This window comes from Taudactylus pleione, unplaced genomic scaffold, assembly GCF_031769625.1.
Source record: "Taudactylus pleione unplaced genomic scaffold, aTauple2 ptg000216l, whole genome shotgun sequence".
Classification (NCBI taxonomy): Eukaryota; Metazoa; Chordata; class Amphibia; order Anura; family Myobatrachidae; genus Taudactylus; species Taudactylus pleione.
The window spans coordinates 8966436-9038524 of record NW_028284618.1 but is presented as its reverse complement, the minus strand read 5'-3'; the positions used below and the strand labels follow the sequence as shown (position 1 = coordinate 9038524).

Below are 72089 nucleotides of genomic sequence, written 5' to 3'. Positions count from 1 at the left end.
CTGGAGCCCCACATACTGAAGATACCATCAGCACCCCAGAACTGCCGACACTGCTTGCACTCCCACACTAAGGACACCGCCAACACCACCAGCACCCCCGCACTAAGGGCCTGATTCAGAGCCGGACACTATGATAGAGCACTCGCTCTGAATCAGCGCCGTCCCTGCTCCTTTTTTGGAGCGGCCTCCTGGCCGCTCGCATATCTGTGGGTGACCAACCACAGCTATAGCGATCGGCCAAAATGATGGTCAAGACCAGGCCCTAAGAACGCTGATGGCAATCCAATTCTGCCGACACCGCCACACTGCCGGCACCCCCGCACTGAGGAAACCGCTGGCACTCCTGCACTGCCGACACCGCTGTCACTGTAAGTGCACTATTGGTGTATCCAACCCACACTGTATCTGACCTGCACTGTATCCAACCCACACTGTATACCACACTGTATCCAACACTCAGAGCCGTAACTAGACTTTTTGGTGCCCTGTGCCAGAAAGAGCATTGGCGCCCCCCTCATTTTTCAAAGGGACATAGGGGGTCATTCAGACCCGGTCGCAAGTGCTGAGAGCTCGCAACCGGGTCGATGTTTCCCCACTGGGCATGCGCACGATGGAGCCGGCTCCGAAGTGCGAATGCGCGAGACCCGGCTAGCAACGGGCGCTCCGTCACTACGGGTCTCGCACCAAAGGGGGCGAGCTGTCGATGGTGAGTGACAGCTCGCCCTGTTTGGGAGGCCGGCAAGGGGCGTGGCCGGCCAAACGGAGGCGTTCCCGGCTTGCCATTTGGGGGCGGCCCCACTGACATCAGCAATGATGTCAGTTGGGAGCTTCCTGCTCGATCAGAGCAGGAAGCTCCCTGGGGCTTGCGGTTGACGAGACCCAACCTTAGGGTCTCGTCACAAACCCCAATGGTCGCAATGGTCTTGACCATCGCGACCATCACCCTGGTCGATTGCAAGAGCTGTGGGTGGTAACCCATAGCCTAGCGATCGACTAGGAGGCGGCACTTAAAAAAGTAAGCGGCCGCCCTCATTCAGTGCGATCGCTTGCAGCAAGCAATCGACTCTGAATGAGGTCCATAATGCACCCAAAAAAGGGGAATGGCCTCATGGGGAAGGGCCAGGGAAGAGATAGGGGCGGCCAGGAGATGCTGGGGATAAAATAAGAGGAAGCTACAAGTGAGAATAATAATAAACAGAAATTTGACAGGCCCAAACAGCGCCCCCTGACCTGTGCGATGGCACCGGCCGCACTACTCTAGCTACGGCCATGCCAATACTATATCCGACCTGCACTGTATCCAACCCACTATGTATCCCACACTGTATCCAACCCACACTGTATCCAGCCTCCACTATAAACTGCACTGTATCTGACCCACACTGTAACCGACTCACACTGTACCCCGCTGAGCGCTCACAAGCGGGTCGATGGTGGCCCAGTGCGCATGCGCATACGCGAGACCCGGATAGCGACGGGCAAGCCGTCGCTCCTGGTCTCATACCAAAGGGGGCGTGCTGTCGATGTTGAGTGACAGCACGCCCCCTTTGGTGGGAGGGCGTGGCTGGCCAGACGGAGGCGTTCCCATAGGAACGCCTACCGTCTGGGACCGGCCCCACTGACATCACAAGTGATGTCAGTGGGAGTGCTTTCGGCTCTGGTAGAGCCGAAAGCGCTTTAGGGCTTGCGGCAACGAGACCCTACCACAAGGGTCTCATCGCAAGCCCGATGGTCGCGATGGTCTTGACCATCGCGACCAACTTCCTGGCCGCTCGCTATAGCTGTGGGTGGCCACCCACAGCTATGCGAGCGGCCAGGAGGCCGCTCTAAAAAAACAGAGGGCTGGCCCTGATTCAGAGCGAGCGCTCTGTTAGACCGTCCTGCTCTGAATCAGGCCCAGTATCCGACCAGCACTCTATCCAATTCACACTGTATCCCACACTGTATCCAACCCAAACTGTATCCGACCTTCGCTGTAAACTGCACTGTATCCGACACACACTGTATCCCGCACTGTAACCGGCTCACACTGTATCCGACCTGCACTGTATCCAACCTGTACTGTATCTAACCCGCACTGAACCCTGCACTGTATCCGACCTGCAGGTATGGAATGTTGTTTTTATTATCAGGGTTTTTTTATGGAACTGCTCAACAAAAGGCTGATTGATCGGGGCTTTACATGGGCACAGAGTGCCACTCATCAGTGGCCCAGCATCCACAGGAGGGAAATACAGATTGGGCACTGAGAATAGGCATATGCTGGGGGCATGTGCACTTGTGTAGGGGGCATTCATGTCTGCTGTTGCTATTTACACATAGTTTAGGAGCTTTTTATTTGCTGCTTATTAACTAAGACTACTTGTTTTTGAGCAAGGATCTTCCACGCACGATTTTTAGTAAATTTCGATGTTGTATTGTTTTCTATTTAACGTATTTGTGAGTTAGTTGATTGGTTATTGCTAATACATTACTAATTTGCAAAACATTTGTAAACAGAAATAACTGTCGTGTGTTTGTGCCGCTGCTCTGTTGGTTGCTTACTTTAGCCAGCCAGCCTATGGCCTATGTTGGTGGACAATATTGTGAGCTGTGAGGTGGTCAAAATTGACTAGAAATGAATGGAAATAGATGTTATTGGGGTTAATAATACTCTAGGAACAAAAAGAGGCCCAACTTATGTGATTTTAGCTGTATTTATGATTTTATAGAAAAAATATAGATCCAAAACCAAAGCACGCAAGGGCGGTTTTGACAAAACTAAATCCAGATCCAAAACATGAAGGAGATACAGATCCAAAACCAAAACACAGGGGTCGGCACTAGAAATAAGCGGGTCCGGTTCTCCGGGAACCGGACCCACCCGAACTTTGTGTATCTGAGCCAAGATCCGAGTCCGGCTCGGGTTTCCCCCCTGACTCGGATCCGAAAATGAGGCAAAATGCGTCATCCTCCCACTGTCAGATTCTCGCAGGTTTTGGATTGTATAAAGATCCGGGTGATCGGCACCATTTTCACTCCAGCTGTGGAGAGTGTACAGAACAGATGTGCTGCTCTGTCTGTGCATGTGTCATTGTGTTGTCCTGTCACGGGCTGGGGTTGCAGGCTGCTGCTGTGTTGTCCATAAAGGGGCTGGGGCTGCAGTACATAAACGGGGGCTTCAGTAATCAGTACATAAACAGGTGCTGCTGAGTCACTGTTGTCCTGTCAATCAAGGACCTGGGGCAGCAGTGCATAAAGGGCTGCTACTCTGTTGTCCATAGAGGTGTGCTGCTGTGTTGTCCTGTCCACTAAGGGGCTAGGGCTGCAGTTCACAAAGTAGAGCTGTGTTGTCCAGGGGGGTGCTCTGTCAATCCAGGGATGCTCTTCACCAGTGTAAAATAAATAAAAGTTAAAATTAATAATAATTATCATTCCTCAAACATAAAAAAATAGATATTTTTTTTTTTTTTCGTGTGTGTGTGTGTTAGCTGCGCTGTTATTGTTCAGTGACACTGCAGGCCAGACCGCAGTTTATCATCCACGTATTGTGACTCTGCAGGTGGTCCATTTGCACTCCCCAGGGGTGCTTTGTTGTCCATAAAGGGGTGCTGTGTTGTTCATCAAGGGGCTGCTGCCTCGTCCAGGGGTACTTTTCCCCAGTGTAAAAAAATTAAAAGTGAAATAAAATTATCATTCCTCAAAAAATAAAAAAAGGTATTTTTTTATTTTATTTTGTGTGTGTTAGCAACTTAGCTTCGCTGCTATTGTTTGGTGACAATGCTGGCCAGACCGCAGTTTATCATCCACCTATTTGTGACTCTACAAGTATTCCATCCACACTCCGCAGGGGTGCTTTTTTTTCTATAAAGGGGTGCTGTGTTGTTCATCAAGGGGCTGCTGCTCCGTTCAGGGGTGCTCTTCCCCAGTGTAAGAAAATATTATTGTTTGGTGACACTGCCGGTCAGTTCGCAGTGTAAATTTGTTGATATGGAGGATGATCAATTGAGAGGAGAACAGGAACCACATACTAGTGCTGCAGCTGCTGCCAGCAGTCATGATGATGATATAATGTCATCTACAAAGTCCGATGCCCAAGAGCTTAAATCAGGGCATGTAAAATCATACAAGCAATTTTCTACAGTGTTAAAGAAAAAAAATTAAAAGCTAAGGGCCTGATTCAGAGCCGCTCGCTATTTGCGGTTGTTCGTTTTTTAAAAATGGGTGGCTATTCAAATGAACCGTTTGCACTTTGCGGCCTGTTCACGCCTCTAAGTCTGAACAAGCGAGCAAAACTTGCGGTTGTAATTTTGAAAAATACGCCCCCTGGCCGCTCGCACTATACGTCATGTCCGCTATTTATTTGATTAATCGAGTACATCGAACAGCGTATGAACTGCTCGCTATTCTTGTGGCTGGTTTTTTCAACCGCTATTTTGAAAGCAGTTCTGAGTTAAAAAAAAACAAGTGACGTGGTCAATGACGCTGCTGGATTAATTATGCACTCCCTTAAAACGCCCGTTTTGACCTTTAAGCACGCCTGCGTTCTGAATTCCACTCCCTGTTTTCAAGCACCTTCCCCTGTTACCACCCACATACGCCTCCTCCTGTCACTCAAATTAGCAGGCATTCGCTATTTTGCGAACAAACGATTTTCGGCCGTACTGACTGGTTCGCGCATGCGTATTAAAATCCGTACGCATGCGCAGATGAGGGAACATCACTCATAATGAACGAGCGGCCGCTTACGAGCGGCTGTGAATGAGGGCCTAAGTTAGCTGCAGAGAAACAAAAAAATTGTCAATATGCCATTTACTACACTAAGTGGCAAGGAAAGGATAAGACGTTGGCCTTTATTTATGACTGATGGTTCTGCATCTTATGATGATATAAGCCCTTCTTCCTGTAGAAGTGTCAGAAAAATAAAAATCGCTAAGGCACATGAACCAACTGTGTGCTCAGAAAAGTCACAGATCCCCAAGGAGAGTCCAAGTGTGTCCACAGTTGCCATGTGTGAGCCTGACCAATAATGTACTTGAAGAGGATCCTCCTTCCACCTTTGTGTTCCCTTTGCAAATGTGGGGATGAGCAGCACAGGTCAACATGCTGACATAGAATTCGAGGATGTTGCTGTGGAAGTGTACCAGGAGGATGAGGAGGATATTTCTGTAGTTGGCGCTAATAAGGATGATGAGGATGTTGATGACAAGGATGTTGATGATGAGGATGTTGTTTGCGTAAATCAGGCAACAGCTGTTGCCCATGCTATGAAAAAGCCCATTGTCATGCTGGGGCAAAAATAAAAAAATCCACTTCTCATGTGTGGAAATATTTCCATCTAAGTCCGGACAACAATTGTCAAGCCATCTGTAGCATTTGCAAAGCAATAGTGAGTAGAGGTAAGTACCTTAACCACCAAGGAACCTCCTCCCTGTTACGTCACTTGCAGCGCATTTATCAAATTACAAAGTGTTTGCAAAATTCAGAAATTTTGGCTAAAAATTTAACAATCAATCCAGTGTCACCTAGATGCTCCCTTCTCTCTGCTAAATCCAAGCGCCTGCAATCTCCACCACCAATACCTGCATCATCAACGTACTCAATCATGATCGGAAGTAGTACTGCTGCATCCAGTTTCATAAGCATGACTGACTCCTCTCCTATCCATGATTCAGAAGGATCCTTGAGTGCTACGCCTGGTGCTTCTGCTGCTGTGAGTGGATCTTCATTAATGGATTTGCTTTACTTAAGTTGCCCACCCTCCAGTGCGTATTCTGAAAGAGTTTTCAGCACAGCCGGGAACCTTGTCAGTGATCGACGTAGGAGGTTACTTCCCCAAAATGTGGAAACGATGATGTTCATCAAAATGAATTACAAATTCCACGAGGAAGTCCTTTACCAGCAATTAAGTAAAAAAATTACAGAGGCGCCTGTAATGGTGGATTCCAGTGGGGACGAATTAATAATCTGTGAAGAAGAGGATTTACACACTGATGGGGATGATGATGATGATGATGATGATGATGATGATGACAATAATGACATCTGATCTTACCTATGTTGTTAAGCCAGTTTGTGTATGTAGAGATCATTGCCACCAATGTCCACTGCGCATAGGCAGCTTGTTTTGTGGGGGCCCAAACAAACCAATTATTTCAGCAACAAGTGGCAGTCCCTGTTGCTGAAGTGATTGGTTTGTTAAACTGTGAATGTCCTGTTTCATATATACAACATAAGAGTGGGTGGGAGGGCCCAAGAACAATTCCATCTTGCACCTCTTTTCTTTGCATTATGTGCTATTTGGAGCATTGCTGCCTGACATGTTTAATTTTATAGTGTATGAATGTCCAGGAATTGTAATGACCACAGACAGCATCTCCTGTATGCCCCTTTCATTTTTTTTTTTAATTTCTGAACACCAAATTGATGGGGTGGGCAAATATGAGCAGCAGCACATAGCATCTTCCTGTCAGGATGTGTACAGTAAAGTGCAAATACGTTTAATACAAAAATGAGTTGTGTATATTTGTCACATACATACATATTTACATGGTACATACAGTGTGTAAAGCAGGCTGAGGTAACCTGAAGCACGCCACCTGTTGTTGACAAATAACTTCCTGTAGACCCAGCAAACATCACAGATGCTGGGAGTTCTAGTTCAGCCAGAGAACTACAGGCTGCTTTCCTCTGATGTAAACAGCAAGTCTTGGTCCCATTATCCCTAACAACCTCCCTGAGTACAAAGTAAATGTCTGTTTACAGTATGTTCTAGCAGCACCTCCACAAGCAAGGCCACCTCATTTCTAGTAAATGGATAAAAATTAAAAGACCTCCTCCAGATCAAAGATGTGTTTCAGGAACTGAAGAACTTGATCCTACATTGATCTTCCCTCATAAATTTTCTTAAGAATCAAAACATTTAAAAAAAAAAATTAAAAACATCAATCCTTCTGTCCTTTCTCTGTCATCAGCCCGTAAATGTATTCCAATTCCCTCGGGTCTCTGACCTACAGTCATTTTTGATTAATGAAAACATTCTTGGTTTTTAAACTTCTTAGGGGGTGGATAGTTTACTAAACTGCCATCCTGTCTACCACTGCAGTGCCACTCTGCCATGTTCGAAGCTGAACTGCCACATGTTAGTGCCGCCCAAAGCTGTCGCTTAGCTTAGTCAGCCAGCTAGTTGGATGCAACCTTTTGCCTAAACTAGATGAAATTAATTAATATTTTGATCTGTGAGGTGGTCAAAATTGACTGGAAATGACTGAAAATAAATGTTATTGAGGTTAATAATACTGTAGGAACAAAAACAGGCCCAAATTATGTGATTTTAGCTGTTTTTATGATTTTTTTGAAAAAGATACAGATCCAAAACCAAAACACGCAATGGGCAGTTTTGCCAAAACCAAATCCAGATCCAAAACACGAAGGAGATACAGATCCAAAACCAAAACACGGGGATCGGCACACATCTCTAATTAATACTGTAAATACTGTTTTAGTAAAGTTATGGAGACTCAATTGCTGCAGAAGATAAATACTTGATATTGATAGTAGCAATGGACAGGTAATACTGCCTACAGAATAGGGATGGCCATTGGTGTGTTGACCATCGATGGGCCCATCGGTGGTTACCATCGATGGCACACAAACTATTTATGGTGAACCATCGATGGTTTTCACCCCCTCTATGGTCACTTCTGCTTTGGGTACAGTATGTCGGTCCACGGGCCAATGGAAAATGGGGGTGGGGCGGTGCTAAGCTCCGTCCTGCAACTGAAAAAAAAACCTCATCAGCTCCTGCTCATCCACCATTGATTCTTTGCCATCGATGGAAAAAGGAGTTTACATCGATCAGCAACAATTGATGTTTTGGAAACATCGATGGTCGATGGCCATCCCTACCACATTATCAATGCCTGTGGTCTGTTTCAGCAAGGTTCACAACTGCGATTATGCACGCAATCGGCCGATTGCTGCCTTTTGTGCATGCGTATGCATCGCAGTGCGAGTGCGCGAACACTCCACTGTGATCAGGACTGCGATCGCAGTCACTATGCAGACCCACCGCAGAGTGATTGACAGGAAGTACTGTTGGGGGTGGTGATGGGGGGGTGGTCGGTGAAACATAGGTGTGCCAGTGCATTGGAACGCCATTGCAGAGGCGTGCATAAACTATCCACTGCATTGCCGTACGCAGCTTGTGTACTCACAGCGTGCAACGAGGTTAGCAGTTCCTGGGTAAGGTCAGAGCTTGTGCAAGTTTGCGTGAGGCTGCGATGGTACTCGATGTTACCAATGGTATTGCAGTCTTACTACGGATTACGGATGTGTGTAAGGTAAAGTGGGCGTCCTTATGTAGTACGGCGACGGCATAGTGATCGCAGTGAATTAGCATTCTATCACAGTGAGACTGCATGCTTAATCGCTATTGCAATTGCAGTTGCGATCCGTAGTGAATCAGGCCCTGAGATGGATGTCCACAGAATAAATGCAGGAATAGAAGTAAAGTCCTGAGGGACTGATAGTAGGAGTAAACCAGGCAAATTCACTGCAGAACCGACATGGAATGCTGGACACAAGCTGGGGTCAGGACTGGATGGAGGCAGAGAAATCTGGGTCACAAGCAAATGATCACAACAAGAACTAACCTGGGTGCAAGGAGCAGGAATCACTGGGACACAGAAGCAGCAGAGCTATAAAGGAAAGACACCGTGACCTGCACTGAGTGCAGGGAAGTGTAGGCCTATAAGGCCTCAGCAGGGCCGGATTAAGGCTTGTGAGGGCTCCAGGGCAACTAAATTGTGGGGGCCCCCTTCAAGCGACACGGAACCTATCAAACCCCTTCCCTCCCTCCCGCCACATGGAGCCTACTGCTCCATCGCCGCCGCTGATTACTCACCTGACCTCCCGGCAGAGCTGCTCCCTAGTCCTCTCATCAGCGCCACGGACGTGATGTGCCATGTGATACTGATGAGGGAACTCGGGAGCCGCTCTGCGCTGTATGCAGCAGTGCTGACTGTACTGCTGCATACAGTCAGTGCTGCAGTGGCAGCTGAGCCTCCACCTGGGAATAGGTGTGACTGGAAACCTTTTCTCGGCAGGGTCACACCGACCTTGTGTGGGGGGCCCCCCTGTCAGGGCTGCAACTACGGGTTTGCGATTGGTGCCGTCGCACAGGGTGCAGGACTCTGGGGGTGACACTGTCGCTGCCTCACGGCACCGGTATGTGGCTTGCAGGGTACCTGGAATGGCACCATGCAGCCAGTAGTACTGCTGCAAAGCCACACCCATGGAGCCTGAGGTGCTGCCCAGAGTGTCTTTTTCACGCTCCGGCCAGTGCTCTACTTCCTCGAGCCGGCTGCCCCACTCCCAAAACTTGATATCCTGATGTCACAGGTGTAGGGGCCATAGAGCCCTGTTCCGCCCCTGGTTATGTGACTTCTATATTTTTAAACAACAGTGATAAATATCTGCTGCAAAATTAATAACAAATATGTATAAATCATTGGGGATCATCATTTTTAATTTTTAATAAAATGTTTTTTTTGTGATATTTCCTTTAAACTTATAAGGGGGGAATTTAATATATTCTGATTTTTTAACATCACAGATTTTCAACATCTTTGCCTCCACCGGGGGTTTTGACTTTAATAAAATTGGCGGTTTAAAAATGGATAACAAAATCTGAACCTATTACATTTCCCCCATAGAATCTGATACCAAGAAAAGTAGGCAAGACTGGGTGATATAACACAAAATATAGCTGCATCTATAGAAACACAGTGAATACAAATTATAGCTCTGTAAACTTGAAACATTACAATTTTTTAATATATATTATATATCCATCCCTGACAAAAGAAAATTAAGTTCTGAAATGTTGGACACAGTGTCTCATATCTATAATAGGTGCAAATTATGCGGGGGCCCACACTGTACACCCTACACCCCATACCTGGAGACTTTCAGCTCCCTCCTTCCGGGAGGGAGCTGTCCGGATTACATGGCAAGGGGGGTGTGTCCCGGCAAAAAGGGGGCGTGGTACTGTGATGATGCAGCATAGGGGCGATATTAACGGCATTGTGAAGCAGTGGGCGGTGCAACGATGATGCAATTCAGCGTGAATTGCATCACCGGCCTCCCCCACTGCGGTGGTTTCTAATGTTACGCTGGGGGGGGGGTAGGGCGGGTTCCGGACGAATCGGGAGGGTAGGAAAGTATGCTGCACCCATATACAGTGCATCCAGAAAGAATTCACAACGCTTCCCTTTTTCCACATTTTGTTATGTTACAGCCTTATTCCAAATTGGAATAAATTCATTTTTGTCCTCAAACACACACAATACCCCATAATGACAACGTGTAAAAAGTTTTTTTGAGATTTTTGCAAATTTAATAAAAAAAAAAATACTAAAAAATCATATGTACATAAGTATTCACAGCCTTTGTTCAATACTTTGTTGATGCGCCTTTGGCAGCAATTACAGCCTAAAGTGTTTGTGAATATGATGCCCCAAGCTCGGCACACCTATCTTTGGTCAGTTTCGCCCATTCTTCTTTGCAGCACCTCTTAAGCTCCATCAGGTTGGATGGAACATGGGGTCTGGAGACCTGTGCATGAGCAGTAGACTGGGAGAATGCGCTGTGAGAGAGGATGGAGCCCACTCGGAGACTGCACACAGGCCTCCTACTCTCTTCAACTCCCCGGTTGGACACTCTTTTTGACTACAGTACTTGTGGTTTTTCCCAGCCCTGACTGACAACAAACAATGAACATAAGTATATTTGTGTTACTCAAATGACATGTTATTTGAGACGCTACCATCAAATAGACGGTTTAGGATTATGACATCACATACAAAGCGATTATATAATAGCTTCATTCCTACAGCTGTTCGCTTGCTCAATTGTCAAAATGTACTGTTCTAGATGTGTGGTGAGGGTGTTCTGCTTGTTTTACTGTGCCGGAGTGTTTTACTTGGTATTTTGTTGGCAATTTATTGTTGTTTTGTTAATGACAATAAAAATGTATTGTATTCGTATTGTATCTAAGTGCAGAAGGAGGTTACAAAAACGTTTGTGTATTTATTTCTAGTTTATAATTTTTGTCTAGAGTGACAGCAGCTTTTTGTTACCATTCTTTATTTCCTGCACATCTGTGTGCTCCTAGTTATGAAAGGGCTGGATATAGAACAGCTGTCTGACAATCAGATCCATCTGAAAGGTCACAGCAGCAGGTCAGGGGGCTGATCTTGTCAGAGGGCAGTGACCTGGCCAGTTATGGGATTATGCTAGTGAGGGCAGAGCTGCATGTTATCAGGGCAGTGACACAAAGTAACTGATAAGTCATTCTAACTAACTATTGCTTGCATATTATTATTATTATCATCATCCTTTATTTATATGGCACCACAAGTGTTCCGCAGCGCCTTACAAAGTACATAAACAAATAATTTGACAACTGACTTACAGTACAAAATAGGACAATGACATGGATAATATTCATTACTACATTAGTGACCATAACACCTAGATATGCTACAGAGCGTATGCAACCAAGTGTTAGGTGCCCTGGTGGGGGGTAAGAAGTAGGTGAAAGTAAAGTAAGGAGAAGCACAAGAAGGTAGAGGCCCTTCTTGTAAGAGCTTACATTCTAAGGACACATTACATTGCCTATAAAACACATTGATATTGTGTGACCAATGACCTTGGCTCTGCATTTATAACAAACATTTCCTGCAGATAGGAAACACATTTTGTGAATTTAGTTCAGACAGAGATGAGGGGGTAAATGTATTAGGCTGCGGCTTTGAGACATCAGCGAGCCCCGAGCGAGACTGCCCAATGTTTTAATGTAGCAGTCTTTTAATAGGCAAAATCATCCTGGTTTTGCCTACTAAAACATTGGGCAATCTCAGTGAACTCGCTGATGTCTCAAAGCCGCAGCCTATTATATTTACCCTAAGGTCTGCTAAGGTTGTTCTGCATATAAAACATATATAAGACACAGATTGTTCTGCAAAAAACTAGGCTGTGCACATATATCCAGTTTATCCACTGTGCTCTCAGTTCACATTATGCCACACTGTAGTGCTGTCAGTCCACATCATGCCACACAGTGCCCTCAGTTCATATTATGTGTCACAGTAGTGCCTTCAGTACACATTAGGCCACATAATGCCCTCAGTTCATATTATGCCACACAGTCCCCCAAGTTCACAAAATGCCACACTGTAGTGTCACTAGTTCATATCATGCCACACTGTAGTTCCCCCACTTCACATTAAGAAGCAGTGCTCCAAACTCATATTAATCCACAGTGCCCCCATTTCACACTATGCCTCACAGTGACCCAGTTCACATTATGCTTCCCATGAGCCCCCAGTTCACATTATGCCACACTGTAGTGGCCCATGCTCACAGAATTCCACACTGTAGTGCCCCCTGTTCCCAATATGCATCACTGTAGTGACCCCAGTTTCCCGAAAGCAACAGAGCCCATAGCTCATATACCAAAGTGTAACCAGTTCATTTTATGCCACACTGTAGTGCCCCAGCTCACATTATTCCACATTATGCCACACAGTGCAACCAGTTCACATTATGACACACAGTGCCCCAGTTGACATAAAGAATCCCCACTGCTACTTTTGCGCATCCATAATACTTTGTAGTCCTGCATATACATTGGTAACATCGGAGAACATCAGCCCCCTCACGCACAATTACACAAGGTCTGACCTGTCTCAGAAATTGCAAGTTTCGTTGCACGCAGTGACACTCAAGCTGTTCAAACGGATAGGCATGTCTGCAGTTCTGCAACCACTCCCTCGTCACCACCCCCAAACGGTTACATCCTGTCACTCTGTGATGGATTCCACAGTGCATCCGTATTCGCAGTTCAATCGCCGCGTATGTACAGCGCAGTGCATACGCAGTACGCAACAATTGGCTGATCTGCGTACGCAGTAGTGATTGCGATCCGTGCTGAATCAGACCCTTAATCTCAAAACTTGGAACATGTAGTTTGCAGTAGCATCTGACATTTGAAGGAGCATCAACTTTGAAGAAAGCCAATGGAATCAAGATTAGCTTGAAAGACGAAGAAGTCAAAAACATTATGAAAAATTATAATGTTGTGAGTGACATGTACAGTTCTAGAGTGACTGGAGATTCATGGAACACCAAAAAAAAGTCTATTTATAATGAGTGAGTACAGCGCAGTGCAGTATAAATGAGTGCAATGGAAACAGGACAGAGAAGTCCCTTGAGTAACTAACATTATTAATCTCTTGACCACTGAGACTTGTCTCACCCCTGTGCTGAGCTTGGAACTTTTGCGCTGATTACAATCCAACATCAGTATGAATAAGTTATATTAGAAGATTTTAGGGGAGATGTATCAAGCCTTGGAGAGAGTGGAGTAGTTTCCCAAAGCAACCAATCAGTGTCTAACTGTCATTTCAAAGACTGTGCTAGATAAATGACAGTAAAGCTGGCCTCACATCTAAAGATTATCTGTCCAACCAGCCAACTAGTTAATTGGTTGGAATGAAAATCTGGTAAGGAATACAATCAGCAATTTGCTCCCAAACGCTGGAAAATGGACCAAAACTGTTGTTTGAACAAATAGTTTTGATCAAACATTTAACAAACTTGTCTGAACGACCATTTTCATCTGTTTTCTGGCATTTTGGAGCAAATTGCTGATCATCATTTACTTCCATACATTACCAGATTTTCATTTCAACCAATCAACAAATTGGCTGGTTGGATGTAAGTTGGTCTAGTGTGTGGCCAGCTTTAGAGTGTTGATTGGTTGCTTTGCGAAACTTCTCCACTTTATCTCTTTCTCCAAGGCTTGATACATCTCCCCCGTTGTAATTATAGAAAATATCTTTGTTTTTCTTTATAACACCAGACACGGCAAAATGATCAAAAAAGTTAATTTTTTTTTATTTAAATTGTCCAAAAATGAATTGTAATCAAGTGTGTATGGTTTTTTCTATTGCAAACTTTTACAAATAAACACATTTGGGATTAATACTAATATGTGGTGAAAATAAAAGTTTTCTGTCTCCACTTATCATAGTGATAGAAAATCTGTTTTCACCAAAATGTACCAATGAAATGTAGCTGGGGCAGGTGCGTGATTCTCAACCCCCTGGCGACACTGGTTGGCATTGGTAAGAAGAGTCTTACCACTTCAGGAGCCTACGTGAGCCAATGATGGTTCACCTATGGTTCTCACCAGTCTGGGCTTTCAGTTACAATTATTTAAAGGAAGATGCAATTTGTCCTCGCAAAAAAATTTTGTTTAAATTATTAAAGCACTTTTTTCTGTCATTATTTTCCACTATCACCATCCTTAAATGAGTATTGCCGCGGTACAAATACATTCAAATCTCCACTTGTGGCTGAAATGTGGAGTTGGACGTAAGTGTAATTACGCCTGTTTTCAGACAGATCTTTTGCATTAGTTCCCGGTCTTCACTGCTCCTCGGTTGGAGCCGCGCACCTAGTAGGCTTGCCACTAGAGCTAAGAGTTTTCCTATTGCGCATGCATCTCCCCTTCAGGGCTGCCATTTTGGTGGTGGTCGTCAGCCTTTTTAGAATCTCGTCTTTTTCTTAAATACAGACTTTTTTTGGTGGTTCCTGGTGTCTCAAAGTGCTATGTTGTTATTCAAACTCGCCTTCACGTGTCTCTTCACTGTGGGCAGCCATTTTGTCGGTTGGTATTGTATGATGTTTGTGACCTCCACTGTTGTTTGTAATATGGTCCTTTTTTAATATTACAATACATGTGACTTATAACTCTGTGTCCATAAGTATGACCAGTACATGTATAATTTTGTAACTTATTAGTAATTATACTTGTGAGATGGATGCAGTATGCATATGTCCCCATTCAGGTCTCTGGGACCTGAACTAATGGGAACATTACAGAACCTATATAAGAAGAAGTAAGGGACTAAGCGAGCACCCCTGAAAAAAGTCCTGACCAGGTGAAGCACGTTGCGATACACCCTGTAACCTAGACAGGAACTTTTAATAGCAAAGACTTTCCTGGGTTTATAGGGCTTTTCTGGGTTTATAGGAACCTGTAAAACTTTATAAGGATACTTGGACTAGACCAAAATGCGTCTTTTAATTGGCAACAGGAAACCTATGGGAGGTATTCAATTAGGTGCGAGAATAGCAAAAATCCCGCACCTGTGGGATTTTTCCTGCAGGTACAGTATATTTGCTATTCCATTTGGTGCGGGGGGTTTTCAGTTTTTGAGAGCCGGGAGGTTTTTTTTTGTGCACCTCCAGAGCACGAGCAATTTTTCCTAAAATCCATATTTTTAGGAAAAATGGTCGGGAAATGCTCTGGGACCCCGGCAGCACCCCTCCTAATGACTAATTAAGCAATTGGAAGTTTCCAATTAGCTTAATTAGACATTAATTACTCACATTCCGAAGCCCTGTGTCCTCCGCCAATTTTTCTCTCCAGCGTCGCAGACAGCAGACAGCTTCCAGGGACCGGCCAGCAGTGACGTAACTAGGGTATTTGGAGCCCAGGGCAAATTTGAAAAGAAAGCCCCCCCGGTGTGCGCACGGCAAAGGCGTGTGCGGCAAAAACAATGGGCGTGGTCACTTAAAAATGGGGCGTGTCAACATGACACACCCCTTTATTTTCACGCTGAACATTCCTATCCATATGCACCTTAGCCCCAGTAGTACCCCTTATACAGTACCCCCAGTATGCAGTTGTGGTCCCTCTTATGCAGACCCATAGTAGTACCCCTTATACAGTATCCCCAGTAGTGGTCCCTCTTATACAGCCCCCAATTAATTCCCCTTACTCAGTACCCCCAGTAGTGGCCCCCCCAAATGCAGTGCCCCATGTAGTGTTCCCCCTTATGCAGTGCCCCCAGTAGCAGTCCCCACAATGCAGTGCACCCAGTAGCGGTATCCCCTTATGCAGTGCCCTTTATATAGTGCCCCCAGTAGTAGTCCCCCCCCTATGCAGTGCCCTTTATATAGTGCCCCCAGCAGTAGTCCCCCCCATGCAGTTTTCCCAGTAGTGGTCCCCCTTATGCAGGCACCCAGTAGTGATCCCCCCTATCCAGTGCCCCCTGTAGTGGCCCTTCCTATTATTGCCCCCAGTAGTGGTCCCCCCAGTGCAGTGCCTCTAGTAGTAGGCCCCTTTTATAATGCCCCGAGGTAGTTCCCCCCCCAAGTAGTAGTCCCCAGTAGAGGTTCCCCCTCCCGATTAAGTGCCCCCAGTAGTAGCCCCCCCCAGTAGAGATCCTCCCAATAATGGTGCCCCCAGTAGTAGCCACCCCTCCCCCGTTGTGCCCCCACCCCCAGTAGAGGTCCCCCCAGTGGTAGCCACCCCCCTCCCCCATTGTGCCCCCAGTAGTGCAGACAGGTTTAAAAAATATATATATATAAATATACTTACCTGAATCCACGCTGCTGCTCCGGACCGCGACACCGCTCACGCTGCCACCACCTGCCAGTCCTCCCGGGCTGGCGCGCTCAGCATTATGGGAGAGACGTCATGATGTCATGATGTCTTTCCCATTACCCACTGCAGGAGCCGGACGGAAGTCCGGCTCTTGCAGTGGGTGCTGCAGCAGTCAATGAGAGTCTATCTGACTCTCATTGGCTGATGTTTAACACACGCATCACCGCCAGGGCTGGCGGCGATGCGTGTGTTATGCACAGCCTGAGCCCGCCTCCTAGCGCTATTGGGCAAGCGCTCAGGTGGAGGGAACAGGTTCAGCTGTGCAGCACAGGACCGGTGCTGGAAGCCTAGCGCCGGTCCTGTGTAAATGTGTAGCGCTGACCGCACTCACTGCGGTCGGCGCTACACTGGTGGCTAACTAGGGAGGGCGCCGCCGGTCCCACGGTGCCCAGGGCACGCACCCTGCCCGACCCCCCCTAGTTACACCACTGCCGGACAGGCACAGGACAGGTATGTACTACCCCTTCACCACCCTCCCCGCACACTATCCCCGCAAACCTACCCTCCTCCCAGACACAATACACTACCCCTGCTACCCTGCACCCCCCTCCCCACACACACCACACATACCTTCTCTGGCCGGCTTCATTCTTCTGCAGGGGGAGCGCATGAGCTGGTCCAGCCATTGGAGGATGCAGCACCCGGGCTCAGATAGCAGCAGACGTCGGAGCAGGTGAGTAATTTATTTTTTCTTTTCTTTTTTCATGCACTGCGGGATATTCAAAGGTGAAAACCCTGCATGCATTTTTTTTTATTGGATACAGCGGGTATTGGGTGCACGCATTGCCATGGTAATCCAAAATTGGTCTCGGGGGCCGCGGGATTTTATGCGGTCAAAACCTCAAGGCCAATTGGATATGCCTCACCGGCAAGTTACTCTATTGGCAATAAAATTGTGCTGATCATACACAAGTGTTCAGTGAATTGCATGTGTGCATAGTAACCCTAGTGACTACAAATTGCATAGCAAGGTAGTTAACCCTCACCATCATCACCTCCTGAAGCTCCAGGACTGACTGGACCATGGAGAAGAAAAAGAGATATCCGGGTAAGTAATTTACATCTTACCTACTCTGCTAAATAGTTTCTGCCAAGTTCCTGATACTGTGCATAGTGCATACCATTGTGTTTGAGGTGGAGAGAACAGTGAAGAGGGCAACTGCAACACTTTATAAGAACTCCCACCCTACAGAATTCCAAGAACATCACATACAGACAGTAGTTTGCTCATCTTTAAGGATTGAGGACCTGATTCAGACCTGCTCGCCAGCAAGCAGCCGCTTGTTGCAGACGATGTTCGCTAATGTGCGCATGCGTGTAGTTCGCAGTGCGCATGCGCAAACTAGTATGAGCGATCGGAATGTGCTCGCTCACCCTGCAAAGACAGCCCAGTTGAATGAGTGACAGGAGAGGCCGTTTGTGGGTGGTAACAGGGGCAGAGCAGTAGTAACGGGGGAGTGGAGTTGCGGATGCAAGCATGCCAGAGTGTTTCAACACCATTTCTGGGGCGTGCATAAGTAAGAGGCAGCGTCATAGTACACGTCACCTGGCTGAATAATACACTGAAGTGATCGCAGTGCTTGCTTTAGGGTACAGTCAACCGCAAGCGTTGCGGTCAGATCAGATGGAACCCGATGTACCGATGTTGTATATACTTCGTGGAGATGACGTACGCTAGTGGGCGGCTAAAGACAGGCTGGTGGGTGTCTGTAAGCACAAAGTGATCGCTCGCCAAGACATAGTGGGCGTGCTTATGCCTTGCCGAGCGAGCGGCTGCCTTGACATCACTTAGCTGAATTTCCATACTCTGGGAGCGAGCGGCCGCATCTAGCGAGCGGGTCTGAATCAGGCCCTGAGACTTTTTATCACAACTTGGCACATTTTAAGAACACCCATCCTACAGATTACAAGTCACTCACAATACGCACATTTCAAGCCCACTGAGGACACTTTGTCTTTTTAATTGCAGAAGACTAGTGGCATTTCTGCATTACATAAAAAAATCAATAACAAATCAGGGTCACAAACAGGATTCTGCTTAATAGACCACTGACAAACAGTACCCCAGAGCGCACCATATCCTACTTTACTAGGTGTTTTTAGAGGCAGGGATACCCCTTCATGCGGAGCTGCTAGCGGGCCCTTTTTTCACCTATCCTAGAGCGCTACACATCGATTGTATTATCAATATAGTTCAGAAATTGCACAGAATTCATTCTTGATGCCATAACTACAACCCCAGCATTTTCATCAGTAATTAGAAGTTTAGTTATAGTGATTCATCCACGAGCACTGACACGGAGGAGTTACACAATGTTACTGTTGCAGAATTATTTTCCCCTCATTGATTTTGGCAAATCTTTCAGTACAGTTTAACTTCCAGGAAGCCAGCAGGTTACGAAATCTTCAACCAAAATAAATAGATCAGATCAAGGATCAGCTGAGCCTGACACTGAACATACACCCAGCAGTATAATTTTGCATATATCATCAGCCTCTTCAGCGTCTTCTTGAGGACATCCCTTAACTGCAGGTAAGTTAAAAAATAAATGTCATTCTGTGTTCTCTTCATCCTGTTGTGCACTTTATAAAAAAATAAAAAACTTTCGGCCGCGAGCAGCAACTGAATGAAGAAATGATTCTGTTATAGATGCAGCTGGATGCCTTTCCCCTCTTACATTTTGCCAGGTACATCAACGAAGTTTAAGAAGCCAGGATATTGTGAATTTTCATCCAAAGAGAGATCAGGTCAGCAATCAACAGTCACTTTTAAACCCACACTTTAGTAAATATACCCTAAAGGGGTATATTTACTAAACTGAGGGTTTTTAGAAGTGGAGATATTGCCCATAGCAACCAATCAGATTCTACTTAACATTTAACTACCACCTTCTAGAAGATAATAGCTAGAATCTGATTGGTTGCTAATGGGCAACATCTCCACTTCTGCAAACTCGCACTTTAGTAAATATGCCAAACAGCAGAATAGATTGGGGTATATTAGCCTGAGGCTTTGTGTCAGTTATTAAAGACATTTATCAGTGTAGGTAAGTAAAAGTTTGTATACGTTATATTTTCTTTTACTGTTGGTGCACATAACAACAATATAAGAATCTATTTGTGTGGTGTTCTGCCTGTCCATTTACAAACAGCTGCACTGAAGTACACTGTGAGTGTAATGTGGATGTACCAGGATGACCACCCGCACTTTGCATTGAAGGAGCAGCAGACTTTGGGATCAATGGCAGAGATTTTAGCTTGATCCCATGTTCCACTCACAGTGCACATTCACGTTGCATTACTTTGCATGAATGATTGGGTGTACTGCATGTCTATTTGCGCTGATAAGACACCATTAATCTATAATTATAAAATAAAATAGAATAATCAGGGGGTCTGATGTTCACTAAAAAAATATATATATATTTATTGATATATTCTATGTGCAATGTATATTTAGTCAGACTAGAATATGAATAGCCATATTGCAAACATTTATATTTGAACATGTAACACATACATATTTAACAACAAATACTGCATATAAAAATACATAAAACCAATTAAACAACAATAATGATCACAATAACTCAATGGAGATCTCCAACACTAATCTATGAATGACACTGTGCTTTTAAAAGGACTCAGGCCCTGATTCAGAGCCGGATGCTCTGACACAGCGCTCGGTCATAATCAGGGCGTCTTTTTTTTTTTTATGGAGCGGCCACCTGGCCGCTCGCATTGCTGTGGGTTGCCACCCACAGCTAATGCGAGCAGCCAGGATGATGGTCGCGTTGGTCAAGACCATTGCACCCCTCGTGCTTGCGATGAGACCCTTGTGGTAGGGTCTCGTGGCCGCAAGCCCCAGAGAGATTTCGGCTCAAACAGAGCCGAAAGCTCTCCCACTGACATCACTTGTGATCATCAGTGGGGCCACCACCAAATGGTAGGCGTTCTCATGGGAACGCCTCAGTCTGGGCAGCCCCCCCACCGACCTGCCCACCAAAGGGGGCGTGCTGTCACTCAACATCAACAGCACGCCCCCTTTGGTGCGAGACCCGGAGCGACGGATTGCCCGTCGCTATCCGGGTCTCGCGCATGCGCACGATGGAGTCGGCTCTGTCGTGCGCATGCGCTCTGGGCCACCATCGACCCAGTTGCGAGTGCTCAGCGCTTGCGACCGGGTCTGAATCAGGCCCTCAGTCCATATATTCATAAGATATCGCTCTTGGTTTTAAGCCACAAATAAAATGCAGATGGAAATATGAAAGCTTGTATAGTCACCACTCTCCACTAATGTTAGTAGTCAGCACTTAGTATGCTGTGCGGGAATAGGTAGTCCTGAATATCTCCCGTGCTGTAAAGAGTGGTGCAGCGGCAGTGGTTGCACGCTGCCCGTATATCCACCTGTGGGAGTCTGCCTGGGCCACAGATGCTGACGCCAGTAGCCTCTATATTCCAGATGGTCAGGGCCGGTTCTCCCGTTACGCATGGTACGCAGCTGCGTAAGGCGCCACATAGTGAAGGGCGCCTCAGCTGCGTACCATGCGGCCCGTGGTGCAGACTGTGTCTCTGTGACACAGCTGATGAGAGTCAGACAGACTCTCATCGGCTGCTGCTCCCACTGCCAGAGCCGGACATCTTCCAGCTCCCGCAGTGGGTAATGGGAGTGACGCGTCACTCCCATAATGCAAAGCGGCGGACGGAGGAGCTGATCTCGGCGGCGGGTGCGGGAGCGGGTGTCAGGTAAGTGCTTTTTTTTTATTATGTCTCTACTGCGGGGGGAAGTTGATTACTACTGGGGGCACTACAAGGGGGGGGACTACTGGGAGCACTACAGGGGGGAATACTACTGGGGGCACTACAAGGGGGAGGACTACTGGGAGCACTACAAGTGGGAATACTACTGGGGGCACTACAAGGGGGGGAATACTACTGGGGGCACTACAAGGGGGGGACTACTGGGAGCACTACAGGGGGGGAATACTACTGGGGGCATTACAAGGGGGGGAATACTACTGGGGGCACTACAAGGGGGGGAATACTACTGGGGGCACTACAAGGGGTGGAATATACTGGGGGCACTACAAGGGGGGGAATATACTGGGGGCATTACAAGGGGGGGGAATACTACTGGGGGCACTACAAAGGGGGGGAATACTACTGGGGGCACTACAAGAGGGGGGAATACTACTGGGGGCACTACAAGGGGGGCTACTACTGGGGGCACTACAAGAGGGGGGACTATTACTAGGGGCACTATATAATGGGCACTGCATAGGGGGGTACCACTACTGGGGGCACTGCATGGGGGGAGTACTACTGTGGCACTATATAAGGGGCTTACTACTGGGGGCACAAGGGGCACTGCACTGGGGGGACCACTACCGAGAACACTGTAAAAGGGGCACTGCATAGGGGGGGCGCCAAAAAAATACTCGCTTACCAAAAAATTTGGGCTAGGGCCGGCCCTGCAGATGGTATGGAGGATTCCCCAAGAGGACGGCAACAACAATGAAAAGTATATGGCAACCAGTCCTAGCGATGGCAAAGAGGCGAATGCACTAAGATAACGATTGTCCAGTCGTCCATTCGCATAGGGCTTTGGATCCTCTAACCAGTTTCGCTCCTGTATAGAGGGAGCTTTTTTGAAAAAACTCCCTCTATACAGGAGTGAAACTACTCATCTCTAGTTTAGTTAAGAATAGGGATAAGGCACACACAATATCTCAGCAAACCATTTTGTCTCCTATTACCATGGCCAGAGGTCATTTTAATGGGCTAGGATTATGCATGTTGGACCCAGGGGCAGGGGCGCCGAGAGGGGTGGGTGGGGCGGGTACAACACTGCCCCCCTCCCTCTTACCTGTCAGCAGCCCAGCACACGCTGTCTCTTCTGCCTGATCGCCTCACGCCTGGATTTGCGCCAGCCTCACAGAGCCCACCTCCTAAGCTTGCAGCGCCGCAAACATGTTTTTATTTTTTTCTAACGGGACGTGGCCATGCCTCCCACGATTAGGCCACACCCCCTATATAGTTATGGGGTCCTGGACAGCTCTCTACGGCCCTGCCCAGGGGTCTGTGTGCACCACACACACCTTGCACCCATTATAGATAGTATTGGAAGGAAAAGGGGACATACCTCTCTTAAGATAGTTTTGTTGTTAGTAAATCTTAGCCAATAATGAAAAGGATATTGTGAATACCCAATCCTTGAGTAGTTACAGTCGGCGGTGCTCCTCAAGGTTTAGTATACAATGTACACATAAAAAAGGGTAAATTTTTTGTATAGGATAAAAAAGAAAAGATAAAAACCTCAATGGGGGCACACTTGTAGATGGTAGTATAGCAGGAAAAAAAAAAAAAAAAATATATATATATATATATATATAAATATATATATATCAGTGTGTCTTACGTTTTGCTGCCCGTTATGTTTTGCAAAAATATTCATGCTTCTTTATTCATGCATTGTGTCTCTGATAGACTTTTGATGGTAACCTTTACACAACATACAAAGGCACCGAGTGAAGATTAATAGGACTCAAGGCTTCTTCAAGTTGAATGACTGCGTTCAGCATTGCACATAAAAGCAGACACTAGACATGAACAATACCATGTCATGTGATGACACTATGCTCACTGCTTTCATGTCAGCCTTGAATATATTTTCTGATATTGGATCTTTGGATATAATGCAATCTACTATTTCATTTTGTTTTACAATGTCCATCCACACAGTACATCTTTTATGTTATAGTGAGGTGGGTTACACCTATCAGCCATGCATGCATACAGGTTTTACAGGTGTATCCATATTTACTGTGCTGTTTGAATTGCACCAAAAAGACTGTCCTTGCGCGCCAGGTCCCGTGCGTCATGGCCCCGTCTTTTTCACTCAAAATTTGCGTTTTATTTGCTTACATAAAACAATTAGGAGCGACCAGGGCCGCCAAGAGCAGCGGCGGGCCCGGGTGACAGGGGGCATGGCCTAATCACGACCCGCGAGCAGTCTCTCACTGCAGCCCAGCACACAGCAGAGTGTGCTGGGCTGCTGTGATGTAGGAGGGAGGGGGGCGTCCAGCAAGCCTGGGCAATTTGTACCCGCTCTCCCCCTCTCGGCGCCCCTGGAGCGACAGACCTACATTGCTCTCATACACTGATCACTGGATTGTGCGACGTTTATACATCTGTGCGCGTCTGAGCCTGTATCTGTGTGATGGTGCATACACACGGTCAGTTTTTTCTTCAGATCTGAACGATAACGATTTAAAAAATCGTTCAATCGTTCATATCTGACATATCTGACATGCCTGAACGATGGTCAGATAACGATATCTGACATCTGATGTGTTTGCAGTCAGACTTGGACGATTCCATTCATTTTAATGCTGTCAAAAATCGTTCAAATATTTGGTCAAATTGTTCAAATCGTTCAATCGTTCATATGACAGATCTGACAAATCTGACCGTGTGTATGCACCATAAGAAGGGCTCAGATACGAGCAGTCGCAACTTTTCCTAACACCATAGGGCCTGATTCAGAGCCGGACGCTATTTGTGCTCGCTCGTTCAGAAAATAGGGGTGGCTATTCAAATGAACCATTCGCTCTTTGCGGTCTGTTCACGCCTCTATGTCTGAACGAGCTAACAAAACTTGCGGTCGTTTTTTTAAAAAAATACGCCCCCTGGCCGCTCGCATCCTACGTCATGTCCGCTATTTATTAGATTAATCGAGTACATCAAACAGCGTATGAACTGCTCGCTATTCTTGTGGTTGGTTTTTGCTACCACAATTTTGCGAGCAGTTCTGGCTATAAAATAACCCAGTGACGTGGTCAATGACGCTGCTGTATTAATTATGCACACCCTTAAAACGCCCGTTTTGACCTTTAAGCATGCCTGCGTTCGGATCTCCACTCCCCATTTTCAAGCACCTTCCCCTGTTACCACCCACATACGCCTCATTCTGTCACTCAAAATGGCAGGCATTCGCTATATAGCGAACAAACGATTTTCAGCCGCACTGACTGGTTCGCGCATGCGTATTACGATCCGTACACATGCGCAGTTGGGCAAACATCGCTAGGAGCGAACGAGCGTCCGCTTACGAGCGGCTCTGAATCAGGCCCATAGTCTTTTGTGTTTCACCTGCGACTGTAACATGGAAATAAGAGATAAGGAGCCATAATCCAAGTTATTCATTTCCATCACCTTGGATATCATCAGCGCAATATCAATGGCTTTGGCTGTAATGCTGCCAGAGCCTTCTTATTATTTAGGATATTAATATAAGAGGGCTGTAGAGTTGGATAAATTTGTGCCGTAACAGTACGTACATGTGAAAAATACATTTATGTGCATATGATCAATTGGATGCATCTCAAGATGTGTCTGTCTGTCACATTACTAGCATTTGCACCGGATGTAGGACAGGAATAATTAGTGTACAGAGAAGGGACTAGACCAATAGTTCCCAAACTGTGCGCCGTGTCACCCTGGGGTACCTCGGGACTGTTGCAGGGGTGCCTCAGGTTGGTGGTCCACCACCAAATCAAATTATTTATGGTCAATGTTATGTAAATATGTGGACAAACAGAAGCGCAGACCTGTCCCCATCACATAACTGACAGGTCAGCACAATGTACTTCACTGTACTACAGTACTTTGCTACATTTCTCAATAACAAACTTAGGGGTCTATTTACTAAGCAGTGTTAGGAGACAGAGTGAAAAGTGCTAAGAAAGTGATAAGGTGCCAGCCAATCAGCTCCCAAATGTCATTTTTCAAACACAGCCTGTGAGATGACAGTTGGGAGCTGATTGGCTGGCACCTTATCACTTACTTATCACTTTTTACTCTGTCTCCTAACAATGCTGTTACTCTAGGGCACCGTGATTCAAAAAAGTTTGGGAACCACTGGACTAAACAGTGTTAGTAGCAAATGTATTCATGTATCTGCTGTCACATTCATTGTATTCATGTCACCACTCGGGATCTTAGCATCCCATATAAACTCAGGGGACTATTTACTAAGCCTTGGATAGAGATAAAGTGAACGGAGATAAAGTACCAGCCAATCAGCTCCTAACTGCCATGGCACAGGCTGTGTTTGAAAAATGACAGTTAGGAGCTGGTTGGCTGGTACTTTATCTGCGTCCATTTTATCTCCACCCAAGGCTTAGTAAATAGGCCCCTCAGACATTCATTTATTTTTGTTTCTAAGACATCTCAGGCCAGGGAAACGCTCCTGTGAGTAACTAAATGCACCGGAGCACTCACCTGGGCCAATTGCTATTCACCACTCTTAGTTCCTGGGAGTAACCCATTACCTGAACAGCGTGTTCCTTTCCCAGGATAGTTTTAGGCTCCAGGTTTACTCCTTGTATCCTGATATTGTGTGCTCTGTTACTCTCATTATCACTCTGATGTGGCTCTTACTGCAACATCCATCTACAGAAACATCTCATATCCTGTTACACAGTAGCTATTTTCTTATCCACTTTTCCTAATCAACTCTGTTAGAGATGTTTACAGTATTTCAGAATTGCTGGTGACTCTTTATTACACGTACTGTAATATCTAAAATTCATGTGTAAATCCATATAATCCATATAATCATGTCTGTCTATGTTTTCTTTCAGACAATGGAAGCCAATGGCTTAAACATGATACCTCTGTGCGCAGATTTCACAGAAAAGAATGAGAGCGTTTGCGTTTTTGGAACTGGGGACTTTGGCCGATCACTTGGAATGAAGCTGCTACAAAGTGGATTTTCTGTGGTATTCGGAAGCCGAAATCCTGGTCTCTTTAGCTGGGTCCCCAGAGGAGTCCAGGTCCTGAGTCACGCCCAGGCGGCGGAGAAATGTCCCGTTATTATCTTGGCGGTACAGAGAGACCATTACAAATTTCTGACAGAGCTCACGGAAGATTTGGATGGGAAAATTCTAGTGGACGTCAGCAATAACCTGAAAATAAACCAATATCCCGAATCTAACGCTGAGTACCTTGCCCTGATCCTACCCAGAGCTACAGTGGTCAAAGCATTTAACACGGTATCTGCATGGGCTCTACAGTCAGGTACACTGGATGCCAGCCGACAGGTAAACAACCTTTCCATGAAGGTTAACTAGATGGTCATATTAAATGGTATAGATATTGAAGTTGTGTTAAGAATGGGGGGAGGGCCAAGCAGGTAAAAAGACAGTGCCTGTCTGTAGGCCCAGACTGACAAAGATCACAGTCTTGTTGCTTAGGCTCAAATACGATTTTCAGCAGGCATCATAGCATGTAAAGAGAGCACTGTTATTCTCATCTGCCTAAGGGCCTGATTCAGAGCCGCTCGTAAGCGGCCGCTCGTTCGCTCCGAGCGATGTTTGCCCAACTGCGCATGCGTACGGATCGTTATACGCAAACCAGTCAGTGCGGTCGAAATTCATGTGCTCGCAAAATAGCGAATGCCTGATAATTTGAGTGACAGAAAGAGGCGTATGTGGGTGGTAACGGGGGAAGGTGCTTGAAAACGGGGAGTGGAGATCCGAATGCAGGCGTGCTTAAAGGTCAAAACGGGCGTTTTATGGGTGTGCATAATTAAAACAGCAGCGTCATTGACCACATCACTGGGTTATTTTATAGTCAGAACTGCTCGCATGATTGCGGTAGGAAAAACCAACCCCAAGAATAGCGAGCAGTTCATACCCTGGTCGATGTACTCGATTAATCTAATAAATAGCGGACATGACGTAGGATGCGAGCGGCCAGGGGGCGTATATTTTTAAAAAACGACCGCAAGTTTGGTTCGCTCGTTCAGACCTAGAGGCGTGAACAGACCGCAAAGAGCGAACGGTTGATTTGAATAGCCACCCCTATTTTCTGGACGAGCGAGAGGTTTTTGTCATACTTATGAATTTTTTTTTCTATAAATAGGTTAGTTTTTTTATATATATTTTACTCTATCCTGGAACTTTTTTTCTCTTTAATTAAAAGAGAGTAACAGAATCCTTGATAAATATTTCAAAGTGAACTAAATTTATCTCTAATCAAGGAAGCCTAACAATTATTTATTAACAATTACTCAACATCAAAAAGTGGGGTGTAGTAGGCAGCCCGACATGGGTGAAAATCCTGATCGTCCCTAAGGTAAGTATCACTAACCTAATCCCCCCTAACCCTAACCCTCCCTTAGGCGTGCCTAACCCTAACCTCCCCCCCAAGAGCCTAACCCTAATCCCCCCTCTAAGTGCCTAAACCTAACCCTCCCTTCCCCGCCATCTAAATCTGAGTCCCCCAGGGGGGTGCCTAACCCTAACCTCCCCCCGGGGTGCCTAACTCTAACATCCCTCCGGGGGTGCCAAACTCTAAGTCCCCCCCGGGAGCCCTAAACCTAACCACCCACCCCCGCGGGTATCCTCGCCTGGCATCACTTCGATCGGGATTTTGGGCGTCGGTCTTCCAGTGTCTGGTTAATGACAGGCATCTAGATTTAGATCTAGATTAGTACCACGCCAGGATTAGAACATCTGGAAGCCGGCGGTCGGGATGTAGACTGTCGGCTTCCAAACTACATCCCCAAAAAGTGTCTGCTTCTCTTATGCATGCAGGTATACCTGCTTGTCTGCCTACTGTATTTGAAAGTGCAGAATCCATTTCTGTTCTTGGAATTTCCCAGGGAAAATCATTCTGTTTCTAGTTATGCAGGTTTGCAAGTACCTGAAAATGAGCATACTGTAGCTGAAAAAGTGAACTATCACTTCAATGCAGAGGTTCCTAAACTCTGTCATTACAGTCCATGTTTTAAGGATATCCATGCTTGAGCACAGGTGACTTAATTAGTACCTCAGTCAAATTGATTTAACCATCTGGACTCAAGTATGGATATTCTTAAAACCTGGACTGTAATGGCGGAGTCTGGAAACCTCTGGACCTACTGCCTCTAAAATACTGCTTTCATGTACTTTGGCAGAAATGTAGGTCTCCAATTAAAATCAAGGTATGTGGGGTCTACAGAGAAGATTTTGTTCCATGACTTCAAGGTACAAAATCTATCCCAGTAAAAGTGTAGATCAAGTCCCAATTAAAACTTTTTGCAAGGGAAAAAGACTGTGGCCCTCATTCAGAGCCGTACGCTCTGAGCAGAGCGCACGCTCTGAATGAGGGCCGTCCTCCATAACTATGGAGCGTCCTCCTGGACGCTCGTATAGCTGTGGGTCACCACCCACAGCCTATACGAGCGTTCAGTTTGATGGCCGCGATGGTCTTGACCATCGCGACCATCGAAACTGCGAGCCGGAGCCTGCGGTTGAGGTTTTCAACCGCAAGGCCCAGAGTGATTTTGGCTCTATCAGAGCCAAAATCACTCCCACTGACATCAATAGTGATGTCAGTGGGCCGGCTTCTGACGGTAGGCGTTCCCTTAGGAATGCCCCCGTCAGGGAGGCACGCCCCCGGCACGCCCACCAAAGGGGGCGTGCTGTCAATCAACATCGACACCACGCCCCCTTTGATCAGACACAACGAGTGAAGGACTTTCCTTCACTCGTCGCGTCTGGCGCATGCGCACGACGGAGCTCCCTCCGTCGTGCGCATGCTCAGTGCAGAACATCGACCCACTTGCGAGTGGACAGCCGCTCGCGAGTGGGTCTGAATCAGGCCCTGTGTGCCCTGCTAAAAAGAAGAGATATGCCCAAAAATACACCCACCCTCTATCTCATTAAAATATCTCAACTGACACAATGAAATCTAATTTTTGCATACAAAATGTCACAATTTCATAACAAAATCCTAATATTTCAAAAAGAAAAGAAAAACCTTTTCTGCAGCCAGCAGTAGACCTTTTAGAATAGATCCTAAATCCAAATTCAAGACTCAAGTCTCAATCCAAAGAAGGTTAGGAATTCCTAGTTTAAGTCAACATATATGGAAAAATCAAGTGAAATTAAGATGAGATAAGACAAAATAAATAAAACGTATTATATCAAATGTTAATGTTGTTATATGCTCTGCATTCTAGGTCTCTGTATGTTCCGATGACAACAAGGCCAAACAAAAGGTAATGGATATTGTGCGTGCCATTGGGTTGACGCCGCAAGACAAAGGTTCTCTCATGGCCGCTAAAGAGGTGGAGAACGACCCCCTACAGCTTTTCCCTATGTGGAGGCTCCCCATGTATATATGTGCAGGACTGACCGTGCTGGTCTTTTTATACTGCGTTATAAACGATGTGGTCTACTCTGCTGTTGTTACTGGAAAAGACGTTTCATATCGAATGATGATATCGATTCCAAACAAGGTCTTCCCCATTGTCTCTCTAATGCTGCTGGCCTTGGTTTATCTCCCTGGTGTGTTTGCCGCCATTCTTCAGCTGTACAGAGGAACGAAGTACAGTCGCTTCCCTAACTGGCTGGACCGATGGATGTTATGTAGGAAGCAGCTTGGGCTGGTGGCGCTGTCATATGCGTTCCTCCATGCGATTTACACTCTCGTCATTCCAATTCGATATTATGTAAGGCACAGGACAATGACCAGCACCATTGCACAGGTAATGTAACTAAAATTAATGGTGTATATACTGTACCACATACAGAAGCCCCCAGTTACATTGTTGCTGATTGTGCCACAAACATGCGCACGCATCGTGCCATGCGATTCCCAGTGCCCGCATACGCTACGTGGAAATGGTATGTAATACCTGCGGCTATTTAGCCGCCGGATCAAATACAGACAACGGCTGCCCGGCGGGTCAAAATCCCGACACCTCGAGGTAAGTACCCTAACCTTCCTCCTCTCCCCCCTAACCCTAACCCTCCCTTAGGGGGGCCTAACCCTAACCTCCCCCCTAGTGCCTAACCCTAACCTCCCCACCATGGGTGCCTAAACCTAACCCCCCCCTCCCCGCACCCTAAACCTAACCCTCCCTTAGGGGTGCCTAACCCTAACCTTCCCCCCTAGTGCCTATCCCTAACCCCCCTTCCCTAGCCTAACTCTAACCTTCCCCCCTAGTGCCTAACCCTAACCCCCCTTCCCTAGCCTAACTCTAACCTTCCCCCCTAGTGCCTAACCCTAACCCCCCTTCCCCTAGCCTGACCCTAACCTTCCCGGGGGGGGTGCCTAACCCAAAGGCCACCCGGGGGTCCCTAAACCTAACCCCCCCAAGCCAAATCGGGGGGTACCATAGTGAACCCCCATGTCAGAGCATCTTTTAGGGGGTGTCAGGCTGATTTCCCCAATTCTGGCAGTACTTTCCGCCTGTTCAAGTTTCGCCGGGTCCCATTTTCGCGTATTTTCAAACTGAATACAGGGTAAAGCGGGCACACGTGCGATACTTTTCCGCCTGCAAAACAGACGAAAAGTCCGGGCCACAAAAAAGTATCGCGGCTCGGCTCAGTTTGAATACGGCTCTAAGGAGGAAATGTACTAAAGGGCGGTTTTGACAAAAAAATTTTCAGCAGTTTTAAAACCACCAGATTTTTTATTTTCCACTGAAAACAAGATGTTTTGAAAATTGCCATTTTGACAAAGTATCTATTTATAAGTCACTAACATTTTAATCTGGTTAGCCTTTAAAATTAGTAGAAAAATTTAATTAGTTATCTTTCTGTTGCATTGCACTTTTTTTTAAGTTTATTGTACTGTAAAATAATCTAATTACTTTTATTATTGTTTTTTTTTTATATATATCAGATAAACAAGAATGAAACTAGCTCCTTCCTAAACATCATGGCCTGGCGATCTGACTCCTACATAGCACTGGGAATACTGGGATTTTTCTTCTACGTTCTCCTGGGAATAACATCCCTGCCCTCTGTCAGTAACGCAGTCAACTGGAGGGAATTCCGCTTTGTGCAGGTATGTTTATGTACATGCAGAATATTCCCAATGTTATACAGAGGAGAGGGAATGTATTACATAGTCATTGTGTGGGATGATAAAGTGAAAGGGGGAAGTGTATCAAACCTAAAGAGTGGAGAAATTGAGAAGTGGAGAATTTATCAATAGCAACCAATCAGCTTCTAGCTGGCATTTATCAAGTACATTCTGTAAAATGATAAGTTGAAGCTGATTGCTTCTTTTGAGCAACTTCTACACTTTTTAGTAGATTTGATACATCTCCCCCCAGAGAAACAATGGACCACTAAACAACAACAAAAAAAACCTACTAATTAAATTCACAAATAAATGTGTATGGATAATGTGTAAAACAGTTCCCATGTTCTGGGGGGTTGGGTATGGGATGCCGTCGCTGACAGAATTAGAATACTGACACCTGTGGGTTAGTATCCTACCCCTAAACCTAACCCTTCATCCCCGCAGCCAAAACTTAGCCACTCCCACCTCGCAGCCCAGGGCAGGCTCTAGGGGTGTTCGACCAGTGCGGTCGCACAGGGGCGCCACCCATAGAGGGCGCACCCCTCCCCAACATCCCGATTTCAGCGGGACAGTACTGTCCCGCTGTTCCACCCGTGGGCCGAAGTGGCCCGCGGGTGGTCAAATCGGGAGGATGCCGCGATCATGCGCGCTGCATCCATTCACTGACGGCAGAGGGCTGGGGGAAGCCCAGCAGGCTGGGCTTTACCCCCAGCCTGACGTTATTTGGAGGTGTGCCATGCGGGCACGCCTCCAAATAACGTCATGCAGGGACGTGGCCTATGGAAATGAGGCCACACCCCCAATTTTGGTTGTGCGCAGCTGCGCCGCACACGATTACAGGGCACTATCTAACCCTGGAGCCGGCCCTGCTGCAGCCTAACCCTAAGCCTCCCCCCTGCAGCCTAACCCTTTCCCTATTGCCATATCTTATGCCTAACCCCGGTGCCTAATCCTTGCCCCTACCCACAATACTTACCATCGGGATGCCGGTGGTCGGGATGCTGGTGCCAGGATTCTGACTAGTGTCGGGATTCCGGCGCCGGCATTCTGATCATTGGCATCCCAACCAAAGGGATATAAACTGCAACCCATTCTGGGTACTGTCTTGCACCTAATGTCCGCCCCCCAAATAGCACAGAAGGCCCATAATATGCCCCATTACAGATTGTGCAGCTGACCCTAGAAAAAAACACTCTTGTCCACATTTATAATGGGCCCAATTCAGAGACGTAAACGCAGTTGAGCGATTATTGGTAAACTGCGCATGCATCAAGGTACATTACCATAGTCACTCACAGCAACTATTTACTCACAATGTGATTGACAGTCAGGAGGGAGTGTTTGGGGGAGGTAATTAGGAGTGACAGAGAAGAATGCAGGTGTGTTGCGACCATTTCGGGGGATGTCACACCCTGAGTCTGCGATTCCGTATGCAAGAAAAATGGCTGCGGTGTCTCAATTCCAGCGGACCGTGCTGTGTCTGTGTACGCAGATGCTTGGATTTGCAAAGCCACAGGTGGGCGTCTCAGTTCCTGCAGATAACTCTGAGTAGCTATATGGCTCCCTCGTGTGACGACACATGAGTATGCAGACATGCAGATTGAGAGAAATAATGCTTATAGGGTGGGATTAGTACACACAAGAAAAGCAGTTTGAGCCATGTTTAGTACATAGGAATTTAGATGGAGAGAAATGAGATTTAACTTGGGTTCGGTGCCAAAGAGTTTACATCAAGTAGAAGTGACAATGGATAACAGAGCAGGAGGAAACCTCTAGCGTCGTCAGCATAAAACATAGTATTCTGACAGTTGGACATTTATCCAAATTGTTTTTCAATTGCTCTTCAGGTAGCTATGTGCAATTGGAGGCGTTGCCCATAACAGGATGCAGTTAACATACCGCCACCCGGAATGCCACCCATCGGAATACTAACACTGGAAGCTTGACCAGGGACTAAAGATAGGTGTCTAAATTCCGACGCCTATCTTTAGCTCCATGCCGAAATCCCGCCACCCGGCCACCCGAAGGGAGGTAACCCGGGGCTTTCTAGCTGATGCCACGGGGGGGGGGTTAGGTTTAGGCACCCCCGGGGGACTTAGGGCTAGTCACCCCTGGGGAGGGTTAGGGTAAGGCTAGGAGAAGGGGAAGTTATGGTTAGACACCACTGATGGGAGGTCAGGGTTAGGCACCACTCCTTTAAGTAGGGGTTAGGGTTAGGGGGAGAGAGAGGAGGGTTAGGGTACTTACCAGCCCTAGTCGTGATCTTCACTGTTCGTGCTTCTGGCATCGGTATTTGGTCCACCGGGAATAGATCCGGCGGCATAACATAGCAATTCCGTCCATAACATACAATCATATTGTAACTGTCTGTGGCTTCCTGCTGCCTCCATTCCCTTTCTCACATCATGGCGCTGCCCCTATCACATGCAGCCCTATCCTCAGGGCCAGTGCTACCACTAGGCAAGCTTAGGCAGCTACCTAGGGGCGCCGTCCACTAGAGGGCACTTCTGAGTCTGTCTAACTACAGAGGGTGCAGGGGGCGCGGTTGCTATGGGGCCCGGTGGCTTAAGTGGCCCACCGGCCCAGCAATCGCACCCCCTGCACCTTCCATTTGCCGGGCGCCCGCTGAGATTGTGTTACCAGCAGGCGCCCGGCTCCTCTCCCCCCCCCCCCCCCGGCGCCAGTGGCAGCCGGAGGACAGGGCTCACTCCTGAGCTCCAGCTTCTGGGTCCCGCAGTGCCTATGGGAGTGACGTCATGACATATATATGTGTGTGTGTGTGTGTGTGTGTGTGTATGTATTATATAGACATGAAACAAAAGTTAACGATGGGCTTGCCAAACAATCTTACAGATTATACACATACTGTATATGTATTTGTTTCCTCCATCTCATTTCTGCCAATAATTTTTTTTATATTTGATTTCCCCTCCACCCAGTCAAAACTTGGATACCTTACGCTGTTGCTGTGCACGGGACATGCATTCCTCTATGGCTGGAGCAAATTCCTCAATGTGGCTAGCTTCAGATGGTACATGCCTCCCGCTTACACACTATCTCTCACCATCCCGTGCATAGTCCTAATTCTGAAGTTCATCCTTACAATCCCATGCATTGATAAAAGGATTACCAAAATACGGCAAGGATGGGAGCGGTCTTCGAAAACTCAATTGAACACAAAGGTTTAACATGTCGAAAAATTGGTTCTTATTTATCAGACTTTCGGTGATGGCTGGGACTGAACAACTACAATTTTTTATTTTTAAAGTAAAGCTTTTTTAGACTATACAGAACATAATAATCCAACTTTATCTTAAAGGTACAATATTCAGTAAAAAAATAAAACAAAATCAAAATGCAGTGTCCTGTGTACATACTGTAAGTAAAGGGCTGTATGTTGTGATCAACTTTGCAAACATTAAGATTAGGTTATGTCTCGTGCCTATTTGCAATTTCTGTGTAAACAACTTCACTATGGTAAGCTTAGTAACATGGTTTAAAGCTGCCACCGTTAATAGCCAACCACACATTTTATTTTACTGCTCTACCTTGCACTGCACTAATCAAAGCTTGTTGTCATTGGTTACTACAGTACTTAGGTTACAGATCATTTGCAATTGCACAATGTTACTAACAAGCTTCCTATTCCTTGCAGTCAGGACTCACTCAGTGATCTCTCCCTCCATTAAATCCACTAGTCTGGTTTTGGCTATCTTGCTAATTCTAACTGTGGTATATTGAACAAAATCTTGTTTAAAATCAGATGAAAATACCTATATGCCACAATGTGTTTTAAAATAGTTTTAAAGATACTAATTGCCCTTAAGTTTTATTATTCTCATTTTCATTAATTTTCTTAATTTCATTATTATTATTATTCTCATTTTCATTAATTTTCTTATTTTCATTATTATTATTATTCTCATTTTCATTAATTTTCTTATTTTCATTATTATTATTATTCTCATTTTCTTGATTATTGTTGTTCTCATTATTATTATTATTATTAGTCTCATTATTATTAAGCTCATTATTATTATTATATTTTATATTATTATTCTTTTCATTTGGAGAAGGTGTTCTAGCAGAAAATACCAGTAGCCATACTTGTGAATGATCAGTACGATAATTTTATTATATAAAAACTAGAGATGAGTGGTGACTCGGTTCTTTTTGATAAAATTAGCGCAAATATAGAATTGTTCAAATTTATCTATTGGCTATCCAAAACAAATGAGAGCCGGATAACCAATATGATACTATTTTTGAGATCCGACCATACCCGAGTAAAACAGAACTGCTCATCTCTAATAAAAACATAACAAATATATAACCGAATAAATTACGATTTTTTTTGGTGCCATCAAGCACAGTCACCAGGGATCAAATTTGCATCCCAAATGTAAGTAATAAAGAATGCATGTAAAGCATAGCATATTTATCTACATACTGTACTGTATGTGCAGTTCAGTGCATCTCAAAAACAACATTGCTCCATAAATATATCAGGCATATTTTCATATACACAAGATATGATATTGACTGGACAGTTAATAATAAATGGCAAAATCTATATAAAAATTAATTAAATATAAAATATAAATGACATTAAATTAAATAAAAACAAGTACGAATTGAACGGGAATCTAAAGTCCTTCAGTTACCTAGTGGAATTCTCAGTAATGTCAATAGACGGCCAAGGCTTCATACATTATAGATGCATAGCTAATGGTTTACATACTGTAGAGGTCTAGGTGCAAACATCACAATGAAAGTAGCTAGACAGTGATAGCCATCACCATTGTGTATTATTGTACCAGCCTTCCAGCCCCTGCAAGAGATAAAATACCTATCTGCGACTGCTTCCATGTGTGTTCCTGAAGGATTGTCATACACCTTATTGCGGAATGAGAGACGTTTTATTATCTGCACTCTGGTATGCATAATATCTAAAGTAGGAAGAGTGGTGATTTCTGTTCCTGCTAAACATCTCTGCAGGAGTACCACTTATCGTTTTCATTAGAAGATCACGTGATGGACATTAACTCAATACAGTATTATACTATGAATTTCTTTTGTTTAATATGTTGTTCTCACCCATTATGATAACAAATCATGCGTCAAAGGGAGTGCCATACCAGGAAATGATTCACAATTTTTCATATCCAGTGCAAATGTAATTAATGCATATAGATGTGTGTGGATCAATGGAGGGAGAATCTATGAGTTGGGAATATTACTTCATGGCAGTCTTCATTGATGCTACTAGGATAATGCATGTTTATTTTCCAAGGGGGCGATTCAATTCAGTGCAAGTTGAATAGCGCTGGGAAGATGTTCCGGGAGCTATTCAATTCACTGCGCTGTTAAGTCCGACTAAAGCCACTTAAGTAGGAGAATGCCGGTTAGCGCGACTAAGCTGGGTGTTTAGTCACACTAACCAGCATTCTACAACTAAAATGCCAGCTGCAAGGTTGTTAGCGCTGTGCTAAGTTGAAAAAACAGCATCACTGCCGGCACTTTAGTCGGATTTCTGCTCGCACCATCAGGAGGGTGCAAGAAGAAATCCTTTAGTCAGACTAAAAGAGCAGTGAATTGAATAGCTTCTCAAACGCCTTCCCGGGGCTATTCAGAATCTCGCTGCATTGAATCGCCCTCCCAAGAAACAAAAGTGAGCTAACAGATAAGTTCAAAAGTACAAAAGCCTTGTAGAGAACCAAACAGGTCTAAAAATAAAAGTACTAAGATCTAACAATGGCAGAGAATACGAGAACAAAGACCTAGCCAACTGTCTTAAAATAAATGGCATACAGCATCAGTTAACTATTGCCTATACACCAGAGCAAACTGGCGTGAGTGAAAGAGCAAATAGGACAATAGTTGAGAGAATTCAAACAACTATTTACCTCGAAAATAGATCAACTACAGTGGCAGTCAAGGACAAGACACCATAGTAAGCATGGATTGGTAAAAGACCAAGGAAACCATTTATCAATGAGTTTTATCATATGCAATAAAACTTATTGCATATGATAATGATGCTCCAGCCTATCAGCTCCTAACTGTCATCTATTTGAAAAATTACAGTTGAGAGTTGATTGGCTGGAGCACCATTTATCATATGCAGTAAGTTTTAAAACTCGTTGCATGTGATAAAACTCAGATAAGTGGACCATCAAGTATCAATCATTTACATGTATTTGGAAATAGGGATCCACTCATATTGCCAAAGAAAAAAAACATAAATTTGATCCTAAATCCATCAAAAGTATCATGTTAGGATACTGTAAATAAAGCAAAGGTTACAGATTGTGGAACATCAGTGACAAGAAACGTATAATGTTAAAGGACGTTTAATTTAATGAGACTACTACAGCTAAAGGCAACCAAAGTATTGCAAAGCCACAAAAACTTGTGATGCTGTACATGCCTGCAGCTGAAAGCATGTCAGAGACTGAGACATTAAATACAGATAACCAATCATGGAACAGGAGTTCCATGAAGCGCAACAAGGGAAACCATCATAGAAAGTACAGTAAGGAGTTTGCTGGACTTGTTACCTGTGTACTTCAGAAACTTCATGATCCAAAACCAAGTAATGACTGACAAGAGTGAAAATCTACTGTACTGTATATCCTAAAGATCACAACAAGGAGTTTGTTTATGAAGCGTCGGGTTTATGCCCAATATTTAAAATGGCAATGACTTTGCTAGCCATGTCTTGCTAGTAAAAGCATTGCCCTTTTAAATATTGGGCATAAACCATACTTGCCTACCCAGAGCCGTAACTAGACATTTTGGTGCCCTGTTCCAGAAAGAGCATTGGTGCCCCCCTCATTTTTCAAAGGGTCATAATGCACCCAAAAAAGGGCCTTGGCTTCATGGGGAAGGGCCAGGGAAGAGATAGGAGAGGCCAGGTGCTGCTGGGGATGAAATAAGAGGAAGCTACAAGCAAGAATGATAATAAACAGAAATTTGACAGGCTCAAACAGCGCCCCCTGACCTGTGGTGCCCTGTGCGATGGCACCGGCCGCACTACCCTAGCTATTGCCTTGTGCCTACCCTCCCAATTTGGTCGGGAGCCTCCCGAAAATCATGTGCCACTCCCGACCTCCCAGGAAGGCAGGCAATCCTCCTGGCTGCCACCCACCCCTCCTATCCCCCCCGCACTTACCTTAGAAACCCCCGCAGCAGGGCGTTATTTTGGCTCCGTCCCCTGCTTCACATTGCCTGTAATATCGACATTGTGTAGCGGGGGCGGGGCCGGGGCCAAAATGAAGTGATCGCATGCCCCCACCCCCGCTCCGCCCACAAATACACGTCGTCTGGCTGACCCCTCGTCCTCGTGATTACCACGCCCCCCTGTCATACTGTTCTGGCTGCTCCCCCCAAAAGGGGCAGCCAGAAAGTCGGCAAGCCTGGCATAAACACGATCAGAAGCTCCAGGTTTTACAACCCGTAAATAAACCCCCAAGTGTCCAGAAAGCATGAAGGTATCAAAGGTTGTGTGCCCGACTGCAAATGGAAAAGCTGAAGAAAAACTTGCAGTTGCCTTACCTACTGCTGGGACTAAGCGTAATGTCTTTAACCTGGAGAAAACCGTCAACATTGCTGTCAAACACTACTTTATCAGGGAGCAGAAAGAGAATACCTCAATTAGTGTTTTGCATACTATATGTCCAGAGAAAACAGTTTTGTATATTGAAAGAGGAGTGTGCTACTGCACAGACTCCATCTTTCTGTCCCTTCAGGGAGGCTTCATTCCCTGTACCAAGATAGCAGCCATAGACAGTATGAGCATGCGCAGTGTCATCTTGCCACGGTGTGGAGTGTCATGTGGGAGACATACGGCTCCTACTTAGCTCATGAGAGATCTGGCTTTTACCTGCATGAAAAGGTCCTGTACTGCTACTCACAAGTGTCATGTACTCACCGGCTGCTGCGCTGTATGAAACCCCGCTCAGCTCCATCACCTGTGTGTATACAACAGTGAGTACGGCTGTACCTGCTATCAGGGCCAGATTAAGGGGGGGTGACAGGGACAGTCTTCCCGGGGGCCCTGACACACAGAGGGGCTCCCACCACTAGCACAAGCAGGGGGGTTTCTGAGTATTTAGAAACCCCCTCTGACGGACAAATCCCCCCCTTACAGCGGGCAAAGTGGGGGCCACAAATTCGCAGTATTACGGCATGAGGGGGCGGGGCCAAATGATGTGAGGTGCCCGCCCCCATTACCAACCTGTAGTGTAAAAATGTAAGTGTATGTTTTCTCCTGGTTTGTTGTGTATATATGTGTATGTGTGTATATACTGTATGTGTATGTGTTATTGTGTGCATACTGTGGATGTATTAGTATGTATATATTTGTACGCTTGTGTTCATTTGTATATATGTGTTAGTGTGTATTGTGTATGTATGTGTTTATGTGCGTACACTGTATATGTGTGTTAGTGTGTATGTAATATATACACTTGCTACATACATATATATGTGTGTGTGCATGTTCAACATATATACTGAATATGTATATATATATATATATATATATATATATATAGATGTTAGCTGTGCATACACCCATATATATATGTAGCAAGCGTATATATTACATGCACGCTAACACACACATATACAGTGTACACACATATATATATATATATATAGCATGAGAGATGGCACTCAAAAAACTCTATTTGGCAGGGGGGTGCTAGGTCCAAAACAAGCTGTAATATAAACACCCTGTCACTAAGCAAGCTAATCGTCTACAGAGTTCCTTGATGGCTAAAAAGTTAAATTTTAATCTCATCTGACCAGAGCATCTTTCTCCATACATTTGGGGAGTCACCCACATGCCTTTTGGAAAGCTCAAATCATGTCTTCTTATTTTTATCATTAAGTAATGGCTTTTTTCTGGCCACTCTTCCATAAAGCCCATCTCTATGGAGTGTGCGGCTTATTGTGATTACATGCACAGATACACCAGTCTCTGCTGTGGAACTCTGCAGCTCCTTCAGGGTTACCTTTGGTCTCTGTGCTGCCTCTCTGATTAATGCCCTCCTTGCCGGGTCTGAAAGTTTTGGTGGGCAGTCCTCTCTTGGCAGGTTTGTTGTGGTCCCATGTTCTTTCCATTTCATGTTGATGGATTCGATGGTGCTCCGGGGATCATCAAAGATTTGGATATGTTTTTATAACCCAACCCAGAATTGTACTTCTCAACAACTTTGTCCCTGACTTGTTTGGAGAGCTCCTTGGTCTTCATGGTGTGATGCCTCTTGCTTAGTGGTGTTGCAGCCTCTGGGGCCTTTCAGAAAAGGTGTATTTATACTGACAGATCATGTGACACTTAGATTTCACACAGGTGGGCTTAATTTCACAAAGTATGTTACTTCTGAAGGTAACTGGTTGCACCAGAACTTTTGAGGGGCTTCATAGCAAAGGGGATGATTACATACAGTATGCACATGCCAATTTTCTGAATTTTATTTATAAAGATTCTTTTTTGTATATATTTTTCTCATTTCACTTCACCAAATTAGACTATTTTGTGCAAATCCATCACATAAAATTCAGCTGAAAAAACAAATTACAGGTTGTAATGTAACAAAAAAGGTAAAAAGCTAAGGGGGTGAATACTTTTGCAAGGCACTATATATATATATATACACACACACACGTGCCCTGTGCCAGAAAGGGCTTTGGTGCCCCTTCTTTTTTGCAAAGGGACATAATGCACCCAAAAAAGGGGAATGGCCTCATGGGGAAGGACCAGGGAAGAGATAGCGGAGGCCAGGAGATGCTGGGGATGAAATAAGAGGAAGCTACAAGTGAGAATGATAATAAACAGAAATTTTACAGGCCCAAACAGCACCCCCTGCCCTGTGGTGCCCTGTGCGATGGCACCGGTCGCACAACCCTAGCTACGGCCCTGTAAATATTAGAACCCCCCAGAAAATCCTGCTTTTGCCCTTGCCCACATGAGGTTGGTGTGAAGGCTACGTGTAGTTTGGTGTGGGCCCCAGGGCCCCCAGAAGCCTTAACATTTAACTAGTACCTTCTAGAAGATAATAGCTAGAATCTGATTGGTTGCTATGGGCAACATCACTTTTAAAACTCTCTTTTAAAAACTTTCACTTTAGTAAATTTACCCCTTGTTGTGCAACCCAGCATGCAACACTGTCCCAGCCAACTCTGCTAAACTCTAAGGTTAATTTATGTGCGCGCCGGTAAAGGGTATGTGGCCACACAAAAGGGGGTGCCCTCAAGACATTCCCTTTTTTCATCAGTGTAGTGTAGCATATCGTAGTACCCCTTATAAACATTATGCCACACAATAGTAGTGTCCCTTATACAATGCCCACAGTAGTAGTGCCCCTATGCAATGCCCACTGTTAAGGCTAGATATCTTGGATGAAGGCATTTACTTATATATATAGTTTACAAATTACAAATAATGATCAGCCAATCTGATTGTATGGGATCTGATTGTATGCTATTGTGATTTATAGTATTGCACCATTCCCTGGGCTTGTTCTGTTCTGTATTTCAATAGGATAACTTTGGTGAACCTGCAGAAATGATCACACCGTGCGGTTATGGAATATGATTAATACAAAGTTCTTACTTTAAATATACTTTAAGTATATTTATAATTTAAATAACTGTATCTTGATAGTCTTATGTTAATCAGCATTTAATATGTATAGTTTTATAGATAATTACTGCATTTCTGCTGTAAATATAAATGTAATATTATTGATGTAATGTTCTAAGATCCCTTTATTTGCATTTAAGCAATGTATTGTGCCATCCCTGAAACTCTATATTTCCCCCTCACCCATGATACTGTAAAACATTGGAAATCCATCAAGAGATAGTCATCGGCGGGGCCCTCTGGCTTTATGAATATCCAGCTGCACACACAAAGGAGAAGGTCCTGACCTATCCAACGTCGAGTATACACAGATCCCTGCCTGTACTCAAGGATTTTTTTCCCTACGGACTATTTGAATGTGAACCTATAAATTGTACTGCAGTGACCGTTGGAAGTCAGTGCATTCAGAATTGAAGCCTTGTGTTGGTGCCAACCGCGCATGCGCAGTGTAAGGGGCAGTACTTTTTATTTCTTTGTGCAAATAAATCTTTTGGACTTTGGAACTCCAGGTAAGCTGAGTGACTTCACAATTATTTTACTTTAATACCACAGTAGTAGTGTCCCTATACAATGCCCACAGTAGTGCCCCTATACATTGCCCACAGTAGTAGTGCCCCTAGTAGTAGTGCCCCCAATATAATGCCCACACTAGTAGTGCCCCCTTACACATAATGACATACAGATGCACACACAAACAGTATTTATCTGAAACCCTGCTCCTGCGCCCGCCGCCATCCGTCAGCTCCTCATGCTCGGCACTGTGGGCGAGATATCATGACGTCTCTCCCAACACCCACTGTGGGAGCCGGAAGGTGGAGCTCAGGAATGAGCTCCAGCCTCCGGCTGCATGGAAGGAGCCACTGAACGTCCACTGGTAACAATATCTCAGCGTGCGCCCGGCATATGGAGAAGGCAGTAGGCGGCTCAATGCTCGAAATGCCAGTATACCATACCGCCACACTTCAAGCACTGTGCACACTAGGTCATAAATTTACTCTTCCCATAATGCTTGTAAAGTTAGGACGTAAACAAGAACATCTTGCACTGCAAACATTTGTCTGGAACATTTGACACCAGCTTGCATCAAGTTCCTCCAGATGGGGTTCGGTATATTTTGTTGACATTCTTAATTTTGGCATGAGATTGTCAACATGGTCACAATGTTGACATGCATCATGTCGACGTTGACCATGTCTGTCAACTTGCACTGATGAAATCTCGACCAGCTTAGAATGTTAACAAAACAGTCCTGGTGGTGCAGCTATCACTTACCTGGTAGTGGGTTTCCGGTGGCTCTGGCAGCGTTTTCTGGTGATGACCAGCAGTGAGTAATGCCCCTAACCATAGCATATAATCTCTGTAGCCTAACAGTCATCCTCTCCCTAGTGTCTAACCCTGGCCCTCTGCTCCAGCAGCCTAACCCTAGTGTATAATCTCTGTAGCCTAACTGTCATCCTCTCCCTAGTGTCTCACCCTAGCCCTCTGCTCCAGCAGCCTAACCCTAAAGTCGTCATTCTTCAGACTGTGAACATTTTAGATGTCAACATTTTCCACACATCGACATTCTGCAGATGTCGACATGTTCCACGCCGACATATCAACAGTGTTAACTTCATAACTGTTAACATTGTAGTGCCGGAATTGTGATTGTTGACATAGTGACTGCATCCCTTTTCAGATGATATGACAGCAAGTCATTTAAGAGTCATATAAAAGATATATTACCAATACTTTCTTTCAATGTTATCATAATGAATGTAAGTGTAAACAAATGTAACTAATCCTTTCATTCCCTCCTTTTGTTAAAATATTGAAATTCACAATAGTTAATTATATCTACGTTCGTAAGTTCATGAACAACAACATATGAAATGCAACTGACATCCCATTGGTCATCATCTCCGGAAGGGGAGAACATCAATTCTATGTCACAAACAAACATCAACAAAAGGATATAACAGTGTATGTAAGATATATGATTAGTAGGATTAAGGACAGATAAGGTAGAGATAGAGGGTCTTATTTAGAGTCAGCCTTAAGTGTAAGTTGAGGCTTCAGTCTAAACTTGCGTATTTATTTTCTTTACTGTGTGTGTGCGCATCTTTTCATAATCCGACTCTTTTTTCTGACTCAAGTCTGAATTGTGACTCTCTGTGACTAGGGGGCTAAGACCTGGGACAGTGACGATTTCCGGGGACTGTCTCACCATTATGTGATCAGGACAATGGGACCAACTTGTGGTAGGTTGGGAAGAAATTGAATAAAAATATATTTATGTGAAAAATGCCAGCAAGGGGAGTGTAGCCACTCACACTTGATGTAATCACACTCCTGCCATGCCATAGCCACACCTCACTCCCAAATTAACTGCGGACAGTATTGGGAGGTATGATTTTTTCTTTATATATTTTCCACCAGTTAATAACACAGTCCGGATATAATGAGCACCATGACTGACTGACAGCCTCCGGCTCACAATACATACACAGGTCTGAATGTGTTCGGCCGGAATGAAATATCCCAGGAGCTTTTAGTCACTTTGTGCTTTCCAACTTTTAAGCCACTTTGTATTTATTTTACATAGTGAAATGTGATTCATAGTTGCAGGCCATTTCCAGACAGTAGATCATCCACATCTACAGAGAATATCCTGATGCTGGAGACATTCTTGAATTGTCCGGGACCATGCGGCAGCCAATAAAACTTCTGCTGCAGGGTTTTCTGTGCCAAGTCTGTCTTCTAATCCAACCCGAATGTTAGATCTGTATTCCCCGTTTTCTACAGCTCCCGTTGTTTTCACTGCTCATGATAAATATTTCAAACATGATTTATCAGGCAGTAAATGTGAAATGTGCTTTGGAAATGGCCTGAAATGTCACACAAATGCAATTTGTATAATGTTTAAACAGTTTTTGCATCAAAGTTTGAGCTAGGATTTCTAGAACTGGACTAATCCCAGCTGCTCTGTGCTTTGCCCGGGGCAGGAAAATTCATAGTGGAATACATATTCATGAGCTATAAACAGTCATCATTTGAAAATGAAGTCATTTTAATCACAAAAAAAACAGCAATTAAGGCTGACTGAGCTTTGTAATGCTATCAATACTTTGCAGGAGCTCTGACACTTAATTATGTTTTTTTTTAGGTTATGTAAGTTACTGAGCGTCTCAGAATTAGAAGATGCTTACAGGTAGGTTATAAGGAAGCTGACACCGAGATTTGTCACAATGAGGAGTATCTATTGCTTAATGAAGCTTTATAGTTTATGTAGTAGAAAATTAGGCTGCACTCAAATGAGGCCTGAGATTATTAATTACAAAAAACATTCTTCAGTTATACCAGATGCAGATTCTACATGGTGTATAATTCATAAATTGAATTATTAGTTTTATGAAAAAATTTTTTTTAGATATTAGGGGGTCATTTATGGACCACACTTTTTTTTTTACTTCTGTTTGCCATATTTAGGGCTTCATTCAGAGGCGGCTGTACGGTCTACGACCGCACGGCCGCCTCGATGTTTGTCCAGTGCGCATGCGCACGAGGGAGCCGGCTCCTTCGTGCGCATGCGTGAGACCCGCTACGACCGACAGCGCCGGTCGTAGCGGGTCTCTTTCCAAAGGGGGCGAGCTGTCGATGTTGATTGACAGCTCGCCCCGTTTGGAAGGCGGGCCGGGGGGATGGCAGCCCAAACGGAGGCATTCCCATGGGAATGCCTGCCGTTTGGGGGAGGCCCCACTGACATCACTAGTGATGTCAGTGGAGAGCTTCCGGCTCTGACAGAGCCAGAAGCTCTCCGGGGCTTACGACAAGTGAGACCCTACCCTAGGGTCTCGTCGTAAGCCCCGATGGTCGCGATGGTCTATGACCATCGCGACCATCACCCAAGCGGTGGTTAGAGCTGTGGGTGTAAACCCACAGCCTAACGACCGAAACAGAGGCGGGCGGTCAGGATGCAAGTGGCCGCCCAGTTTCTGAGCGACCGCTTGCATCCCCCGCCCGCCTCTGAATGAGGCCTTAGTGCAACTGCCCTAAACTTGTAGATCTCTGCAGGAGTGTCAGCCATCTGCTGTCCACTCTGAATATCCCCAATACCACAAAACATTAGAATAATGTGTCTGGTGACACCAGATGCACACTTCATACCCCTCCCCCCGAGTAGAGCCCACAAAGAAGGTGTGGCCTAATATAAATGGGCATGGCCTCGGCTGAAAATCCCGATCGCATCACTCCAGGGGCGTGCCCAGCATCCCCGGAGATGCTGGGCTGCCCCCGGAGACTAGTGCCTGCACTGTCGGCTCCTCCTCTGTGACAGGAACAGAGTGCTGCAGGAGAATGTCACACTGCAGCACCCAACACCTGTCACTGAGGAGGCGGCATTTTGGAGTCATCCCCTCAGAGGGTGACACCTGGGTGCGGCCCGCACACCATGCACCCCATAATGATGACACTGAATAAAGTAATCTGACACATTGTTTCAGACACTGCATACCAACCAAATTGCTGCTGGCTGATGGAAGACCTCACCCCTGGCCATACAAGATGAATATCTTGGTGTTGAGTTTTGAATCTCACTCTTCAAAACTCTCTCACCATATGTAGCATCTGTAGGTGTCCAAGTAGATGACGAAGAGGTTTCAGTGGTGATGATGAAAACCTTATGCCAGACTATGATTTTCTAGTAGTTGCTTTGGAGTCATGCGTTGCCAAGCTATCAATGGAGAATGTATGGACAAGCTGTTGCAGTTTCAAGACCACCTTTCTGTTGAGACCAATGCTGACAATTCTGCCTTGCTATTAAAGGGCTCACAACAAAAGAACAAATGCTTCAAGTGTCACATAGTATGACATAAGGCCTCAAAATGCAGAGCAGGTGAACCGAGTGGTACGTCATCATGGAAGCATGACAAAAGTAATGAGTCAACATTAAATGTAGCTGACAGTTACCACAAAGATTGCTGGTACATTCATGGAGGGACAGCGGCCCTGATTCAGAGCCGGTCGCTCTGAATCAGGGCTGGGCTTTTTTTTTTTAGAACAGCCTCCTGGCCGCTCGCATAGCTGTGGGTGACCACCCACAGCTATAGCGAGTGGCCAGTATGATGGTTGTGATGGTCAAGACCATTGCGACCATCGGGCTTGCGACGAGACCCTTGTGGTAGGGTCTCGTGGCCGCAAGCCCCAGAGAGATTTCAGCTCTAACAGAGCCGGAATCTCTTCACTGACATCACTTGTGGGAGGCGTTCTCATGGGAATGCCTCCATTTGGGCAGCCACCCCCCAGCCCGCCCACCAAAGGGGGCGAGCTGTCACTCAACATCAACAGCTCGCCCGCTTTGGTGCGAGACACGGAGCAACGGATTGCCGGCTCTGCCGTGCGCATGCGCTCTGGGCCACCATCGACCCAGTTGTGAGTGCTCAGCGCTTGCGAACGGGTCTGAATCAGGCTCAGTGTAACCCGGTGCTGATAACTGTACACCAGACATTGAGGAGTGTTGTGCGATGGCAGCTACTGATTCCAACCAGTCCATGCAGCTGTGGAAAAGGAGAATGGGTCACCAAGGGTACGACAATGTATAGAAACTTCTAAATTACATAGTGACTGTGATGCCTTTGAACAACCCAGAGAGACCAGAATGTGAAAGTTGCCCCTTTCCAAAGTCCTGTGTTCAGAGCTAAAGCAGCATTGGAACTAGTGCATACAAATGTGTATGGGCCATGCAGCGTGACATGCCTGTGTGGGTGAGCTGCCATGTCCAGTGTAACTCTGCTAGCACTGGGCATCTTTTTTTTGCTTAAATGTGTCTAAGTTGCAATGTAATGCTACTAGGACACACCAGCATACTGTGCTGATTAATTTGATATGTGACACGTGTATATCTGTGTACACCTGAGTCTTTATATGAAGCACAACTGAACTTGGTCTGAAAAAAGCTGCCTACGCTACATTGTAGCACTTCATACATAAATTCAGAGGCTTAGTCACACACACAGATATACAAGTGTTGAATATTTATCAGCACACAATCTCGCATTGCTACTAAGACATATTTTTGGCAAAAAAAGATGCCCGGCATTGGCAGAGCCTAACGAGACCTTGCATGCCAAGAGGGGCTTTTTGGCGTGACTGTAGCAAATATGTTTAAGGACAGATCTGTAAGCTACTCATGATGCTTATAGATGATGCTACAAGGATGACAGACGTCTACTTCCTGAAAGCCAAGACTAAAGTAAATAGCAAAATTGTAGAATACAAGAGTCTGGTGGAGGTTCAACAATCCTAATAATAAAGTGCTAAGATCTGACAACAGTGGAAAATATGAGAACATGGATCTAGCTATCTTTCTAAAGAGATTCTGGGCAGAGGCAGTCCTAACTGCAGTGTACCTCAAAGATAGAGCGACTGCACTGACCATCAAAGGTCCAGCCAAGCATCAGTCATCTCCGTGTCTTTGGGTTTAAAGCATATGCCCACATCCCTAAAGAGAAGAGGTGCAAGTTGGATCCCAAGCCCATCTCCTGTATAATGCTTGGATAAAGTCAAGAAAGCAAAGGATACAGATTGTGGGACATTGACAGCCAAAAACTGACATAGTGTTTCACAAAACAGCTTCAACTAAAGACAAGCTGACTATTACAACACCACTCAAACTTGTGATGCTGAATATGACGGCAGTTGGGAGCTTGTCAGAGATTGAGACCACAAATAATAGTGATCAACCTCAGAGCAGGAGCTCTAGGAGACCCTCCTAAAAGATAAAGCGAGGAATTTGCCAACTTTGTCTGCTGTGACCCTCAAAGCACACAATAAGCAAAATTAAGCAGCGACTGGAAAGAGTGGATGTCAGCAATATACAAGGAGCTACAGCTTTAAATGACAATACTACAGTACGTGGCCAATTGTTGACAAACTGAGTGACAGTGAAACAGTCAAAAACTAGAGGACTTTCTGCAAACAGCTTCCCAGATGGGAGTCTTTGTCACAACAAAGCTCAACTTGTTTCCAAGGGTTACACCAAGAAATCAGGCATTGGCTACAGGGAAATCATCTCACCCGTTACATGGTACAGTACATTGTGCGTGGTCATTGCTATATCTACTGTGTATGATTTGCTGCTGTACCAACTGGACTTTGATTCAGCCTTCTTAAATGGTAAACTAGTAGAAGAAATTACATGGAACCACCGCAACACTACATTGTTGATACATTTCCAGGGGGAAAAGCTTGTCTATTAAAGAAATAATTGTATGAGATGAGTTGGTATATCAAACTGTACATGTACTGCTATAAAAGGTTTGTTTATCATAGTGGTGTACATGGATGATCTTTTCCTTGCAGGCCAAGAAAGCCAGATAGCCGAAGTACAATTATTGCAAGTTCAGCCTAAAAGACTGATAAGTCTGAGGATTTGGCAACATTTGAATGTCGTTACTAGTTCCATAGACCAACAAGGGTACAATGAGGTAATGCTCATTAAGTTTGCAATGGCGGATGCCAAACCAGTCAGCACACCAGTTGACAAAACCAACAAAAGCTATGTGTCCAACGATAGAGGTAAATTTAGAGGAGATGTGAAGTGTCCCTTATCAAAGTGCCATTGGAACTTAAATCAATGCAAGTGTTAGCACACATCCAGACATCACACATGGAGTCAGTTGTGCCAGTAAAATTTGCAATTATTCCTGGAAGGCAGAGTTGGACTGCTGTTAAAACGTATCCTCTAGGGATACTAGGGATGTGTGCCGACCCCCGTGTTTTGGTTTTGTTTCGGTTTTTGATCTGTATCTCCCTCGTGTTTTGGATCTGGATCTGGTTTTGTAAAACCACCCTTCGTGTTTTGGTTTTGGATCTGGATCTTTTTTGAGAAATTATAAAAACAGGTAAAACCACATAATTTAGGCCTGTTTTTGTTCCTACAGTATTATTAACCTTAATAACATTTATTCCCAGTCATTTGCAGTCAATTTTGACCACCTCACAGCTCACAATATTGATTTTTTTCATCTAGGTTAGGCCTAGGGCCAAAATGTTGCATCCAGCTAGCTGGCTGACTAAACTAAGCGACAGCAGTGGGCGGCACTAACATTTGGCCATTTTTAAAAAATGAAAGGGGCATGCAGGAGATGCTGAGTGTGGCCATTACAATTTCTGGACATTCATAAACAATCAAATTTAAAATGTCAGACAGCAAAGCCCCAAACAGCACATAATGCAGAGAAAAGAGGTGCGAGATGGAATAGTCCTTAGGCCCTCCCACCTACCCTTATGTTGTATATGAAACAGGGCATTCACAGGTTAACAAACATACACTTTTTATTATTATTTTTTTGTCCAGAACTTGGGGCCCGGATCCCTGACCGAGGCAGCAGCGATTGATGACACAGGCAGTACTAGGTTGCTGCTGTTTGATCATAAGTGTGGCTAACACACACGTACACACACAAAAAAAATACACTTTTTATTTATTTATTTTTTCCAGAACTTTGGGCCCGGAGCCCTGACCGAGGCAGCAGCGATTGATGACACAGGCAGCATGCTAGCAGCCCAGATGGACACAGCACAGCAGCCCAGATGGACACAGCAAACAGCACCAGCCCAGATGGACACAGCAGACAGCACCAGCTCAGATGGACACAGCAGACAGCACCAGCCCAGATAGACACAGCAGACAGCACCAGCCCAGATGGACACAGCAGACAGCACCAGCTCAGATGGACACAGCAGGCAGCACCAGCTCAGATGGACACAGCAGACAGCACCAGCTCAGATGGACACAGCAGGCAGCACCAGCTCAGATGGACACAGCAGACAGCAACAGCGCAGATAGATCAGGACAGTAGCCCAGCCCTACACTACCCACCCTCCTTGTTCACTCTTCACAGCCGGAGTGAAATGGCGCCGCCGTGGGGACTCCTTATTTAGCAGAGACGAAAGTTCGTGAGCCGCGAGATTTAGTCTCTGAGGTTTTGCCTCGGTTTGAGATCCAGGGCCTGTGGGGGAGCCGAAAGCCCCGGATCTCTAAGTTCGGGTGGGTTCAGATCTCTAAGATCCGAATCCGCTCATCTCTATCAGATACTTAAAGGTTACAAGCTCCTTTAAAGCTAAAGTTTCCAAAGTCTGAAAGTTTCCAGCCTTCTGTAATGGTGATTGGGGATCAGATGAGGATGATAGGCGCACCTACATGAGATACCTTTTTGCATTAGCAACTGCAGCCGTCAGCAGGCCTGCCAAGAGCCGCGGGAGGTGTGACCACATCCCCTTCCTGGAAAAAAAAAATGTTTTGCAGCCCCGCGAAGGGGTGGGGGGGACGCTCTGAGCCAGAGGGGTGCGATCAGTGTGATCGTTTCCCCCCACAGGCATAGGAGACTGCTGTGGCTGTTACTCAGCAGCCACGTGCAGTCTCCTACTGCGGCTTAGCACACTCAGTGTGCTGGGCTGCTGTGAGGGAGGGGGGGGGGCGGCACCGCAGCCAGGCACCCTGCCGGGCCCCTCTGGAAGCCCGGACCTGGGTAATCTGTACTCGCTCCCCCCCCTCTCGGCACCCCTGGCCGTCAGCTGGGTTAGCAGGAAACAGCTTACTGTTGTCATGTCTACCACTTAAGCTGAGTATATGGCTCTCACAGAAATAGCCAAAGAGTCATTGTGGTTGAAGACTTTGAGTGAACTAGATCTTCTTAATCCAAAAGACATTGTCAACACTGCATGCTCTTCTGCAAAAATGTGGACACCATACAGTGAATGTTCGGAGATACGCTGATGTCACAGCATGACCTCTGACCCGGAAAGTCAAAATGCACCACTGCTGCGCGTCTTCTCTTCTCCGTCCTCCATAACAGAGAACGTGCCCCTGGGCGTCTCCTGTACGGAGGCTCTATAGTACAACAAATGCCCTGCTTTTCACCACTGTGTCATCACCGCTTACTACAGTATATTACATAGGCCACTGTCACCAATGACTGTATATAAGTGTGTGCTACACCGCACACCACCTACATTAACCCCATATGTTCCTAGATGGATCTGTTGTACCTGTTGTATGCCTACATTGTGTACCTACTTCATACCGGCATTAACCCTGTGGTATTCTTCAATCTGTTCTGATGGTTAATAAACCAAAGCCTGGTTGTTCATGGTGTGGGCTAATCTCCATCACAGATCGCTGATACCTATATCAACATCTGTAGGTTCTGTCAATATTAATGAAATACAAAACATTGACTTTCAACAGAATTAGGTAACACATTACTGGGATTTAAAATGGAAACTCACTTCTGAGAGAGACGTAGTGGTATCATATTGTATCTGCCCTTCTGCTCCACGGGAGGTTTCTGTACTGTATTATATTTACAATACATTAGGATTGTATGTACTGTTTATAGGATCTCTATGAAGTGAAAGATTTAAAAAGAAAATTGCATTTATACTAGGGGTGAGCGGGTTCGGATTTCTGAAATCCGAACCCCCCCGAGCCCCCCCGATCCAAGGCCGATCCGACTCAGGCTCGACATTTCCCGCCTGACTCGGATCTGAAATCGAGGCAAAACGTCATCATCCCGCCTTCCGGGTCTCGCGGGTTTTGGATCCTATATAAGGTACCCGCGTCGGCGCCATTTTCTCACTCGGCTGTGGACAGTGAAGAGGGAGGGTGGGAGTTAGGGCTGGCTGGGCTGTGTAGTGTAGTGTAGTGTAGTGCAGAGTAGTGTTGTGCTGTGCTGTGCTGCGCTGTGCTGCTGTTGTCCATAGGGGCTGTGTCCACTACTTCAAAGTCCATAGGGGCTGGCTGGACTGTGTTGTGCAGTCAGTTGTCCATAGGGGCTGTGTCCACTCCAAAGTCCTGTGCAGTGTCCCAGTCCTAAAGGGGTGCTGTAGTGTTGTCCAGGGGGTGCTCTGTCCGTCTGGGGTGCTCCCCCCAAGTGCTAAAAAAAATATATTTTTTCTGTGTTTGTGAATTGTGTGCGCAGTAGCCGCACGTGCATCAACAAAGTAGTGCCAAGCGTGCGCCTGTGTCATAAGTAAAGGGCCGGCTGGCTTGACCGTTAAAGGGTGCTGTAACCCCCAAAGTACACTCCAAACCAAATAAAAAAATATTTTCTGTGTTTGTGAATTGTGTGCGCAGTAGCCGCACGTGCATCAACAAAGTAGTGCCAAGCGTGCGCCTGTGTCATAAGTAAAGGGCCGGCTGGCTTGACCGTTAAAGGGTGCTGTAACCCCCAAAGTACACTCCAAACCAAATAAAAAAATATTTTCTGTGATTGTGAATTGTGTGCGCAGTAGCCGCACGTGCATCAACAAAGGAGCAGTGTCAAGCGTGCGCCTGTGTCCCTTAAGTAAAGAGCCGGCTGGCTCATTTCTTAAAGGGTGGTGTAACCCACAAAGTGCACTACTCTCCAGCAAAAAAAAAAAATATTTTCTGTGTTTGTGTGCGCCTTAGCCGCACGTATATATCAATATAACATAAATGGAGGACCAAACTTTCTCCAATAAAAATAAAATAGGGAAAGATCAAGAACCACTTCCTCCTAGTGCTGTTGCTGCTGCTGGGAGTTGTTCATCATCCCAGAGAGGAAGTAGGAACACCACTACTTTTACTAAACAATTGACCCTCCAACAGTCCCTAGCGATGAGGATGAAGTACAACAGCAGTCATCCTGAAGCAAAACGTATAACTGAGGCCTTGACTGCTATGTTGGTGTTAGACGTGCATCCGGTATCCGCCATTAGTGCAGTGGGATTTAGACAATTGATGGAGGTAGTGTGTCCCCGGTTCCAAATCCCGTCTAGATTCCACCTGCATCCTCAAAGCAGCAGCGACAAGCGTGCGTCTGTCTGTTAAAGGGTGGTGACACCCTCAAAGTGTGCTCCACAAACAATAAAAAAATTCTTCTTTTTTTTTCTCTTTGTGAAATGTGTGGGCTGTAGCCGCACCTGCATCCTTAAAGGAGCAGCGACAAGCGTGCGTCTGTCTGTTAAAGGGTGGTGTAACCCTCAAAGTGCGCTCCACAAACAAAAAAATTCTTTTTTTTTCTCTTTGTGAAATGTGTGAGCTGTAGCCGCACCTGCATCCATAAATCAGCAGCGACAACCGTGCGTCTGTCTGTTAAAGGGTGGTGTAACCCTCAAAGTGCGCTCCACAAACAATAAAAAAATTCTTCTTTTTTTTTTCTCTTTGTGAAATGTGTGGGCTGTAGCTGCACCTGCATCCTTAAAGCAGCAGCGACAAGCGTGCATCTGTCTGTTAAAGGGTGGTGTAACCCTCAAAGTGTGCTCCACAAACAATAAAAAAATTATTCTTTTTTTTTTCTGTCTTTGTGAATTGTGTGGGCTGTAGCCGCACTTGCATCCTCAAAGCAGCAGCGACAAGCGTGCGTCTGTCTGTTAAAGGGTGGTGTAACCCTCAAAGTGCTCCAAAAAATAAAAAACTATTTTTTTTATGTGTTTGTGACTTGTGTGCGATGTAGCCGCATGTGCATCAACACAGTAGCAGCGCCAAGCGTGCGCCTGTGTCATAAGTCAAAGGCCAGTTTGGACATCTGGTCCGGACTGAAGGACGTGCCAACAATTTCTGACAAGTCTACTGTCACTGCATATGATACTGTCCTCAAAGCAGCAGCGACAAGCGTGCGTCTGTCTGTTAAAGGGTGGTGTAACCCTCAAAGTGCGCTCCACAAACAATAAAAAAATTCTTCTTTTTTTTTCTGTCTTTGTGAAATGTGTGGGCTGTAGCCGCACTTGCATCCTCAAAGCAGCAGCGACAAGCGTGTGTCTGTCTGTTAAAGGATTACATCGGTGACAGCATCCAAGTAGGCATGTCAGACAGTCCGTACCTGTACTGGCAGGAAAAAGAAGCAATTTGGAGGTCCCTGTACAAACTGGCTCTATTTTACCTGAGTTGCCCCCCCTCCAATGTGTACTCCAAACGAGTGTTTAGTGCAGCCAGGAACCTTGTCAGCGAAAGGCGTAGGAGGTTGCTTCCACAAAATGTGGAGAAGATGATGTTCATAAAATGAATTATCAACTCTTCCAGGGAGACCAGCCTCCAGAACGTACAGAGGGACCTGTGGTTGTGGATTCCAGCGGGGACGAATTAATACTCTGTGAGGATGAGGATGTACACAACACTGAAGAGGGTGAGGAATCGGTGGATGAGGAGGATGAGGACGACATCTTGCCTCCGTAGAGCCAGTTTGTGCAGGGACAGATTAATTGCCAGCTTGTTTTGTGGGGGCCCAAACGAATCAATCATTTCAGCCACAGTCGTGTGGCAGACCCTGGCGCTGAAATGTTTGGTTTGTTAAAGTGTGCATGTCCTGTTTATACAACATAAGGGTGGGTGGGAGGGCCCAAGGACAATTCCATCCTGCACCTCTTTTTTTTCTTTGAATTATGTACTGTTTGGGGCCTAGTTTTTCAAACTGCCATCCTGTCTGCCACTGCAGTGTCACTCCTAGATGGACCACGTGTTTGTGCCGCCCACTCGTATCTCTTAGCATAGTATAGTATAGCATAGCATAGCATAGTAGGTCACAAGGCTTTAGGCTTGTACAAGGCTGCTAGGTTTTATTTCAAAGTGGGTTTTTTCTAAGTGGGACTACATGTACAGCATAACTTAAAGAGTTAGTCAGGAGTTCTTACTAGCTATATCCTCTGCGATCAGTGAGGGATGATGATTTGACGGATTTTTCCATTCTTTCATTGCAAGTAATCATATATTTGCACCAGGCACCTATTATAGAAAAACCAATGCTGTTTGGAATTCTCTGATTTGCTGCGTAATCATATATTTGCACCAGGCACCTATTATAGAAAAACCAATGCTGTTTGGAATTCTCTGATTTGCTGCGTAATCATATATTTGCAACGGGCACCTATTATAGAAAAACCAATGCTGTTTGGAATTCTCTGATTTGCTGGGTAATCATATATTTGCACCAGGCACCTATTATAGAAAAACCAATGCTGTTTGGAATTCTCTGATTTGCTGGGTAATCATATATTTGCACCAGGCACCTATTATAGAAAAACCAATGCTGTTTGGAATTCTCTGATTTGCTGGGTAATCATATATTTGCACCAGGCACCTATTATAGAAAAACCAATGCTGTTTGGAATTCTCTGATTTGCTGGGTAATCATATATTTGCACCAGGCACCTATTATAGAAAAACCAATGCTGTTTGGAATTCTCTGATTTGCTGGGTAATCATATATTTGCACCAGGCACCTATTATAGAAAAACCAATGCTGTTTGGAATTCTCTGATTTGCTGGGTAATCATATATTTGCAACAGGCACCTATTATAGAAAAACCAATGCTGTTTGGAATTCTCTGATTTGCTGGGTAATCATATATTTGCACCAGGCACCTATTATAGAAAAACCAATGCTGTTTGGAATTCTCTGATTTGCTGGGTAATCATATATTTGCACCAGGCACCTATTATAGAAAAACCAATGCTGTTTGGAATTCTCTGATTTGCTGGGTAATCATATATTTGCACCAGGCACCTATTATAGAAAAACCAATGCTGTTTGGAATTCTCTGATTTGCTGGGTAATCATATATTTGCACCAGGCACCTATTATAGAAAAACCAATGCTGTTTGGAATTCTCTGATTTGCTGGGTAATCATATATTTGCACCAGGCACCTATTATAGAAAAACCAATGCTGTTTGGAATTCTTTGATTTGCTGGGTAATCATATATTTGCACCAGGCACCTATTATAGAAAAACCAATGCTGTTTGGAATTCTCTGATTTGCTGGGTAATCATATATTTGCACCAGGCACCTATTATAGAAAAACCAATGCTGTTTGGAATTCTCTGATTTGCTGGGTAATCATATATTTGCACCAGGCACCTATTATAGAAAAACCAATGCTGTTTGGAATTCTCTGATTTGCTGGGTAATCATATATTTGCACCAGGCACCTATTATAGAAAAACCAATGCTTTTTGGAATTCTCTGATTTGCTGGGTAATCATATATTTGCACCAGGCACCTATTATAGAAAAACCAATGCTGTTTGGAATTCTCTGATTTGCTGGGTAATCATATATTTGCACCAGGCACCTATTATAGAAAAACCAATGCTGTTTGGAATTCTCTGATTTGCTGGGTAATCATATATTTGCACCAGGCACCTATTATAGAAAAACCAATGCTGTTTGGAATTCTCTGATTTGCTGGGTAATCATATATTTGCACCAGGCACCTATTATAGAAAAACCAATGCTGTTTGGAATTCTCTGATTTGCTGGGTAATCATATATTTGCACCAGGCACCTATTATAGAAAAACCAATGCTGTTTGGAATTCTCTGATTTGCTGGGTATACTGTCTTTATTTAATATCTGTAAACACCAGAGTAACTTTAAATTTAATTATATAGTCAGATCTTATCTCCTAGCTTCATGGGATGCTGTTTTGGCCTTGCTTGTTTGTATTAGAATTTTATGACTTGTATCTGGTGTGGGTGAGGGTAATGAGGGTGGGTGTAATCAGTGACTACACATGTTATGCTTAACTATATAATCAGAAGGTCACAAGCCTTTAGGCTTGTACAAGGCTGCTAGGTTTTATTTCAAAGTGGGTTTTTTCTAAGTGGGACTACATGTACAGCATAACTTAAAGAGTTAGCCAGGAGTTCTTACTAGCTATATCCTCTGCGATCAGTGAGGGATGATGATTTGACGGATTTTTCCATTCTTTCATTGCAAGTAATCATATATTTGCACCAGGCACCTATTATAGAAAAACCAATGCTGTTTGGAATTCTCTGATTTGCTGGGTAATCATATATTTGCACCAGGCACCTATTATAGAAAAACCAATGCTGTTTGGAATTCTCTGATTTGCTGGGTAATCATATATTTGCACCAGGCACCTATTATAGAAAAACCAATGCTGTTTGGAATTCTCTGATTTGCTGGGTAATCATATATTTGCACCAGGCACCTATTATAGAAAAACCAATGCTGTTTGGAATTCTCTGATTTGCTGGGTAATCATATATTTGCACCAGGCACCTATTATAGAAAAACCAATGCTGTTTGGAATTCTCTGATTTGCTGGGTAATCATATATTTGCACCAGGCACCTATTATAGAAAAACCAATGCTGTTTGGAATTCTCTGATTTGCTGGGTAATCATATATTTGCACCAGGCACCTATTATAGAAAAACCAATGCTGTTTGGAATTCTCTGATTTGCTGGGTAATCATATATTTGCACCAGGCACCTATTATAGAAAAACCAATGCTGTTTGGAATTCTCTGATTTGCTGGGTAATCATATATTTGCACCAGGCACCTATTATAGAAAAACCAATGCTGTTTGGAATTCTCTGATTTGCTGGGTAATCATATATTTGCACCAGGCACCTATTATAGAAAAACCAATGCTGTTTGGAATTCTCTGATTTGCTGGGTAATCATATATTTGCACCAGGCACCTATTATAGAAAAACCAATGCTGTTTGGAACTCTCTGATTTGCTGGGTAATCATATATTTGCACCAGGCACCTATTATAGAAAAACCAATGCTGTTTGGAATTCTCTGATTTGCTGGGTAATCATATATTTGCACCAGGCACCTATTATAGAAAAACCAAAGCTGTTTGGAATTCTCTGATTTGCTGGGTAATCATATATTTGCACCAGGCACCTATTATAGAAAAACCAAAGCTGTTTGGAATTCTCTGATTTGCTGGGTAATCATATATTTGCACCAGGCACCTATTATAGAAAAACCAATGCTGTTTGGAATTCTCTGATTTGCTGGGTAATCATATATTTGCACCAGGCACCTATTATAGAAAAACCAATGCTGTTTGGAATTCTCTGATTTGCTGGGTAATCATATATTTGCACCAGGCACCTATTATAGAAAAACCAATGCTGTTTGGAATTCTCTGATTTGCTGGGTAATCATATATTTGCACCAGGCACCTATTATAGAAAAACCAATGCTGTTTGGAATTCTCTGATTTGCTGGGTAATCATATATTTGCACCAGGCACCTATTATAGAAAAACCAATGCTGTTTGGAATTCTCTGATTTGCTGGGTAATCATATATTTGCACCAGGCACCTATTATAGAAAAACCAATGCTGTTTGGAACTCTCTGATTTGCTGGGTAATCATATATTTGCACCAGGCACCTATTATAGAAAAACCAATGCTGTTTGGAATTCTCTGATTTGCTGGGTAATCATATATTTGCACCAGGCACCTATTATAGAAAAACCAAAGCTGTTTGGAATTCTCTGATTTGCTGGGTAATCATATATTTGCACCAGGCACCTATTATAGAAAAACCAAAGCTGTTTGGAATTCTCTGATTTGCTGGGTAATCATATATTTGCACCAGGCACCTATTATAGAAAAACCAATGCTGTTTGGAATTCTCTGATTTGCTGGGTAATCATATATTTGCACCAGGCACCTATTATAGAAAAACCAATGCTGTTTGGAATTCTCTGATTTGCTGGGTAATCATATATTTGCACCAGGCACCTATTATAGAAAAACCAATGCTGTTTGGAATTCTCTGATTTGCTGGGTAATCATATATTTGCACCAGGCACCTATTATAGAAAAACCAATGCTGTTTGGAATTCTCTGATTTGCTGGGTAATCATATATTTGCACCAGGCACCTATTATAGAAAAACCAATGCTGTTTGGAATTCTCTGATTTGCTGGGTAATCATATATTTGCACCAGGCACCTATTATAGAAAAACCAATGCTGTTTGGAACTCTCTGATTTGCTGGCTATACTGTCTTTATTTAATATCTGTAAACACCAGAGTAACTTTAAATTTAATTATATAGTCAGATCTTATCTCCTAGCTTCATGGGATGCTGTTTTGGCCTTGCTTGTTTGTATTAGAATTTTATGACTTGTATCTGGTGTGGGTGAGGGTAATGAGGGTGGGTGTAATCAGTGACTACACATGTTATGCTTAACTATATAATCAGTAGGTCACAAGGCTTTAGGCTTGTACAAGGCTGCTAGGTTTTATTTCAAAGTGGGTTTTTTCTAAGTGGGACTACATGTACAGCATAACTTAAAGAGTTAGTCAGGAGTTCTTACTAGCTATATCCTCTGCGATCAGTGAGGGATGATGATTTGACGGATTTTTCCATTCTTTCATTGCAAGTAATCATATATTTGCACCAGGCACCTATTATAGAAAAACCAATGCTGTTTGGAATTCTCTGATTTGCTGGGTAATCATATATTTGCACCAGGCACCTATTATAGAAAAACCAATGCTGTTTGGAATTCTCTGATTTGCTGGGTAATCATATATTTGCACCAGGCACCTATTATAGAAAAACCAATGCTGTTTGGAACTCTCTGATTTGCTGGGTAATCATATATTTGCACCAGGCACCTATTATAGAAAAACCAATGCTGTTTGGAATTCTCTGATTTGCTGGGTAATCATATATTTGCACCAGGCACCTATTATAGAAAAACCAAAGCTGTTTGGAATTCTCTGATTTGCTGGGTAATCATATATTTGCACCAGGCACCTATTATAGAAAAACCAAAGCTGTTTGGAATTCTCTGATTTGCTGGGTAATCATATATTTGCACCAGGCACCTATTATAGAAAAACCAATGCTGTTTGGAATTCTCTGATTTGCTGGGTAATCATATATTTGCACCAGGCACCTATTATAGAAAAACCAATGCTGTTTGGAATTCTCTGATTTGCTGGGTAATCATATATTTGCACCAGGCACCTATTATAGAAAAACCAATGCTGTTTGGAATTCTCTGATTTGCTGGGTAATCATATATTTGCACCAGGCACCTATTATAGAAAAACCAATGCTGTTTGGAATTCTCTGATTTGCTGGGTAATCATATATTTGCACCAGGCACCTATTATAGAAAAACCAATGCTGTTTGGAATTCTCTGATTTGCTGGGTAATCATATATTTGCACCAGGCACCTATTATAGAAAAACCAATGCTGTTTGGAATTCTCTGATTTGCTGGGTAATCATATATTTGCACCAGGCACCTATTATAGAAAAACCAATGCTGTTTGGAATTCTCTGATTTGCTGGGTAATCATATATTTGCACCAGGCACCTATTATAGAAAAACCAATGCTGTTTGGAATTCTCTGATTTGCTGGGTAATCATATATTTGCACCAGGCACCTATTATAGAAAAACCAATGCTGTTTGGAATTCTCTGATTTGCTGGGTAATCATATATTTGCACCAGGCACCTATTATAGAAAAACCAATGCTGTTTGGAATTCTCTGATTTGCTGGGTAATCATATATTTGCACCAGGCACCTATTATAGAAAAACCAATGCTGTTTGGAATTCTCTGATTTGCTGGGTAATCATATATTTGCACCAGGCACCTATTATAGAAAAACCAATGCTGTTTGGAATTCTCTGATTTGCTGGGTAATCATATATTTGCACCAGGCACCTATTATAGAAAAACCAATGCTGTTTGGAATTCTCTGATTTGCTGGGTAATCATATATTTGCACCAGGCACCTATTATAGAAAAACCAATGCTGTTTGGAATTCTCTGATTTGCTGGGTAATCATATATTTGCACCAGGCACCTATTATAGAAAAACCAAAGCTGTTTGGAATTCTCTGATTTGCTGGGTAATCATATATTTGCACCAGGCACCTATTATAGAAAAACCAATGCTGTTTGGAATTCTCTGATTTGCTGGGTAATCATATATTTGCACCAGGCACCTATTATAGAAAAACCAATGCTGTTTGGAATTCTCTGATTTGCTGGGTAATCATATATTTGCACCAGGCACCTATTATAGAAAAACCAATGCTGTTTGGAATTCTCTGATTTGCTGGGTAATCATATATTTGCACCAGGCACCTATTATAGAAAAACCAATGCTGTTTGGAATTCTCTGATTTGCTGGGTAATCATATATTTGCACCAGGCACCTATTATAGAAAAACCAATGCTGTTTGGAATTCTCTGATTTGCTGGGTAATCATATATTTGCACCAGGCACCTATTATAGAAAAACCAATGCTGTTTGGAATTCTCTGATTTGCTGGGTAATCATATATTTGCACCAGGCACCTATTATAGAAAAACCAATGCTGTTTGGAATTCTCTGATTTGCTGGGTAATCATATATTTGCACCAGGCACCTATTATAGAAAAACCAATGCTGTTTGGAATTCTCTGATTTGCTGGCTATACTGTCTTTATTTAATATCTGTAAACACCAGAGTAACTTTAAATTTAATTATATAGTCAGATCTTATCTCCTAGCTTCATGGGATGCTGTTTTGGCCTTGCTTGTTTGTATTAGAATTTTATGACTTGTATCTGGTGTGGGTGAGGGTAATGAGGGTGGGTGTAATCAGTGACTACACATGTTATGCTTAACTATATAATCAGTAGGTCACAAGGCTTTAGGCTTGTACAAGGCTGCTAGGTTTTATTTCAAAGTGGGTTTTTTCTAAGTGGGACTACATGTACAGCATAACTTAAAGAGTTAGTCAGGAGTTCTTACTAGCTATATCCTCTGCGATCAGTGAGGGATGATGATTTGACGGATTTTTCCATTCTTTCATTGCAAGTAATCATATATTTGCACCAGGCACCTATTATAGAAAAACCAATGCTGTTTGGAATTCTCTGATTTGCTGGGTAATCATATATTTGCACCAGGCACCTATTATAGAAAAACCAATGCTGTTTGGAATTCTCTGATTTGCTGGGTAATCATATATTTGCACCAGGCACCTATTATAGAAAAACCAATGCTGTTTGGAACTCTCTGATTTGCTGGGTAATCATATATTTGCACCAGGCACCTATTATAGAAAAACCAATGCTGTTTGGAATTCTCTGATTTGCTGGGTAATCATATATTTGCACCAGGCACCTATTATAGAAAAACCAAAGCTGTTTGGAATTCTCTGATTTGCTGGGTAATCATATATTTGCACCAGGCACCTATTATAGAAAAACCAATGCTGTTTGGAATTCTCTGATTTGCTGGGTAATCATATATTTGCACCAGGCACCTATTATAGAAAAACCAATGCTGTTTGGAATTCTCTGATTTGCTGGGTAATCATATATTTGCACCAGGCACCTATTATAGAAAAACCAATGCTGTTTGGAATTCTCTGATTTGCTGGGTAATCATATATTTGCACCAGGCACCTATTATAGAAAAACCAATGCTGTTTGGAATTCTCTGATTTGCTGGGTAATCATATATTTGCACCAGGCACCTATTATAGAAAAACCAATGCTGTTTGGAATTCTCTGATTTGCTGGGTAATCATATATTTGCACCAGGCACCTATTATAGAAAAACCAATGCTGTTTGGAATTCTCTGATTTGCTGGGTAATCATATATTTGCACCAGGCACCTATTATAGAAAAACCAATGCTGTTTGGAATTCTCTGATTTGCTGGGTAATCATATATTTGCACCAGGCACCTATTATAGAAAAACCAATGCTGTTTGGAATTCTCTGATTTGCTGGGTAATCATATATTTGCACCAGGCACCTATTATAGAAAAACCAATGCTGTTTGGAATTCTCTGATTTGCTGGGTAATCATATATTTGCACCAGGCACCTATTATAGAAAAACCAAAGCTGTTTGGAATTCTCTGATTTGCTGGGTAATCATATATTTGCACCAGGCACCTATTATAGAAAAACCAATGCTGTTTGGAATTCTCTGATTTGCTGGGTAATCATATATTTGCACCAGGCACCTATTATAGAAAAACCAATGCTGTTTGGAATTCTCTGATTTGCTGGGTAATCATATATTTGCACCAGGCACCTATTATAGAAAAACCAATGCTGTTTGGAATTCTCTGATTTGCTGGGTAATCATATATTTGCACCAGGCACCTATTATAGAAAAACCAATGCTGTTTGGAATTCTCTGATTTGCTGGGTAATCATATATTTGCACCAGGCACCTATTATAGAAAAACCAATGCTGTTTGGAATTCTCTGATTTGCTGGGTAATCATATATTTGCACCAGGCACCTATTATAGAAAAACCAATGCTGTTTGGAATTCTCTGATTTGCTGGGTAATCATATATTTGCACCAGGCACCTATTATAGAAAAACCAATGCTGTTTGGAATTCTCTGATTTGCTGGGTAATCATATATTTGCACCAGGCACCTATTATAGAAAAAACAATGCTGTTTGGAATTCTCTGATTTGCTGGGTATACTGTCTTTATTTAATATCTGTAAACACCAGAGTAACTTTAAATTTAATTATATAGTCAGATCTTATCTCCTAGCTTCATGGGATGCTGTTTTGGCCTTGCTTGTTTGTATTAGAATTTTATGACTTGTATCTGGTGTGGGTGAGGGTAATGAGGGTGGGTGTAATCAGTGACTACACATGTTATGCTTAACTATATAATCAGTAGGTCACAAGGCTTTAGGCTTGTACAAGGCTGCTAGGTTTTATTTCAAAGTGGGTTTTTTCTAAGTGGGACTACATGTACAGCATAACTTAAAGAGTTAGTCAGGAGTTCAGCAGGAGGAAGACAGGAGGACAATATTTTAAAAGAACTCTCTATAACTTGGAAAAAAGCAAAGGATCTTCTGAGCTTCTGGAAACCCTGCTACTCAGCAACCAGCTTCCATTATAACCTGGACCCACCTTTTGACAACACCCTGCTTCAGCATTGCAAGCAACTACCTGCTTACTGAACATTTAATACTTGTATGTTTGCGTTTCTTCTCTACATTGTTTAAATCATTCCAATACCCCTGTCAATTTATCTTTATACAACTGTAGTATCTACCATTGTTTCACACCTATACCTTTTTTTTTTTTATATATATATATTCATACTTTAGACTAATTCTCAAGTCTTGCTACTTTAACAGCTCTACACTCCTTTTTTGGTTATAATTTACTATTGTAGTTGTGCCTTTACATCTTCCAGCACTGTTCTTTCTTTTATCTGATTTTGACCTTTGACCTGTACTGCTCCCTCATCTCAAACTCATTACTACTACTGACTTTTTCACCCCCAACCGCCTCATCTACACGATGTCTCTTTTATTCTACTCCACCCTCACTCAGCCGCTACATTATTTTCTCCTCTACCACCAGTTTTCACCTCTTTTCTCCATCCATAGTCCCCTCTACGTTCTCCCCCTCCTTCCCCTCCTCTGTCTCTCTTTATCACATATAAGTCTCTCAACTGCATCTCCCACAACTCCAGTATTATTCACTTCTCTTCCACCATGGTCCTGCTGCACCACCACTAAACCCTGCACCCTCTCTTTTCTCCAAGTTACCTATCCTCTCCCCCCCCCCACACCACACTAAACCTCCACCTGACCCACCACCTGCTGTCACCCTTCCTCATTCAGAAGCCAGCCACATAACCCCACACTCCTTATTCCCCTTCTCTAGATCAGTATCACCTCCACACTGCATCAACCCTAATAATCTCATTCTCCTCTCACCTCTTAACTCTGTCCCTCTCTCCTGTTCCCTCTGGAAAGCCAGTTTTGTCTATAATAAACTGGTCTCCGTTCATGAGCACTTCATCTGCAATGCCTTGATTCTCCTAGCCATCACCAAACCCTTTATTTACCCCTCTGACACCACTGCTCCTGCAAAATTCCTCCATCACTTGGCTTCCTGGCTCTTAATCTTCAAATGGGCCATCAAGACCCATTTCTTCCTCAATGCTTTCCAGCGCTCATCCTAACCCACTACTCTATGCTCCTTCCTCACTATCTAGCCCATCTGTGTCACCCCTGTTTGTCTGACCCTCCCCTCAGAATGTAAGCTCTCGCGAGCAGGGCCCTCTTTCCTCACGTGCTTCTTCTTGCCATACTTTTACTTTCATTCACAATGGCACCTAAAACTGCTTACTGACACCCTGCTGCTTATTTAGGTGTAATGCAGCATTGTTTATAAATCATGTACTTGCACTGCATTGTCTGTACTGTTAATAGCTGTTGTCTTGTGTGCTCATTTGTTTCTGTACTTTGTAAGGCGCTGCGGAACCCTTGTGGCGCCATATAAATAAAGGATAATAATAATAATAATAATAGTCATCCAGCTACCTCGGTGCAACCTTTTGGATATAAAAACACTATTGTGAGGTGTTCAGAATACACTGGAAATGAGTGCAAATTAAGGTTATTGAGGTTAATAATAGCATAGGAGCAGAAAAACACACAAATTCTGTGATTTTAGCTGTTTTTATGCTTTTTTAAAAAAAAATACAGATCCAAAACACAAAACCCAGAACCCAAAACACGGAAGGGTGGTTTTGGCAAAACCAATCCAGATCCAAAACACGAAGAAAGATCCAGATCCAAAACCAAAACACAAAACACGAAAAGTGGCCGGTGCACACCCCTAATTTATACCCCAATAATTAATAAGATTAGTTATTAAATGGTCATTAGCATATTCATCTCACTATTATCCTCTAATGCTACCAGTGCATTCACAGCATGGCCTTTAACAACAAACACAATGGGTAAATGTTTACAGATATCAGCAGGAGTTATTAATGGCTTTATTCCACCTATAACATTGAGATGGAACACATTATGCTTGCAGAGGTACACAGAGTCCCGATATTATACCGGAACACTAAAGCTGGCCACACACTAGACCAACTTACATCCAACCAGCCAACTTGTTGATTGGTTGGAATGAAAATCTGGTAACGTATGGGAGTAACTGATGATCAGCAATTTGCTCCTAAATGCCAGAAAACAGATGAAAATGGTCGGTCAGACAAGTTTGTTAAATGTTTGATCTAAACAATTTGTTCAAACAACAGTTTTTGTCCATTTTCCAGCATTTAGGAGCAAATTGCTGATTGTCATTTGCTTTCATTCCTTACCAGATTTTCATTCCAACCAATCAACTAGTTGGCTGGTTGGATGTAAGTTGGTCTAGTGTGTGGCCAGCTTAAGACTTTTCCTAAAACAATTTGTGAATTGAAGCGGGTGTTTGTGAATTGAAGCGGGTGTTACTGCCTCTTATAATACTGCCGTCTGCCATCTTATTCACCTTTCTGCTTTATTATTGTATTGATTTACTTATTTATATATTTATTGGTAGTTTGTTATGACCAACATACAGTAAATATTTTTTTCTGCTTGCCAGTTTTGTTGTCATTTTTGAAAATGCAATTAAAAATTGTAAGCTCCACTGGGGCAGGGACTGATGGCCAAATATTCTCTGTAAAAAGCGCAGGGGAATATGTGTGCGCTATAAAAATAACTGGTAATAATAATAATAATAATAATACAAAAACAAAATCATAAATAGCAATAGATACAGCAATGTTTCTTTCCTGTCTTCGTGTTTGTGCAGACATTGAAGCCAGCAGACCACACATGCACAATAGGAGTAAAGGGATTGCACTAGATGTCCTTTTGCACCTATAACACCACAGGGACAGGCGACTCTCTGAACCCCCGTCCCTGCGGGTGTTTTTAAACACGTCTGGGTGATCATTTCTTTTTGCCATGAATAACGTGATAAGAAATTATAATGATCGGATCTAGGACCCAATAATTAATACATATGTTCCTAAGTCCTCTGATGACATATGCTTGCCCTTACCTACAGTAATGTGCTTCCTCCCCTCACCATGACTTATCGCCTTTTGCTCTACTAGTGAGTTGCCCGTTGCCCAACCCTCATTCTGTATCTTTGTCCTACCTAGTCTGTAATTTTATTGTTGTATGTTATCCTATGCATGTCAATTTTCCCTATTGTATGATTGATATGTCAAGTTACACTGATATTTCTTGCATGGCTCTGCAGAAACTTTGTAGCGGTGTAAAAATAAAAGATAATATCGCCAATCTGATCACACAAACATATGAGTGCAGGTAATAACAGCCAGTAAGGGGATCGGTATGAATGACCGCCGGACCTATGCCCGACACCAGAAGACCGGCAGGCATCAAAATCCCGATTGGGAAGTACACCACCTATAACTAAACTTCTCTCCCCCCTAACCCTAGCCCTCCCTTATGGGTGCCAAACCCTAACCCCCCCTTCCCCTAGCCTAACCCTAACCCTCCCGGGGATGGGTGCCTAACTCTTATTCCACCCGAGAGCCCTGAAACCTAACCCACCCCGCTCACGGCTGTCCGCGCCCGCCTCTCGGCTTACCTTCGTTTGGTATGCTGGGTGTCGGGCTCCCGGCATAGGGATAATGATAGGTGTCGGGATTTTGACACCTATCATTAGTCCCCTGTTGGAATTAAACAGTCGGGAAGCCGGCATTTCGACTGTCAGCTTCCTGACTGCATCCCCCAGTGGGTTCAAAGCACAGAAGCTTAGTTGGCCCTCAATACAGGTCATATTGTTGTCGACCAAGTTCCTGGAATTGCCCTCTAAACAATTGACCCGTTGCCCAGCCTGATAAGAGGAACTTATCAGAGTTCATATAGGTGGTGATCACTATCTCTCCCTCTCAGTAATGCTCCACACTAATATCATCCATCTCTCATGCTCTTGTTTTACCCTCATAGGCACAGCTGAGCTAATCAGTGAGCTCCACACTGTTATACAATAGGCTTCTCCTTGATTACTGCCTTGGTAGAGTGAGCTGGGGCTGTAGTGAGATATGTGGCATAATATAAACTGGGGGCACTTCAGTGTGCCATAATATGAACTAGGGACACTGTGTGACATAATATATACTGGGGGCACTGTTTGGCATAATTTGTACTGGCAGCACTACGATGTGGCATACTGTAAAATGGTGGCACTACAATGTTGCATAAAATGAATTGGGGGCACTGTAATTTGAACTTGGGCACTACTATGGGGCATAAATTGAACTAGGGCACTACTATTGGTAATATCATTACTAGGCGCTACGATGGGATATACAATTGAATAATATATAATAAGTTATCTAGGGCACTAGGAGGTATAAAATTAACTAGGCACTACTATGGGACATAAAATAAATGTGGGCATTACTATGGGTCATAAAATTAACAACTGGTGTGGAATGAGAATTGGGGAGGGAGCACCTTCAAAATGTTGTTATGGGGCCTTCAAAGTTTTGCCTATACCCCTGAACACATGGCGATGTCAGGATGTACACAGAGCAATGACATCTAAGTTTTTGACCCATACTGTACATGAGGGCTCCTCCATACTGGTCAAGGCATTTCAGTAGACCAAGGGATTCATTTACTAAGCGATAGTTTATTGTGTGGTTTTAAACCACAATATTTACTATTCTGCAGTTTGGAGGCTGAAAACTCAAACAGCATCCTAAGTACTGAGGTTTGCAAACCCCCTATACCACATGCTGCACCAGCCAAACTGCATTATAAAACCAGATATGAAATGCATAAATGTATCACAGCCAATAATTTAGCCAGCGGTGGTATTGCTATGCGGGTGTCTATCAGAGAATCAAATGACAATCAACCATATGGTCTTAAATACTGGAAAAGGGACAAAAATGATTGATAAAATTGGTTAAATTAGTTTGATTTAACCAATTTGTCTGAACAACTATTTTTGCCTGTTTTCCAATGTTTGTGAGTAAATAGTCAATGTACTGCATTAGGTGAGATAGGTGAGGCAGAGCCTTTCCTGTCATACTTAGGAGTTTTTACTATATATATTATAAGAAAGAATTAAAAAAAATATTATACATATCTTCTTAGTATTATTTTAATTATTTTTTATAGTCAAAACTCTGGAGTAAAAAGTGTATGGCAGGTGAGGCACTGCCTCTCCTATCCGACTGTTCAGCACATCCCTAATCAAAACACACCATATATCCAGCACTATATACTGCTATACCTTTATATAAGGTCCACATGACCCCTCAGGCCAGTGCATCTCCAGCCATCTACCTCACCGCATGTCCCTGTAATATATAGTATATGCTCAGCATACGTAATGTGAATTGATGACCTGATATAACATAGCTGAGATGCTAATGATTACAGTTCTATCAGCAGGAGAGCTCAATACACAGTCAGCCAATCAGAAGTGACCAGCCTGTGCTGCTGGTTGTTACCATCATTGTGTATGGTTGCACCAGCACTTCAGCAACCGCAAGAGATACATCTCCAGGCAGGTGTATCTACCTTCAGGTCTGCATCAGGTATAATTATGAGAACACGCCCCTATCCTTCCCTTCCTCATGCCACTGCTCCAGGGCCTAAGAAATCATAAGCATACCTCCCAACATGACCCTTTCCAGGAGGGACACAATGCTCTGGTCCTGGACTTCCCTGGTAATTTATGATTGGTGGAGGCTCCAGAGGTGGGGCTGCAGCACAGTCCAAAATTCAAATAGGGGAGTCACACCAACTGCCAGTGAGTCCCAGCCAGTGATGTTTGGCAGCGTGTGAAATGACAGTTGGTGTGACTTCCCTATCTGAATTATGAACTGCGCTGCAGCCCCACCTCTTACCAGGGAAGTCCAGGACCAGAGCATTGTGTCCCTCCTGGAGAGGGTCATGTTGGGAGGTATGCATAAGTACAAGAGGTGCCAAAATTTGAATATGGGGGTATATGCACATTTTATAGTATGTAGATGCTGTATGAAAATGTGTATCTGACTCAAAACAATAGATGTACGTCCAACACTACATGAGGCTCACTCTGTATATATTTCCACAAATGCATAGTATGGGCCTGAATGTATCACAGACACACACAGTGCACAGATTATACACATCACTGCTGTGTGTAATGATCACATTTCTGCTCATCCCAGTTATGTGTTTTGATTTACTGACATGTAGTTATCATATTATATTTACTATTAACCCCCAATGCCCTGCATGAGATACATGGCAGTGCCCTCCTGCCAGGGCACCTAGTGATGTCACAGTAGCAGCTGATGATGTCACTATTGGAGGTGTGATAGGTATAATAAGGCAGCTGGATGCTTCCTGTGTTATATCTGATATTGCTGGACTAGTGACAGTACAGATATTTTTCTTCTCATTTCTGAGTGGATAAAATGATTTTACGATGAAGAAGGCGGGAAATAACCATCCTAAGCACCATCAAATGACTGTAAGTATCTCTTATAGAGCCATGGACTCACTGTATTACTGATGGTTACTGGTAATAGGTCTCTGCTATATGATTTCATATAAGTTCAGAGTTAGATACATTAGTTTTAAAAACTCCTTTTCTTTTTTCTTATACTATTTACTATTAATATATGTTTTGCTTAGTAGCTTTCCAGACTTTCTGATAATTATGTCAAGGTTCTGATTTGAAATTATTTAAAATAAAAGCAAAAATATTGTGAAATGCTGTTATACAAGGGGAAGTGCATCTATATCACTGTTTGGTTTGCTTTATATTAGTGGTTTTTGCCACTATAGGGAGATTATCTTGGCATTAAAAATCCTGTATTGTTCTTATGTCTGTTTCATTATTTCACAGGTCGCTCTGCGCTTCCGTCCGTTTAATAGGACAGAGGCTAAGAGCAGCGCCCGATGCATTATACATCAGCTCGGGCCGCAGGTAAGAAAATGCTAATAACATTATTTTAGTTTAAACAACTGATTTAGTTTAACATTAAACACAATTAATTATAAAATTGTTTTCTTACCAATACATTATTCTTAGATTAATTTGTTGTTCAAATTTTAATTTACTGAACATTTATTTATTTGATTTCTCACTTGTATATATACACCTGTATTTATAAATATGATAAAATGAAAATGTTTGCTTTGTATATCAGAGGTGGAACGCTATCCACAGTCCCCATATACCCATAAGCAAATCAGAGTAATGACCTGCTGCACAGATAGTGCACAAGAAATGGGGGAATCATGGATCATTGCTGGACTATGCAAATGCTGGGCCTGCTGTAAAACACCATTGCAGGGCTCCTAAGCTGCTCCTCCCTCTTACTAACCAGCTGATTATGTTTGTCAGACAGGGGTGTGACCCCACAGACCAGTAGAAAGTGGTGATCTCTCTGTTTGTGGCTTCCTATTGGTCTGCGTGGTCACACCCCCTAGGCTGAACATGCAGCACCAG

The 72089-nt window shown here is 44.0% G+C and overlaps 1 protein-coding gene across 2 annotated transcripts; it reads left to right on the top strand.

The window, feature by feature from the left end:
* The first annotated feature begins 18935 nt into the window (after positions 1 to 18935).
* On the top strand, positions 18936 to 34695 carry LOC148517490 (metalloreductase STEAP4-like). 2 transcript variants are annotated; one of them, XM_088478663.1, is made up of 6 exons: positions 18939 to 19034; positions 19152 to 19249; positions 26146 to 26604; positions 29511 to 30038; positions 31181 to 31345; positions 34306 to 34695. In XM_088478663.1, exons 3-6 carry the CDS (start codon positions 26149 to 26151, stop codon positions 34552 to 34554), a joined length of 1398 nt encoding a protein of 465 aa, XP_088334789.1. In that variant the 5' UTR covers positions 18939 to 19034; positions 19152 to 19249; positions 26146 to 26148; the 3' UTR covers positions 34555 to 34695. The 2 variants fall into 2 exon arrangements, with proteins under 2 accessions (XP_088334788.1, XP_088334789.1); XM_088478662.1 differs by lacking the exon at positions 19152 to 19249 and having other exon boundaries at positions 18936 to 19034.
* The last annotated feature ends 37394 nt before the right edge of the window (positions 34696 to 72089 follow it).

Coding starts and splice junctions, on each gene's coding strand:
- LOC148517490 (XM_088478662.1), top strand. CDS start 26,149: ATGGAAGCCAATGGCTTAAACATGATACCTCTGTGCGCAGATTTCACA. Junction 26,605..29,510: donor CACTGGATGCCAGCCGACAG/GTAAACAACCTT, acceptor TCTGCATTCTAG/GTCTCTGTATGTTCCGATGA. Junction 31,346..34,305: donor GGGAATTCCGCTTTGTGCAG/GTATGTTTATGT, acceptor CCCTCCACCCAG/TCAAAACTTGGATACCTTAC.